Source organism: Myodes glareolus, chromosome 6, assembly GCF_982192425.1.
Source record: "Myodes glareolus chromosome 6, mMyoGla1.1, whole genome shotgun sequence".
Taxonomy (NCBI): domain Eukaryota; kingdom Metazoa; phylum Chordata; class Mammalia; order Rodentia; family Cricetidae; genus Myodes; species Myodes glareolus.
The window spans coordinates 9575130-9647218 of NC_142031.1; the positions used below are offsets into that span (position 1 = coordinate 9575130).

The 72089-nt window shown below is 41.1% G+C and overlaps 2 protein-coding genes across 2 annotated transcripts; both read left to right on the forward strand.

Moving 5' to 3' along the window:
- The first annotated feature begins 7724 nt into the window (after nucleotides 1-7724).
- On the forward strand, nucleotides 7725-24900 carry LOC125389537 (arylacetamide deacetylase-like 4). Its single transcript, XM_048418074.2, has 4 exons — nucleotides 7725-7892; nucleotides 20558-20774; nucleotides 21477-21540; nucleotides 24079-24900. The coding sequence occupies exons 1-4, from the start codon at nucleotides 7725-7727 to the stop codon at nucleotides 24851-24853; spliced, it is 1224 nt and encodes a 407-aa protein (XP_048274031.1). The 3' UTR covers nucleotides 24854-24900.
- A 6453-nt stretch (nucleotides 24901-31353) lies between these two features.
- Nucleotides 31354-45014, forward strand: LOC125389521 (arylacetamide deacetylase-like 4). Its single transcript, XM_048418070.3, has 4 exons — nucleotides 31354-31610; nucleotides 35051-35264; nucleotides 38378-38441; nucleotides 43997-45014. The coding sequence occupies exons 1-4, from the start codon at nucleotides 31443-31445 to the stop codon at nucleotides 44769-44771; spliced, it is 1221 nt and encodes a 406-aa protein (XP_048274027.2). The 5' UTR covers nucleotides 31354-31442; the 3' UTR covers nucleotides 44772-45014.
- The last annotated feature ends 27075 nt before the right edge of the window (nucleotides 45015-72089 follow it).

The window sequence follows — 72089 nt, forward strand, 5'->3', positions numbered from 1 at the left end:
TCATTATGGGTTGTGCCATCCCTGGGCTGGTGACTCTGGGATCTACAAGAAAGCAGGATGATTACAGGGAAATGGCAGTTAAGGTACCCTCTCCAAAAAATAAGATTGTTTTTAAAATTAAAAAAATAAATAAAATTTTAAAAAGCGGGTCTTTTAATGCCTTTCTAACTGGTTGGTTGTATAGATGATAAAAAGTTCTTCTTCCGACTAGGCATTGAGAGTGCCTCTTGAGTTCTATTTGTATGGTTTTATTTTTCATAGTTAATAAATATTGATATCTTAAAAAAGAAAGAAGACTGAGCAAGCCAGGGGGAACAAGGCAGTTATCAGAACCCCTCCATGGCCTCTGAATTAGCTCCTGCCTCCAGATTCAACCCTGCTTGACTTCTTGTCCTGCCTTCTTCCAATGATGTACTATGATCTGGAAGTGTAAGCCAAATGAACCACTTCTTCCCCAACTCACTTTTGGTCATAGCATTTCATCAAAGCAATAGAAATCCTAATTAAGGCAGCTAACTTTTTGTATAATCCCAAGACCACTTACCTAGGGACGGTAGTACCTGCAGTGACTAGGCCCCTTCCGCATCAGCTAGTAATCAAGATAATCATTCAAGACATGCCCACAGACCAACCTGATAAGGATAGTTACTCAACTGCAGCTCTCTTTTCAGGTGATTTTATGTTGTGTCAAGTTGAGAATTAAAGCTAACTTGAAGGGCTAGAATCAATAGCAAGGAAAACTATAGGAAATAGAAATTAACAGAGATTAAATAACATGCTATAATACCATAATGATGAGATTTTTGAAGAAATTGAGAGAGAACTATAAAACTTCCTAGAACTGAAAGAAAAGAAAAAACACACTGGAATGTAGTGATATTTCATTTATATTTTAATAAATAAAGCTTGCCTGAAGTTCAGAGGGTAAAACATTCAGCCATGGGTTCTTACCTTGACCTCAGATCAAAATTGTAATCCTGCCTTCAGGAATCTCAGAATGAGACTGTGTTTGAGAGCTGTCTCCTCCCATTTTATAATCCTCTCTAGGGCTGGGATTAAAGATATGCACCAGTGGGAATAAAATCATGCATCATTCGGTTTCTGTGGCAACTAGTGTGGCTACTTGGATTAAAGGTGTATACCATTGCTACCTCGTATGTAAGGCTGGGTAATATGGATGTTTTACTTTCCCGATCCCCAGGCAAGCTTTATTTATTAAAATACAATTGAAATGACACTACACTGAAACCTGCAGAATTTAAACTAATCCTAAGTGGGAAGTTCATAGTTCTAAGTGCCAATAGTTCTTAGAGGAATCTGAAATCAATAAGCTAATGATGCACCTTAGTGCCCAGGAAAACAAAACAAGACAATCTCAAAGGCAGTTCATAAAAGAAATCATTTCGAGCAGGGCAGGAATGAATAAAATAGAAAGAATAAGAGAACAATGCAAAGTATCAAAGAGACACTTCTTTTAAAAGATTGACAAATTTAGCAAAAGAGAAAAAGAAGGCTGTTAGCACACGATCCAAGAACAGAGTCATAGGAGGAGAACTGAGAAAACGCCAGGAGGACAAAGGCCTTTTGATGTCGGTTTCTTCGAAACCATGGAATTGTTCATGGAATGTGTTTTCACGCTTTTCCCAGGCGTAGCAAATAGGAGTGAGTGTACTTCAGATTATTCAGTATTGCTTGCTGTTGCCATTCAATTAAATGTTTAAACTGTCCTTTATATGCCTCTAAAGAAAAACATGCTTTTCCACATGTGGCTTGTCCTTGTGATTGTATATATAGCTAATTTTCATGTGTGGTCCAAGTCTATGGCCATATTTAAAGGGTATGGAGAATTTAGGAAGTGCTGGCTTATGCATAGAAGTAGATCACTAGGAGAAGGCCTTTGATGGTTCTTCCCACCATGGGTTATAGCCTATTTTCTTTGCTTCCTAGTCTACCATGATAGGAAGACTCTCCATTACATATTCCCACTACCAAGAACCGTACTCTCCCTTCCATAAGATGAGAGAATGGAATCGCTCTAAAATCAGGAGGCAAAATAAATGTTTCTTTCCTTAAGGTGTTGTATCAGCTCTTGTCGCATTAGTGTAAGAAGTAATTAAGGCTCCAGCTATTATTATTCACTATCATTTCCATTGGCTTTCTCTGTTACAACTGTGGACCATGCAGGTCTTGCTGTGGACAGGGCACTGCTTTCAGGGGTTCATTATTCTGATTAATTTTACCCCCATGAAACCCTTGGTACTGTGATCACACTTATTTTATAGAAGTGAGAGGAAAAATACAAGTGGTCAAGTGCCTCAGCAAGGTCACATGACTTGGAAGGCTAAATGAAAACCGCCCACTACAGGCTCATCCCTGTTGGGGAGGTGTCTGCAGGAGGCAATGGAACATTGAGGAGTTGGAACCCTGCTGGAGAAAGTCTGTCCCTGGGGCAGGATTTGACCTTTTATAACATGACTCCACTTCTTTGCTTCCTATGTGTGGATGAAATGTGATCCAACAGGTCCTGCTCCTGCCACTTGTTGCCATGTCTTCCCCACCATTAAGGACTCTGGATCCCTAGTACTGTTGTCTGCAATGAATCCTTTCTTTTTAAGTAGCTTTGGTCATGATATTTTCTATCATAACAACAGAAAATCAATTTCTAAACACAGCAGGTGGGAATTCCAGATGTGAAGCCGTCTGTACAGATGCAATGTCAATTGCTACCAAGCACGAGAGACACCTTGGGATGTCTTATACCCATCATTGAACTTTGGATCTACTACCTTTTCAATAAACCAGAGTTCTTTTCCTCCTTCCTGTCACTACCTCATCACTGTGATTCTTTTTCTCTGAGGCTTGAGCTGTACAATGAGGTTTTAGACATTGTGGAGGTTTTGTTGAATTTTTTTTTTTTTTTTTTTGTGGAGAAGGGATATATGGATGGGAGCATGTTGTGGTGCTTTAGCTTGCCCTCAGTGCTTTGAATATAATCTCTACCTTCTTCTTAAATAAAAAAAGCAATCTATTGGCAACTGTGCCCGAAAGAAGGCTAGGAAGAGACTTAAGAAAAAGACACCATAGCCAGATTGGAGTGCTGTGGTATAAGAAGGAAATCGGAAGTGTAGAATAAGAAAAGAGGTAAGCAGCTCCCAACAACTACAAAATGGAAGCTCATTTTTGTAGTTCATCCTGACAAAACTGTATGGGGATACAAGTCCTCTGAGGTGTTTCCCCATTACCTGTAGAGATGGCCATTTGTGCAGAGTGGGTCATAAGGTGATATTCGCTCGTGTTGTTCACACCTTTGTGTGAGTCAGTCTTCTTTATTGCTTCTTAATGAGTGTGACAAAGGTGATTCCATGTTCATGTTTCCATTGTAGTAGATCCTGTAGCATGAATATTAAAAACCCAGAGAGAGAAATTGGGGTTCAACCCAAAACCAGAAAAGCAAGGCAGTCAAACCACTCGAGAAGTCTTACCTCTCCCAAGGCTGGGCCATAGCAAGCTAAGCAGCCAACCTCTCTCTCCTCTCATTTTGTATTTCCTCTAGCACTTGGATTAAGGGTTTATGACTCCCTAGTACTGGGATTAAAGGTGTAGGCCACCACCACCTGGATTTATTTCTGCATTGATCTACACTCTTGTGTAACCCAGAGTGGCCTTAAACTCACAGAGATCCCTCTGATTCTACCTCCCAAATCCTGGAATTAGAGGTGTGTGCCCCCATTGCCTGACCTTTAGTGGCTTTAGCTTTGCCTCTGATCTTCAGGCAAAATTTATTTATCAAAATACAAACAATATATCATTACAAGACCCTGTTTGCTATGGGGCTCAGTCTGTTTATGACCATTGTGCCCTTCAAAACTATCAGTCATAATTGAAAAGGGAAAATTTCCCTTGATGAAAACAGACTAAAGATTTCACAGCCATTAAGCCAGCTCTACAGAAGGTACTTAAAACAAACACATTCATATGACAACAGGGAGGAATAATGCACATTTGAAAATATTTAAGCAAGGGGGAGGAATAGAAAAACACCAAAGATTGTACAATCAACAAAATGGTAAAAAATAGCAGATACATTTCACTCTAAATGTTTATAGTCTTAGTTTCTTAATTAAATGACACAGAATAGCATTTTATATTAAAGTCTCCAAGAAATGTACCTCACCATATAGGACAGACAATACTTATGACAAAAGGATGGGAAAATATATTCCAAGTAAATGAATCTAGAAGACAAACAGAAGTTGTTCTAACAGCTGACACAACTGACTTTAAATCAAATCTAGTCATAAGAGATAAAGGTCACTGCATAGTGATTAATTCAAGAATCCATCTAAACATATACACACAAAACATGGGTACACCTAATTTCATAAAATAAGTATTACTAAAAGGCCAAAGTAACAGGTTATACCCAATACAGTAATAGTGGGAGATTCTCATTGCCTCCTCTTACCAGCCAATGGATCATATAGGATTGCTCCCATAGAGAAACTTCTGAAATAAATGACATCACAGATCAAATAGATTTGACATCTATAGAACATTCAGTCCAACATGAGAATACTCTTTTGTTCAGGAGTTCATGGAATTTTCTCAAAACAACAACAACAACAACAAAAACAGACCATGTGTTATAACACAAGGCAAGTATTAACAAATATGGGTAAATTGAAGTAGTTCTTTGTGTTCTATCTTCTTATAATGGAGCAAAACTACAACACAATACTGAAACTATAGAACATTTACATGTTCATGAGATCAAATTGCCTGTTATTGAATATTGAATGGAAAATGATGAAATCAAGAAATTTCTGAAATGAATAAGAATGAAAATACAGTATATCAAAACCACAGAATACATTCAAAGCAGTCCAAAAGGGAAACCATAGTGCGAAATATCTATATTAAATGTCAGAGAAATTCCAAAAAGACAATTTTGTGCTCTACCTTAACATTTTAGAAAAACCAGAGTAGACCAAACCTGAATTCAGTAGATAAAAATAAAAATATTAAGATCAGGGGAGAAATTTATGAAATAGAGATAGATAGACTACAAAGAATCATTCAAACAAAGTATAGATTTTTTGTAATAGTAAATATGATTGACCAACCACAGTAAACTAATCCAGGGAAAGAGAACTCAGATCAAAAACTCTTAAGACCAAAATAGAATTATCACAGATATTTAAAAAATTCAGAAAATCATTAGTGCAGTCCTTAATAGATCATATCCCATTGAGAACGAAATGGTAAGATAAATGGATGAATTTTATATGCATATCATTTATCAAAATTAAACATTAGAGATAAACAATTTAAATTTATGACAAGCATCAAGATTTATATAGAAAACAAATCCCCCAGTAGAAACAGTTTTGGCCCAGATGCATTCATTGTACAAATCTACCAGACCTTCGAAAGAGAACTAACATCAATGCCTTTCAAACTATTTCATAAACTAAGAAAGTTGGAAATGAAACTGTATGAGTCACCTTTGTGTTGCTCTAATAGACACTATGACCAAGGCAACCTGTGGAAAGGAAGAATTTATTTGAACTTGTGGTTTCAGAGAGGTAAGAATCTGTCATGGTGGGGAGGCATGGCAATATGCAGCAGGCGTGGTGGGAGGAACAGGATGCTGAGGGCTCACATCTTGAACTCTATAGTCAGGAGGTAGAAAAAGCAAACTGGAAATGGTGCAAGTCTTTAAACTCGCAAAACCTACATCCAATGACTTACCTCCTTCAACAAGACCGTGCCTTCTAAACCTCAAGAATTCCATCATCTGGGGACCAAGTGTTAACATACCCAAGCCTGTGGAAGGGGACATTCTTGTTCAAAACACTACAATTACTGAACTCTTTTATGAACTCAGCATTATCCCAATAGCAAAACTTGATAAACACACACAATCAAATTATATACATCAATTTTTGGGAGAAAGATGACATTTCTATTGCTGAGATGGAATATCGAAGTTGCTCACTGTTAATATGCTGGGATTAATATGTAACTTTATATCTAGTAATATTTGTTTTATGAAGTTGGGGGTAGCTGTGTGTAGTGTGTGTATGTTTAGAATTATAATATCCTATTCATGAGTTGTTCTTTTAGTCAGGAAGAAGTGACCATTATCTCTTAGTATCAGTTTTGGTTCCAGACTATTTTTTTATAGTAGAGTAGCTATAGTGAAGTCCTCTTGTTTTTTTAGTTCCATTTGCTTGGAATAATTTTTCCATCTTATCACCCTAAGATGTTTGTTTATTTTCTATGACTAGGTGTGTTTTTCTGGAGGGATCAAGTAGACCAATCCTATTTTTTCTCTTTCATAAAGGTTATCTATTACACTGTGTGTTTATGATGGGTCTGTGAGTGTGCACAGTGTGCTTGTCGAGATCAGAAAATACCTTTAAGCAACTGGGTCCTGTTATCTTGTTTCTGCCACACTGAGTACTCCAGGAGAGCTTGTCCGTGAGTGTCTGGGTGACTGTCTCTGCTTCCGGTTTCATGAAAGGAGTGATAGTATTTCAGATGCATGCCACTGTATTTGAGTTTTTTTTATTGGGTATGCAGGGATTGATCTCAGGTTTACAGGTTTGCGTACCAATTGTTTTACCTGCTGCACCACATCACCATTCTGGATAACTTTTTAAAATTACTTTTATTTACACGTGCGTCTGTTTGTATGCCATAGTGCATTTATGGAAGCCAGAGGACTAGTTTCAGTACTCGAATTTCCTCTTTTCTCATCATGTGAGTCTTAGGGATTCAACTCATGTCGTCAGCCTTCACCCCAAGTACCTGTCCCTGTTAAACCATGTCACCAATCCTAAACTGATGATTTTTTAGCCAGAAAATTCTCTGCAAACCTCTGCATCCTGGATGGGTTACTGGAGAATGGGAAGGTAGTGAACCAAGAAGTTGGGAATGAGATGTGCATTCCTCACCCTAATAGACTCTGGTGTGGAAAGGGGGCATTTCTCATGTGATACAGTTGAAGGGTCTGGACATTAAGACTGTATAACCCATGTCAGACCTTTTCCCGGAATTCCCCAGTTGCTGGGATGCATAAGAGTCTCATAACACTGTGAGAAACCCACCTCTCAAATCCACTGTTCTCTGAGGTTTTCTATCTAGCCCGGTCCCCCCAAAGAAATCACACAGAGGTCTACATAAGTTATAAACTGATTGACCTGGTATCTCAGGCTTCTTATTAACTCTTACAATTTATATTATCCCATTATTCCTATCTGTGTTAGCCACATGGCTCAGTACCTTTTTCAGTGAGGCAGTCACATCTTGCTTCTTTTGTGGCTGGGCCAGGACTGTGGACCAAACTTTTCTCTTCCCAGAATTCTCCTGTTCTCATTGATCCACTTCTACTTCTTATCTGGTTGTCCCGCCTATACTTTCTGCCTGGCTACTGACCAACCAGCATTTATTTAAAACATAATTGACAGAATACAGACAATTGTCCCACACCAATCTACCTTGGTGGACGAGTTATGATTTTCTGTTCTTTTGTTCCTCAGGAAACAAGTACCTCTGTTCTTTTTGGCTGGCTTATGTGGCTATCCAGGGTACAGGTCAGTTCAGAAGCATGCTTGAAGCAGTGGGTTGGAAGAAGCAGTATATAAAACCAGCTTAGCTGTTCCTTTCAGAGCTTTTGAAGTTAGTTCTTCAGGACAGCAGCTCCTAAGGGTCTCGGGACCATGGCTATCCTGTGGCTGCTACTGTTGGGGGGACTGCTCACATTCTTCCTGGGACATTTTGTATGGGCTGTTGTTAAGCATTTTCTCACAACAGAAGTTCCTTCCTCTTTAAAGCATCCAGTCAAGTTGAGGGTCATGCATTGTTTTATGCTCTTCCTCATGACTTTGGTGAGTTCGCTCTTGGGGGCACTACGGATTGGGGGTGCTGTTTGTATCTTACTGTTTCTTCTATTTTATTTCCCTCCCCTCTTTTGCTAGATTCCCACTAGACAGAACCTGAGGAATTTCAGAATCATGGGAATTTCCTATGTTTCTTCTTTCTTTTCCTGTCCTCCCTGCTCCTTTTTTCCTCCTTCTCACTCATGTTTCCTTTCCTTCCTTCCTCACCATTCCCTTTATCTTTTTTCCTTCCAGATAGTCTTACCATATAGTCCAGCCTGGCCTTGAGCCCACTGCTTCCACCTCCCAAGTGCTGCGATTACAGGCTGCATTACCACACTCACCTTTCTTTTCTTTTCTTTTCTTTTCTTTTCTTTTCTTTTCTTTTCTTTTCTTTTCTTTTCTTTTCTTTTCTGGGGTTCTTTTCTGGGGATTGCAATGAATTTCAGATGGAGTTGCTGCCCACCAAGCGCTCATCATCTGAGAGGTTCCATCAATACCTTCAACCACAGCTCTACCCTCTTCTTTCTTCCCATCTACCTGACTGCAGGTGCTTTTTGTATTAGTGTGAGAGACCCTGAGGCCATAGATTAATTTATTCAACTTTGTCCTGAGCACAGGGCAGGCACTGTTTACAGGGCAAATCATGCATGTGATAATCACTCAGCCTTTCAGCCTGGCTGCCCTGGAAAGCTGAGCTCTGTACCAGGCTTGGGAATTGAGATTGGGGTCAGGGATCAGCACCTGCCATCAAGTGCAGCACATATAAAAAGAATATGGGAGGCAGGCAATTTGATAAAGTCCCAATGCTCTTATACTGGGGTGCAAGGATACTTGGTAGTTGCCAAATAGAAAAGTTATTACCCCAGGGGATTGTTTAAAGGAAAGAGGCGGGGTGTGGGGGAGGGGTAGGAAACACTCAGCTAAGTAGTCTGATGAGCATTTCTGGGATTTTGCTGGCATTGCATTGAATCTGTAGATTGCTTTTGTTAAGATTGCCATTTTTATTGTGTTAATTCTGCCTACCCAAGAGCATGGGAGATCTTTCCACTTTCTGGTGTCTTCTTCAATTTCTTTCTTCAAAGATTTAAAGTTCTTGTCATATAAGTCTTCCACTTGTTTGGTTGGAGTTACTCTGAGATATTTTATGCTATTTGAGGGTATTGTGAAGGGTGATGTTTCTCTGATTTCTTTCTCAACCCATTTATCATCGGTGTAAAGGAGAACTACTGATTTTTTTTTTAGTTAGTCTTGTATCCTGCTACATTACTGAGAGTGTTTATGACTTGTAGAAGTTCCTTGGTAGAATTTTTGTACACTACCATATCATCTGCAAATAACGAAAGTTTGACTTCTTCCTTTCCGATTCGAATCCCCTTGATCTCCTTATGTTGTCTTACTGCTATTGCTAGAACTTCAAGCACTATATTGAAGAGGTATGGTGAGAGTGGACAGCCTTGTCTTGTTCCTGATTTTAGTGGAATGACTTTGAGTTTCTCTCCATTTAATTTGATATTAGCTGTTGGCTTGCTATATATTGCTTTTATTATATTTAGGTATGATCCTTGTATCCCTAACCTCTCCAAAACCTTTATTATAAAGGGGTGTTGAATTTTGTCAAATGCTTTTTCCGTATTTAATGAAATGATCATATGGTTTTTTCTTTCAGTTTATTTATATGATGGATTACACTGATAGATTTTCGTATGTTGAACCAGCCCAAGAAATATATTGAAAGAGTGGACAACCCTGTCTTGTTCCTGATTTCAGTGGGATCATTGGAAGTTTCTCTCCATTTAGTTTGATGCTGGCTGTTGACTTGCTGAATATTGCTTTTTTATGTTTAGGTATATTCCTTGTATCCCTGCTCTCTCCATGACTTTTCTCATGAAGGGATGTTGTATTTTGTCAAAGGCTTTATCAGCACCTAATGAGATGATCATGTTTTTTTTTTTTTCAGTTTGATTATATGGTGGATTACATTGACAGATTTTCATATGTTGAACCATCCTTGTATCTCTGGGATGAAACCTCCTTAGTCATGGTAGATGAGTTTTCTGATGTGTTTTTTGATTCGTTTTGCCAGTATTTTATTGAATATTTTTGCATTAATATTTATGAATGAGACTGATCTGAAATTTTTTTCGTAGTAATTAATGTCTTTGTGTGCTTTGGGTATCAGGGTAATTGTAGCCTCATAAAAAGAGTTTGGCAATGTTCCTTCTGCTTCTATTGTGTGGAACAATCTGAGGAGCACTGGCATTAGTTCTCATTTGAAAATCTTGTAGAATTCTGTGCTGAAATCATTTTGCCCTGGTTTTTTTTTTCCAGTTGTGAGACTTTTGATGACTGTTTCTATTTCTTTAGTGATAATAGGTTTATTTAATTTATTTATCTGACTTTTACTTAATTTTGGTAAGTGATATTTATCCAGAAAATTGTCCATCCTCTAAGTTTTCACATTTTGTGGAGTACAGGTTTTGAACTATGTCCAGATGATTCTCTGGATTTCCTCCATGTCTGTTGTTATCTCCATTTTTGTTTCTGACTTTGTTAATTTGGATATTCTGTCTCCACTTTTTGGATAGTTTGGATAAAAGTTTGCCTATTTTGTTGATTTTCTCGAAGAACCAACTCTTTGTCTCATTAATGCTTTGCATTGCTTTCTTTGTTTCTATTTTGCTGATTTCAGCTCTCAATTTGATTATTTCTTGCCATCTAGTCCTCCTGGGTGAACTTGCTTCTTTTTGTGATAGAGCTTTCAAGTGATCTGTCAACTCACTAATGAGGGATTTTTCCAACTTGTTTATATAGGTATTTGTAAAAGGAGTGGCGGGCTGCATTCCACCACCCAGATGCCCGGCTAGTTTACAACCGAAATAATTACACGGAAACTGTATTCTTTTAAACACTGCCTGGCCCATTACCTCCAGCCTCTTATTGGCTAACTCTCACATATTGATTCAACCCATTTCTAATAATCTGTATCTCACCACGAGGTCATGGTTTACCAGGAAAGATTCAGCATGTCTGACCTGGCAGCTTCATGGCGGACACAGCTCTCTGCCTCTGCTTCTTTCTCCCAGCATTCTGTTTTGTCTACTCCACCCACCTAAGGGCTGGCCTATCAAAAAGGCCAAGGCAGTCTCTTTATTAACCAATGAAAGCAACACATAGACAGATGATCCTCCTCCATCAGGTATTTAGTGATATGAACTTTCCTCTTAACACTGCTTTCATTATATCATGTAAAATTGGGTACATTGTGTGGTCATTTTTGTTGAATTTTAGGAAGTCTTTAATTTCTTTATTTCTTACTTGACCCATTGATGATTCAGGTGAGCATTGTTTAATTTCCATGTGTTTGTGGGTTTTCTGGAATTAGTGTTGCTATTGAATTCTAATTTTAAGACATGGTGATCCAATAAGATACATGGGGTTATTCCATGTTTTGTATTTGTTGAGGTTTTCTTTGTTACCTAGTATGTGGTCAGTTTTTGAGACGGTTCCATGAGGTGCTGAGAAGAAGGTATATTCTTTTATGTTTGGATGGAATGTTTTATAGATGCTTGGTAAGTCCATTTGAGTCATAAAATCTGTTAGTTCCCTTATTTCTCTGTTAATTTTTTTCTTGACAGACCTGTACAGTGGTGAGAATGGAGTGTTAAAGTCTCCCAATATTAGTGTGTGGGGTTTAATGTGTAATTTAAGCTTTAGTAATATTCCTTTTACTTGTGAGTGTGCTCTTATTTTGGGGCATAGATGTTCAGTATTGAGATTTACTCTAGGTGGATTTTTCCTGTGACAAATATGTAATGAATGTCCTTCTTTGTGTCTTTTGATTGATTTTAGTTTGAAGTCTATTTTGTTAGATATTAGGATAGCTACACCAGCTTGTTTCTTAGGTCCATTTGATTGGAAAACTTTTCCTGACCCTTAACTCTGAGGTGATGTGTGCCTTTGAGGTTGAGGTATGTTTCTTTTATGCAGCAGAAGGATAGGATTCTGGTTTTGTATCCAATCCGTTAGCTATTGGAGGGAGGCCACCAGAGGCGGTGAACGGACTTCCACCACTGAGATGAACCTAGCACACAGGATACACCATGAAAGACCTCATTAACAGCACCTAACAAATAGCAGGAAGCAGTTTGGAGAGAGAGAACTATGCCCAAATATTGTTTGTAAATGTTTCTTTACATTTGAAGGGGGATATGCTATAGAGATGGATACTTTGCATTGGTATGGATCTTGCTTTATTGATACAAACTTAAGGTCAATTTTATATATTATATATTCTGCTGTTGATTAAGGTATTGTGTTAGTGCAGGTCATTTAAAATGTAATGTATAGTTAAGAAATGATGTTATATGGGTATATAGAAAGTCATCTATAATAGTCGAGTTAGTTAGGTTTTCTAGATGTACAGAGATGTATTTCAGATGGATATGGATTCTTCAAATCTTTCAAAGAATATGGCATTTAAAATGCTTAGAAATTTAGGACTTTTCATAACAATGAGACACTTCTGCTCCTGGCAGCACCAATTACTTCAAAAGGAAGATGGGCATCGAAGAGGCTCCTTATGGCGTTTGTTAGCCATTTGGGCAAGAAACTACTCTTGCCTGGACTGCTTGATGAACTGGACATGCAAGACCTGCAGAGAAATGACTGCTGAATTTGTCTAAAGGTGAGATGATCCTTCAGGGTTCCTGCTTCATGAAAGAGTCTGCTAGACACTCTACAGGACACAAAAGAAAGTGACTGACAAACTGCAAATATAGGTAGAACTGTCTTTGAAATTTCCTGCTTTGTGGAAAAGTCTGCTGGATACTATGGGCCTGTAGGCTGCAATTAATGTCACAATGGTACAGAAGAACTTTGGATAACTGTTCAGGCACCAAGACGTCTCTGTCAATTCTAGAGTTTTGGAAGTTGTTTACAATGCACTTCCTGTTTTCTTATGTAATATTATATCCTTCTGGCGTTTTTGATGGAGTTGAAGAAAAGATACAGTTTTCCTTAGTTATGGTAAAAGATAAAGTAGAACAAATATTGTAACTTTAATTCTGGCTTGATACCTGTTTTGTTATATGTAATTTTACTATGTTAAAGTTAAAACCTTCCTTTTTATTTAAACAGAAAAGGAGAGGTGATATGGGATTCTCCTCTGTATGCTGTGAATACCATTGGTTAATAAAGAACTGTCTTGGGCCTGTGCAGGGAACAGAGATAGGTGGAGAAAACTAAACTGAATGTTGGGAGGAAGAAGGAGGAGTTAGAGGGAAGCCTTGTAGCCCTGCAAGAGACAGATGCCAGAACTTTAGCAGGTAAGTCACAACTTTGTGGCAATACACAGATTAATGGAGATGTGTAGTAGGGAGGCCGCTAGTTTGTTCCTGGCCACTTAGACCCAAAATAATCATACAAAAATTGTATTAGTTAAATAACTGCTTGGCCTATTAACTCTAACTTCTTATCGGCTAGCTCTTACATATTAATTTAGCTCATTTCTATTAATCTGTATAATGCCACATGGCTGTGGCTTACTGGATAAAATTCCCAGCATCTGTCTCTGGCAGCTCAATGACTTCACTCTGACTCCTCTTTCCTCCTCCCAGCATTTAGTTTCATCTTCCATGCCTACCTAAGTTCTGCCCTGCTATAGGTCCAAAGCAGTTTCTTTATTCATTAACCAGTAAAAGCAACACACAGACAGAAGGACCTCCAACACCACTTCCCCTTTTTTGTTTAAACAAAAAGGAAGGCTTTAACATAATAAAATTATATATAACAAAACAGTTATCAAGCAAGAATTACAGTTACAATATTTCTATTTACTTTATCTTTTATCATAACTAAGGAAAACTGTAGCTATAATTATCTATCTACTCTTCAACTCCATCAAAGACTCCAGAAGGATATAATATTACCCAAGTAAACAGGAAGTACATTATAAGCAACTTCCAAAACTCTAGAATTGAAAGAGACATCATGCTGCCTGGACAGTAACCCAAAGTTCTTCTGTACCATTGGGGCATCCATTTTCAGCCTATTGGCCCTGAAAATTTAAAATTTAAATTTTTAGTATTCAGCAGAATTTTCCACAAAGCAGGAAATTTCAAAGACAGTTCCACCTACATTTGCAGTTCATCAGTTATTTTCTTCTGTGTACTACAGAGTGTCTAGCAGGCTCTTTCATGAAGCAGGAACCCTGAAGGGTTGTCTCACCTTTAGACAAGTTCAGTAGTCATTTCTCTGTGGATCCTGCATGTTCAGTTCAGCAGTCTAGGAAGGGAATTTCTTGCCCAAATGGCTAACAAACTCCATAAGCAGCCTCTTCAATGACCATCTACCTCTTGAAGTAATTGGTGCTGCCAGAAGCAAATGTATTTCATTATCATGAAAAGTTCTAAGTTATTAAAACATTTTAAATGCTATATTCTGAAGGTCTCTGAAAGATCTGAAGAATTCCTATCCATCTGAAATATATCTCTGTTCATCTAGAAAATCTAACTAATGTAACTACAATCTTGACTATTATAAATGACTCTCTATTAAGATATATTTCTTAATTATACATTCCATTTTTAAATGAGCAGTACAAACACAATACCTTAATCAAAATCAGAAATACATATACACAGTATAATAAAATTGACTTTAAATTTGTATCAATAAAGCAAGATTCATACCAATGCAAATCTCTATAGCATATAGACAATAACAACATATAAACAAACATTTATAGACAATATTTGGGAATATGGGTGTAGTTTTTTCTATACTGCTTCTTGCTGATTTGGGGCACTGTTAATCAGGTCTTTCATGGTGTATCCTGTGTGTTAGGTTCATCTCAGTCACCAGTTGGGTGAAGTACTTTTTTGAGGGTGTTCACAATGACCTTTCAGGGGGTCTTATTCCATCAAACCACACCAGTCTGGAAGCAATCCACAGGTTCTCATTCTCTGTGGAAACAAGAGAAAAATCTCTTTTCCAAAGCAATATATCCTTAGACCCAAATTCTGAAGTCAAGATACCTTTATAATATACATACTGGTTTAGCTTAGCATTTCACACAATGAAATGTCTCTCTGTACTTAGCTCTGTCACAGTCAAAAAATTAAAAGAAAACACAATAATACACATAATCCAGGCTCCCTGTGAAGTTTTCATTTTTATGTGGCTTATTTTTATTTACTACTTTTAATCTATGACTATCTGTACTCTGTCTCTTTAAAGACTTTATCTTTTTTAAAAAAAAAGCATTAACTTTTTTATGACTCTCTTTACTCTTTTTCTTCTCTCTTCCAAATCTACATACATCCAACACTATGACTCATCTGGATTTGTCTTTTTTGCATATTTGTAATTCTTTACTGTTCAGGAACCCTTTTTAAAATGCTAAGCACTTCTTAAAACTTATGCTGCACCATTATTATGGCATATACAGTACTTTCTGTTTGATCTGCCCAGCCCAGTATGGTGGAGCTGTTTGTTGCCTCTGAGAGCCATGCCCACCGCCCCATTCTCAGACATACAGCTGGTCCACATCATCATTAAGCAAGCTGCAGGAGTCTGCTCACAAACCCCACTCAAATGAATTCCTTCAGCTTATGTTTTCTTTATTGCCTCTATTTTGGTTTTCAAGTTGTAAATCATTTCTTTCACCTATTTGATTGGCTTTTTCTTGATTTTCTTTAAGGGATTTGTTGATTTTTCCCACTTTTTTTATTTGCCTTTTTCTTCATTTCTTTGAGAGAATTTTTCATTTCCTCTTTAAAGGCCTCGAACAATCTCCTAAAGTTAGTTTTCAGATCATTTTCTCCTGCTTCATCTGTGTTGGGGTGTTCAGGTCTTGTTGTTGTAGGGCCACTAGTTTTTGTTGGTGCCACGTTGCTCTTTGTGGTGTTGAGTGTGTTCTTACCTTGTCGACCCATTTTTCCCTTTTATTTTTGTCATTGGGGCCACTCTTCCAGATGCCAGTGGATCCAAGGCTTAGATGTTTGTTGCTCGTGATGGAGTTGAGGCCATGGTTTCAGTCACCTTGGAGGTTGCTCGGCATTCTGGGAAGTTGTTCAGTGCTCTCAGGGGTTTCTTGGCACTTCTGGATGTTATTCAGCACTCCCAGAGGTTGCTCTGCAATCTTGGAGGTCATTCAGGTCTACTTCCATGAAGGTTGCTTGCTTAGGCTTTCTCTTGAGAAAGTTGCTGGCTTGAGCCTGCTCCCTACAGAGGTTCCTGGCTCAGACATGGTCCTGCAGAGGTTGCTGGCTTGGGCCTACTCCCTTGGAGGTCACTAATTTGCACCTGCTTCCATGGGGGTTGCTGGTTTGGGCCTGTTCCAGTGGAGGTCGCTGGCTCGGGCCTGATCCCACAGGGTTTTCCAGCCTTGGCCTGCTCCAGAGGAAGTTGTTGGCTCAGGCATGCTCTGGTGGAGGTTGCTGGCTCAGGCCTACTCCACTATAGGTCACTGGTTCAGGTGTGCTCTGTTGGAAGTCACTGGTTTGGACATGTTCCTGCAGATGCCCCTGGTTTGGATCTGTTCCTGTGAAAGTCACTGGCCTGGGCCTGGTCTTGTGGAGGTCATTGGCTTTGGCCTGGTCCCTCAGAGATCACTTGCTTATGCTTGCTCTGGCAGAGGTTGCTGTCTTATGCTTGCTCTGGCAGATTGCTGGCTTGGACCTGCTCTGTCAGAGGTTGCTTCCTCATTCGTGCTCCTGTAGAGGTCACTGACTCAGGCCTGCTCCAGTGGGGTTGCTGGCTTGGTCCTGGTCTCACAGAGGCCACTTGTTTAGACCTGCTCCTACAGAAGTTGATGGCTCAGGCCTGCTCTGGTGGAGGTCACTGGCTCAGGCCTGCTCCAGCGGAGGTTGTTCCCTTGTACCTACTCCTGTGGAGGTCCTTAAAGACCACTTTCTAAGAGTGTTTCAGTTTCTCTCTGAGGTTTGGACCATATCTCAGGCATTCCTGAGATATTGTATATTTGTAAAACAGTAATGATTCAGTTATACTGATGTTTATTATAGTAATTATCTTACCTAGTACACAATCTTTGTCCCAAGTTGTAAACCATGCAAGATGTCCATACAAAATAATGCATCTTTAAAACATATGTCATAGCTTGGGAGAATGTGCTGTTTAGAGAGTTGTACTGCTGTGACACTGTGTTATCCAAACTTATTCAACAAGGGTTTTTTATTCTAGAGGTAGAGACTAAGCATCCACTGGGATGTGATCATTTCCCCCAGAGACTCCTGGTTTGGTGGAAGGGAGATACACAGATGTTCATATTCTTTTAATAAAGTCTTAGGTGATTTCTATGGAAGTCTAGTAGTACTGTGAAGACCTCAGAGGTAGAAGCAGTTATTCCTACAAGAGGGGTGTCTTCTTTAAAAATATGATCCCCAAACTTGGGTATTTAAGTAATTTGAAGCCATCTGTCTGGGCCATGTAAAAGAATTTCTCAGGCAAAGATAAATGGTTAGATGAGCCACAGGTAATGGGAAATACATGTGAGATGGAGCTAGCCTGGGCCAGAGAGAAGAAATTCAGAGCTGAGTTATTGAAGGTCCTGGTGGAGTCAGCATAGAGTATGGAGTTCTGGGTGGGAGGTAGGTCACCTCTGTCTTGTAGGCTGACTCATTAGTTTCCAATTCTAACAGGGAAACAATTATTTGAGTCCCCCGTTGGGAAGTCTGTCCATGAAGGAAGTAAACTGAGGCCCTCTGCTGGACTCTGAACTAAAACAAGTTCATTCAACCAAGAGCTAGAGCTGGTCCTCTGGGACTTGTCAGTAAGACCTTCTGCAAGGTCTCCCAATTTCCCCCTCCTCCTTAGGTCACTTCCGTGGACATTGGTTTTTCATTTGCAGATAAGGGAGGTTGGTGGGCAATGATAATGCCCAGTGCTTTCCAGTTAGCTGGCAGCAGGGCTCACACTTGAAAGCATGCTCATTTGATTCCAACCACAAATTCTTTCCAGTTCATCAGTTACATCTTATTAAACAACTCTGAACAAGGCACTTCAACATTGACATGCCTCAGTTTCCCATTCTGTCACAGAGTAATGTAACATGAGGGAACCATTCTGTAACATGTGGGCCTTCTTGTTGGACTTTCTATCCTGCCCAGTTCCCGCAGCCATTTAGCCCCAAAGAAAATCACACAGAATCTACATCAGATATAAACTGGTTGGCCCTTTAGCTCAGGCTTTGTATTAGCTTTTATAACTTATATAGCCCATTATTCTTATCTATGTTAGCCACAGGGCTTGGTACCTTTTTCAGCAGGGCATGCCACATCTTGCTTCTTCCATGGCTTGAGCAGGACTGAGGAATGGGCTTCCTTCTTCCCAAATTCTCCTGTTTTCATTGCACCACCTCTACTTCCTGTCTGATTTTCCCGCCTATACTTCCTGTCTAGCTAACAACCAATCAGCATTTGTTTAATGCTGATTGACATAATTATGATTAAACATAATTGGCAGATATAGAATTGTTCTCCCACACCAGAGCAAATTCTTGTGCTTGACTTAGAAGGGTCAAGCAAGTTGGTAACTGAAACTACTTGGGCTAGTACTGACACATTATAGGTACCTGGTAAGCACCTGTTGCTATAATTTTTGTTGTTAGCCCACCATGGTGCTCTCCTTATGACAAAGAAGTACCCTAAGCATGCAGTCCATAGAAGATACAATCCAATGACTGTGAGCATTTAGCACACAGACTGTGAAACCCTGTAATGTTTCCTGAAACAAAGCTATAATTTATATTAGCAAAGACACATCAGAGTGAGCATATTAGCTTAAAATCAAATTGGAATGGTCAGTGAATTGGTTCACTGGGCAAAAGCTCTTGCCATTAAACCCGATGAACTGAGTTTAAACCGTGGAATCCACGTGGTAGAAGAAGACAACTGACTCTAAACTGTCCCCTGACAACCTTATATATGCATTACCCCTTCTTCCAAATCAATAAATGAAAACAGTCACAGAACCCATTTGGGAAGTGTGTGCAGGCCTTTTCATCCCCGTGCTAGGTGTCACATCACATCCCTAGTTCATCATATGACCTCTTCCAGTCAGTGACATGCTCAGACTAAGTGTCCCCAATATCCCAAAGCTGTGGGTAGCTGTGAGTGCTGACACTGCTGGGAAACTGTCTTTGCCATCTGGTGTGGGAAAATTGTCTTTATTCTGTCAATCATGTTTTAAATAAACGTTGATTGGCCAGTCAGGAAGTATAGGTGGGTCAACCAGACAGGAAGTAGAGGCAGGGCAATGAGAACAGGACTATTCTGGGAAGCAGGAATCTCCCTCCATAGTTCTTCCCAGGTCACCGAAGAAGCAAGATGTGAGTTGCCCCGCTGAGAAAGGTACCAAGCCAAGTGGCTAACATAGATAAGATTAATGGGTTGATATAAGTGATAAGAGCAAATAAGAAGCCTGAGCTAATGGGCCAATCAATTTTATAACTTTATAACCTCTGTGTGATTTTCTTTGGGGGCTTGTCGGCTGTGGGGTACTGGGCAGGACAGAAACCCCAACAAGCTGGACCCAACATGTTACAGCCATCTCAGTCTGGGTACAGTCATCCAGAGAGCAAAAGACGGTCAATGTTTTGGCTTCCTTTATTTTGCTGTGGTGAAACACTCTGGCCATAAATGATTTAGGGGAGGAAAGGATTTATTTCAGGCTACAGCCTCCAGGTCACTGTTGATCACTGAAGTTAGGACAAGAACTCAAGCAGTAATTTGAAGAAGCAGAAACCATAGAGGAACACTGCTTGATGGGTTGCTCAAAAGCTCATACTTATTCAGCTTTCTGATAAAGCCCAGGATCATTTGGCTAGGGATGGTAATGCCTATAGTGGGCTGAACCTTCCTTTAACATCAATTAACAATCAAGACAATCTCACACAGTAATTTTCTCAGGACAGTCTTATCTTGCAATGTATCAACTGAATCTTTTCTCAGGCAACTCTTGGGTATGTGAGTTGACAACTAACTGGGACACTGAGGTTAGGGCTATTGCCTGGGACATTCAGCTTTGTCCCTCTTAATGACTAATGACCCCTTAGCCCTAAGCTGGTTTTCCTTTGGGCAAAGTCTTATTTTTTTATGTTGCTCTAACAGTACCACAGACCAGGTGATTTACAGACAATAGAAGGTAGTTTGCCTTACAGGGTTTGTTTGGAAAACCCAAGAACAAGGTGTCATCAGTGGGCCTTCTTTGTATTATCCTGTGGTAGAAAGACAAGTGTGCCTATCTTCATAAGGCAGAAAATTCCAGCCAAACTCACTCCCCAGGAGACTATGCCAGAGGTAATGACTCCTTTCCCTTCATCATGAACTTAATCCACACATGGGGCTTCCATGTCACCACCATTTAAATGATTGATCTTTTAACACTGACAATGACATTTCAACATGAATTTAGAGGAAAAAAAATTCTTGGGTCCCAACAACATCATCATCCAGTAGGGGACTTTTAGGAAGAAAAGTATAAACTGCCTTTCTCATATGAAAGAGTGCAAAAGTCAGTTGTATGCCCATGAGACTGTTGTATATGTAGGAAGCAGGTGAGAAATGGTGACTATGAACAATGGTAAGTGATTGCAGCATTTACCTTCCTGCTCTATAATCCCCTGCCCTCACCCCTTCATTTTCCTCCAACAGGGGAACACACTAGAGAAGCTGAGAATTTGCACTATGAACAAGTTTATTCAGTTTTTTGGTGATATAGTGGCCATAAAGGAGGACCCTACTGTGGTGGTAACCAACATGTGTTTTGGGTCAATCCCTGTGAGACTGTTTCAGCCCAAGGGGATGTCCTCCAAACTCCGGAGAGGTATCATCTTCTACCATGGAGGGGGTGCTATCTTTGGTAGCATGGGTAAGTAGCTTCCATGTATGATGGTAGAGGAAGGTCCCCATAACAGGAAGAGTCTTGTACACATTCGCATGAGGACCTCATGGGGTGAGGAGAGTCAAAGCAAGTGGAAGTTAGAACTTCTGTTAGAGAATGTAGACAGAAAGACTGGAGATCAAATCAGCCAGTCATGTAGCAATCTCCATGCAATATTTTCCGTATTAGTCTATGTCCAGGTTGGGACAGCAATGTCTGAGTGGAGCTATTTTGGCACTGAGTGTCACTCCCTCTTTCCCACTCACAGCGCTGGTTATTCCTGTTTTATTTTCCACAAAGGTCCCATACTCAGATGCATCCCTGAGCTCAGCTGGATCACTGTTGTGAAAGTCTATTCACCTCTCCAGCTCTGCTTTCCCACAGGGATGGACTAGCTCCACTTTCCGTAGTTCCATTTTGTCTTCTCTTCTTAGAGAAGGGCCCTTAAAAACACACTATAGAGCCCACTACTGCTTCACTTCAGCCTTTCCCATGCACCTTAATGTCTCTCCCATTTGGTCACTTTGACTTCTCCTTGCTCTTGATATACTAAAGCACGTGAATTCTCTGAACTTCAGAGAGGGGATGTCAGCCATGTCCATTATGGTAGCTGCTATTCATGGGGCTGCAGCGATGCTAAGTGCTGTGTGTTCTCATCACATCTGGTCCATGCTGGACCTTCTCTTGCAGACACATACCACAGCCTGTGCAGTTTTCTGGTCCGGGAGACAGACTCAGTATTGCTATCAGTGGGGTAAGTGGCCCGAGAGTCCTGGGACTGTTGATGACTTACCCATAGGAGGTGGCATTTATAGTGTGGGGTTTTTTAAACTATAGATTGCCAAAAGAAGTTCAGGGATGCTGATTCTCTTGCACATGGTCCCATATACACAGGCACCCTATGATCAAAACAACAGAAGTCTGAAAAGATGCCCCTAACTTTCAATGCGAATATGAGATTAGAGAGTACCATGCCCATATCTAGGCTGGGTGAGGCAATCCAGTAAAAGAAAAAGGATTCCAGGAGCAGGCAAAAGAGTCAGAGACATTCCTACCCTTACTTTTAGGAGCCCCACAAAAGCCCCACGCTAAACAGCCACAGCATGTATGTAGAGGGCCTAGGGCAGACCCGTGTAGACTCCATGATTGCTGCTTCAGTCTCTGTGAGCCCCCATGAGCCCTGTTTGTAGATTCTGTGAGCTGTGTTCTCCTGGTTCTCCTGAACTCCTCTGGCTCTTACAATCATTCCTCCCCCTCTCTGCGGGTTCCCGAGTTCTGTGTAATGTTTGGCTGTGGATCTCTGCAACTGCTCCCATCAGCTGCTGGAGGAAGCCTCTCTGATGATGATGGGGCTAGACACCGATCTATGACTAGAGCAGAATATCTTTTTTTCTTTTTTGTTAGTCATGTTTGGTTCTGTCCTAAGTCTCTGGGCTATCCAGATTCCTGTTCCAGGCAGTGTCAGGCATGGGCTTCTTCTCATGGCTTGGGCTTCAAATTAGGCCAGTCATTCTCACAATGACTTTTAAAGTCTATATTAAGAAAAATCTTAATATGAGTCACTCCACCGATACAAAGAACTCCAACTAAACCAAATTAAACCAATTAAATGCCTGTGTTTAATAAATGACATACACCCAGGTGGCTGGGAGCATGGCAGGGGAAAGACAGAGGGCGCACACATGCAAACCCCAAACAACGTGTTTCTTTCCCCTCATCCCCCGCAAGCCTAAATACCCTGTGGGAGTGGTCCTGACCCTCCGCTGGGAGGGGTCAGTGCTTGGCAGGCTGGGAGTTGGAGTCCAAGCACTTGGTAGGCTGGGAGTTGGAGTCCAAGAGCTTGGCAGGCTGGGATAACACTTCCAGGTCAATATTACATTCCAGCCTCTTTGGATATAGGGTGTCAGAGGGCTGGGGTCTCACTTTTGACCAAACAGTCTAAACTTCTAAACTTTTCCTCAGAAAACAGTATGATTGAGATTTTCACAGCAACAGCCCTACTCTTGGCACCAGTTCCACATTAGTTATTTTTCTGTTGCTTTAATAGAAACCCTCTGACTACAAACAATTGAAGAAAGAAAGGGTTTATTTTGGTTTATGGTTCCCAAGGGTCAGAGGCCATAAGGGCAGGGGAGGGAGGGATGGTAGTAGAAAACGAAGGAACACATCTCATCTGTACATGGAAAGCAGAGGAAACCAAAACAGGAAGCGGGGTGAAGCTATGGACTCTTAAAGTCAACCTTTAGTGACATACTCCCTCTATCAAGGCCACATCTCCTAAAGGTTATAACCATCCCAAACACTACCACTGAGACCAAGTGTGTTTAAATACCTGAGTCTATGTAGACATTGCTCATTCAGCTGTCATATGTAGTTTTAAGTATATGTGTTTTAGTCTTAGCAGACCTTCATGCAAATGAATAATTATATCCATGAGAATCATTACATTGTTCCCCTTGTAGCAGTCCCAAGAGTCCCTCCATTAGACTACTAGGGCCAGGGTCTCTCTTCTGGCTTTGATGAAAGTGGCAGGGAAAGTCTGACGCAAGCTGTTCAAAACAGTGCTGGCTGGGCTTCAAGTGTGAGAGCTGGAGTCGTGAGTTAGTGGCAAGTGGCCGTGGATGTCGGGTAGCTTTCTCAAGGTGTGTGTAGTGCTTAAAATGTCCAGTACAGGCACAAGAGTAGTCCAGTTGGTTGTTTGACTATTAGTCACTACCTCGTGGCAACCAGGACAACAAGGAAGAGTTTAAGAGCTCTCAAATAGGAGTTAAAACTACTCCCTTGTCACACTTTTAGCTTAACTACAGAAAAATAAGCATCAAAAGGAATGTTTATGAACAGACCTTAGTATTAGCATCAATATCAATTTAACAGGTTTCGAGCTGTAGTTTTTTTTAACAGGGATCATCACGTGGCCAGCACATCAGGAGAAGTGTCCCCCAAATCTGTGTCAATAGAAGTAGCAGAAGTTCCAAATGACTTTTCTGGGTGTTTGGTGGTTAATTGACTTCTCAAGGCAACAGCTTTGAACTCACCTTATCCTGTGTGTGGTTGACTCATCCGTGAGAAGCACAGTGTGGGCGGGAATGGAGAACCCCTGGGTTGAATGAATGCCTCTGGGTATGCTCCTCAAGTCCATGTAAGAAAAATGATGGCTACCATGTTTACGTATTAGAAACACTCTGGGGATCGAGTCAGGTCAGTCCCCTTTGAGAGTGGAAGATGGGGATTGAAATGGCCTCCAGATCTCCCTATGTAAATAAGCATGCTGTGTTTGCTCTTTTTCCTTTAGGTACCGCAAGCTGCCTTACTATCACCACCCTGTCCTTCTTAATGATTGCCTGAGTGCCACGATCCAGTTCCTGAAAGGCCTGGAAACCTACGGGGTAGACCCCTCTCGGGTGGTGCTCTGTGGAGAGAGTATTGGAGCTTGTGCTGTGGCCATTATCGTCCAGGTCTTGCTCAGTAGCCCTAGTCTCCCCAGGATCAGGGCTCAAATCCTGATTACTCCAGTAACCCAGGCCATTAATTTCTGCTTACCATCTCATCAGAAGAGTAAAAATGTCCCATTTCTTACCAGAGAAATCATGATTTTCTGTCTGTGTAAATACCTGGCCATTGACGTCTCTTGGAAAGATGCCATGTTGACAGGTGCTGTCATACCTCCGGACAAGTGGAAGAAGTACAGGAAATGGATCAGCTCTGACAACATCCCCAGAAGGTTCTGGAGTCAGGACTTACAGCCTGAGTTTCTCGGATGTTTTAATGAGGCTGCCTATCTAGAAACAAAACATATTTTCGATGTACAGATTTCGCCTGTCTTAGCAGATGATACGATCATTGCTCAGCTTCCTGAGGTATTCCTGGTGACCTGTGAGAACGACATCCTTCGGGATGATGGCTTGCTCTACAAGAAGCGCTTTGAAGACCAGGGGGTCCCTGTGACCTGGTACCACGTGGAGGATGGCTTTCACGGATGTCTAGTATTGTTTGATTGGAAATTTTTGTCTTTCCCCTGCTCCGTGAAAATAGTAAACACTGTTGTTGGTTACATAAAGAGCATATGACAGTTACCCTGATCTCTGGGTGTAATGAAATAAAAGATTTCCCATGCTGTGGAGTTTGCTGAGTTTTGTTCTGGGCAGAGACGCTTACATCATGCAGAGTCTAAGAGAGCAGGATGAAGTAGAAATCAAAGAACTGGTAGCTTTATAGAAAAGAAAACCCAGCGTAAGTGCTTCCAAGGCTAATTAGTCCGTGTTATATCTCATGCTGTCATCTGCTGCTGCCGTTCAGGGGACATAAACATCGAAGTGAGGAAATATGTCTGGAACTTTTGTGCAGTTCTTTTGATAGGAGATTTAAATTTTCACAATAGCAACTAATTAAAGATGAAAGACACTAAGATCAAAATAAAAATGAAACTCAATGTATGCAGTTAAATGTGAGAATTGTGCAGAAACAGAATACCAAATTTTCAATAACACCAGAAGAGAAACTACATCTGGGTGTAAATTTAAAGAGGAATTCCAACAGAGCATAATCAAGAATTTGAGGTTTCTCATAATAGGTATTAATTTAGTCATGGCTTTTTGAATCTTTGAAATATCAGTGATACAATTATTGAAATTTAACTACGAGATACATTTCTCCTGAAAGTCCTCCTTTCCCTTCTCCTGTGCTTATTTTTAAGATTTTAAAATCATCTACAACCTTCTCTCCCTCTCTCCCCACCCCTCTCTCACACACACACACGTGTCACATAGGAAAGAGAACATATGCTTTTGTCTTTTGGATCCTAGCTTAACTCAATATTATATTTTCCACTTATATCCATTTAGAATTTTTACCATTCTATTTTCTTTGATGTCTGAATAAAAATCCATTGTGTAAGGCTGGTAAGATGGCTTAAAGGTTAAAGGCACTTAAAGGGTGTAAGGCACCAAGTATGATAACCTGATTTTGTTTCCATGGACCCATATGGTGGATGTAAAAAAAAATCCAACTCCTCAAATGTCTTCTGACCTCCATTTGTGTACTATGGCAGGTGTCCCTCCCCCAGACACACAATAAATGAATAAGGTAATAAAAAAACATTCCATCATGTCTGTGTACCACACTTTCGTTATCTATTCATCTATTTATGGGCATCCTGCCTGATACCACTTCTGCGCTGCTATAAATAGAGCAGTTATTAGTTTGGATGTGCAGGTATCTCTGTAGGCGTATATGGAATCTTTTGGGTAGATGCCCGGGAGTGGTATATCTGGGTCATTTGGAAATTTGGTTTTAAACTTTCTAAGAAACCTTCACACTGATTTCCCCCATGGCTGTACAAGCTTATACGTCTTCTTCTTCTTCTTTTAAATTGCTATTTATTGAACTCTACATTTCTCTCTGCTCTCCTCCCTGCCTCTCCCCTCCCCTCTTCAATCCTCCCCCAAGGTCCCCATGCTCCCAATTTACTCAGGAGATCCTGTCTTTCTCTACTTCCCGTGTAGATTAGATCTATGTAAGTCTCTCTTAGTTTTCACATTGTTGTCTATGTTCTCTGGGATTGTGGTTTGTAGGCTGGTTTTCTTTGCTCTATGTTTAAAAACCACCTATGAGTGATTACATGTGATAATTGTCTTTCTGTGTCTGGCAGTTTATACTTCTACTGGCAGTGAGTATTCCTGTTCTTTCATACTCTCTTGGGTATTGCTTATTTTTTTTTAAATTTGACAATAGCCATTCTTGTGAGAGTAAGATGGAATGTCAGTATGATTTAATTTTCCCATCCCTGATGGCTCAAGATTTTGAGCACTTTCTCAATTATTTGTTGACCTTTTGAATTTTCTCCTTGAACAATTCTGTTTTAAGCCCCCCAGCCCATTTTTAGAAAATTCTTTCCTTGTTTAATTTTTTTGGGTTCTTTGTATTTCCTAGATATTTATCCTTTATCAGGTTTACACTTACATTGATATCTTCTGGCAAAGGTTTCCTCCCTCTCTGTAGGTGGCTTCCTCACTTAACAGTTTCTTCTGCTGTACCCAAGCATTTTAACTGTAGGAGGTTCTCATTGTTGATAATTGGTCTTCTTTCCTGAGCAATTGTTTTCCAAGTGATAAGTCATTCCCTATGCCTGCGTCTTGAATAATTTTTCCAACTTTTCCATGAGTTTTAGACCCTGGATTAAGATCTCTGATCCACCGAGAGTTGATTTTTGTGCAAGCAGAGGAATAAGAGCCTGGTTTCGTTCTTCTACACGAGGATACCGGTCGTCTGGCATCACTTGTTGAAGAGGCTTATCTTCTCTCTGGTATTTTTAGATATTTGTCAAAAGCCAAGTGGCTGCAGATTCACGGGTTCATATCTGAGTCCTCTAGTCTGTTCCCTGGATCTTCCTGGTTTGTTTTTGTGCCAGTAGTAGCACACTGTTTTTATTATCATACTTTTTGTATACTAATAAAAACCTTACTGAGAAAGAAACAATAGAAACATTCACATTAACATCAGTCTCAAAAAATATCTAGGAGTAAATTCAACCAAGGATGTGAAAATCTTTATAATGAAAGCTTTAAGTTGCTGAAGATAGAGATTGGGGAACAGACTAGGAGATATACCTCTCACACTCATAGATTGGTAGAATTAACATTGTAAAATGATTATCCTACCAAAATCAAGTTACAGATTCAATGCAGTCCTAAGAAAAATCCCCATGACAATCTTCACAAAGCAGGATAAACCATCTTAAAATTATGTAGAATCAGAAAAGACCCCAGATAGCCAAAGGAACTCTAAGCAAAAAACCAAGGTTGGAGGAATTAGTATACCAGATTTCAAGCTATATTACAGAGCTACAGTAATATAAAGAGCATGTTATTGACAAAAATTGGACAGATTGATCAATAGAACAGAATAGAAAATCCAATCACAGATGTCATCTACAGCTTTCTATTTTTGTCAAATGGGCCAAAAATATACACTAAATGAAAAATATGCACCAAACCTTAACAAATGGTGCTGGAAAACTAGATGTCCACATATAGAAGAGTGGACCATATCTATAAACGTGTAAAAAAAAAACCTGACTCCAAATAGATCAAAGGTCTTAGTGTGAAACCTGAATTGCTGAAACTTCTAGATCAAAACACAGAACTGTCGAGGCCCACAAAGAGTACTTACAGAAGCCCTTCAGGGATTTCTGAAGAGAATTCCATTTCCTCAGTAATTAGTACCAACAATTGACAAATGAGATCTCACAAAACTAAAAGGTGTCTGTGCAGCAATGGAAATAGCCAACTGAGTGAAAAGGAAGTTCACTGAATGGAGATCACTTTTACCAGGTATCCATCCAATAGATTACGTCTGCTGACTCTGAAATTCCTCATCGTTCAGAACTCATCCAGTTAGATCCATCTGTAGAACCAAGGGTTCTACAGAGTTGAGTTGGCTCAGTTTTCATTTTGACTTGACCCTGAAGTGCTGGATGACCCTTAAGAGTACACAGATATTGGCATGGGTCAGGAACTGATATACATCATAGGTATAATCACTGAGTGACTGGTATTCTTTATGAAGTCTGAGACCTGGAGGACCAAGCTTCTCACTTGACACCCCACAGCTGCGGTGGAAACATCTGGCTCTCTGTCGTCTCTGCCACTGGTCTCCGCATGGCTCCATGCTGATGTGAAGGTGTCAAAACAATCATTGATTTTCCTTGCCAGGAGTGCTGAGAACTGCTCTCACATCGACCAGCTTCCCTTAAGGTTCATTCTGAGAGCTGTGCATATTAATGGTGACTCTGATTACACCCTCCTCAGTGAATCCAATACCCTTGATGAACAAGGATGATTTGGGCCTCATTCCTGCTGCCAAAAGACTGAAAGGTAACACGACCTTTTCTGAAATCAAGGACAGTGGTCAGAGTGCAACTCACTTTGCTTCCAGCTGTCTCGAGAAACAAATTCTCAGTGAAGCTATGGGATGATTTCAGTGGGAATGTTCAAGAAATAGATACGAGAGAAGAGGCAGAGAAGGAGAGTGTTGCTAACTGAAATATAAGCCAGTCCCTCTCTAATGAGAGACAGGTTCTCGGAGCCAAGGAAGTGAGGACAGCTCTGAAGACCACCTAAGCATGGAAAGTCCATTTTCTAAGGGAGTAAGATGCAGACCTTAGACACCATCGTCTACATCAGGCTTCCCTTTGGGCCACCAGCCAGCTCCCAAATCACGACACAGAGACTCATTATTAGTTATGAATGCTTGGCTTTATCTTACGCTTGTCCCATGAACTCTTATAACTTAAATTATCCTATTTCTTTTCATCTGCATTTTGCCTCAGGACTTTCTTACCTTCATTTTTTCCTGTATGTCCTACTCCGTGTCTGTCTGTCAGACAGCTGCCTGACTTGCTGTCCCTGGGCATCCCCCTCTCTTTATCCCTTGTTCTCTCCTCTCATTCTCTCTTCTCTTCTCCTACTTATTCTCTTTGCCCTCCAGCCCCATCTATCTGTCTACTGCCTATCTATTGAGCCTTCAGACTTTTATTAGACAAATTAGGTGTCTTAAGCAGGCAAGGTAAAACAGCAACACATCTTTCCTTAGTTAAACAAAAGCAACATAAACACTCGCCACACACCTTTACATAGTTAAAGTAACATTGTGTTACGTAAACAAATGTAACACATCTTCACATAAAGCAGTCTTTCACAACAACTGCAGGTGTTACCAAGGCCAGTGTCCTTGCTTAGCCTATTCCTCTCTAATGTTCACAGGGAATGGTCAGTGGACCTCTGTACTTCATGCTGTGAGTGCCCACCATAGATTTCCGGTCAGGTAGTGTTTGTTAGATGCATCTGTAATGGCCACAAACCCCACTGTAATAGCCACAATATCCACAACATTAAGTTATGAAGTTGCTGATGCTCTTCTATGTAACCATAGCTTTTCTTGGATCATCTCTCTCACCTGTGATTGATGGATAAATGATATCCTGTTAGTGTACTGGCTATGCTGAGGTTCCTATAAATATTTCTTCCTGAAAGACAGTAGAGGGAGGATCATCACTCCTGGGAGAATTCATTTGGTGAAGATTCCTCTGACTTAGTGTTTATGAATTTTATGTCTACTTTATATACCCACATGTGCACACAAATGTATTATAGACAAATGAAAATACATAAACACGAGTGAAATTTGCATATATTTGAGCCTATGATAGCATTATGCATCATAGCAAAAAGGTAGAGGTAACATAAATGTCTCTCAGTGGATAAATGAATGATGAAATGCCCACAAAATAAAAAAAAATCAACACAGGAAATATGGCATATATATATGCCATATATATATGGCATATATATACATATATACATATATATGTACATACATACATATATGTATGTATATATACATATATATGCCATATATATACATATATATATGCCATATATATTATATATATAATTTTAAAAGAAAAAATCTTGTTCATTGCAATATGGACGAAGTTGTGAATTGTATGTTAATTTGGTAATGCTGTTACAAAAAATAAAACATTACATAGGCCCATATATGGAGGTATCTAAGGTAGCCAGACTCCTACAGAGTAGAATCGTGTTTGTCTGGGAACTGGGAAGGAGGGGAGTCCAAGGATGTGAATTCTTTGTTGTAGGGGATCTACTGTATGGGACACATTCAGTTAGTTCTGTTGTACTGGGCACTTAGAAATGGCTCTGACCATAAGTTTTATGTTATGTGCTTAAGATTTTATTATATTAATTTATTTATATTGTGTGCATGTGTGCATGTGTGCATGTGTGCATGTGTACAGGGACACACATGTAATGGTATGTGTGAAAGGGTCAGATGAGAATGGGTAGTAGTAGAGTTTTATCCTTCCTGATCCTGGGGATTGAACTCAGATCGTTATGCTCGCTGGCAAGTGCTTCAGCCCACTGTGTCAGCCCTGGTATATGCTTTTAAACAACAAACACACACATGGAGATAATAGTCTATGTGCTTTGCTTATCAAATCTTCCATAGACTTGGAATATGTAGCCTATACAATGCTCTCCATTGCTGCCCAAGTGTTGGCATGCCTGGTACCTGTAGGCACACCTGGGCTTGACTTAGATACAGTTCACCCATCTCTGGGCTCCTCTGCCTTCCGCATTCAGAGAGCAGAGAGCTCATCCAAGGTAAACTCGTCAGAAATGAGAAAAGACTTGCTAGTTTAGCAAGTGTTTACAAACTGGATGGCCTCAAATTCCTTAGGCAAACTGTTGCAGATGGGGTTCATATCTCCTGGTACTCAGCGAAGGGTCAGGCTGTGGCCTCCTGTGCTCCTGGCAGACCTCTCCCCTGTGCTTCAGCGGAGAGACAGAAGCTGGGAAAGCTCCTGTCCAGTTTGTCTTTGTAATCCTGTCTTTCAAACTACTTTGGGGATCCAGGTCATCTTTCTTTGTCCCTTTGTTCCTTGGGGAGCAGGTTCCTCTGGATCCTGTTGACCTGTGTGTCTATCCCAGAGGCTATATAGGCCACTAAGTCAAGTGTAGTCTGAAAGGAGTTAGTGGAGGTGGTAGGCCATAAATCTATGTCAGTTGTTCCCAAGGAAGATCTTTGGGACAGTTGCTTCTCAGGGCCTCGAGAGCAGGTTGTTGGAGCCTTGGGACCATGACTGCCATATGGCTGGTGTTGCTGGTGAACTTGTCTACCTTTTTCCTAGGAGTCTTCATATGGACTGTCATTCAGCACTTTCTCATTGCGGAAATTCCCTCTGCCTTGCAGCATCCAGTCAAGTTCAGGTGTATGCACTGTATAGCGCTGTACTTAATTACTATGGTGAGTCTGCTCTTGGGGGAAACCACAGTTTTCAGGGTTCTGTTGTGGGATATTTGGTCACACGGTGAATCCCAAGATTGTGTTAATTAAATAAAAATGTGAGGTCAAGAGGGAGAGACAGCAGCTATTTGACAGGAAGTAGACAGAGAGAGTAAAGAGGGAGTCAGAAAAATGAATAGAGAAACACACAGAAAGTAGAAGGGAGGGACTTATCGAGTTTGTTGGTCCCCTTTGGATTGGAACAGTGGAAGAGAGATCTCTTTCTGAGATGCTGGGGAAGGGGAAAGGTCAGCTAGTTGCTCCTTAACCTTTCCAAGTTAGCAGTTTTTCACCCTAGCCTCTGATTCCTGAGTCTTTCTTGGTAAAATCATTAGATATAAATTTATATAAAACCAACAGGGCTCTTCTGTGTAGTTTGCCTTTCTTCTTTTATTCTCCCCTCTCTACACTTCCCCATGAATGAGGTGGTTACGTTACTGGATCTTAGATACACAGAGACACCATGTTTGTCTGTATCCATCCCTCCTTCCCTTTCTCTTTCTTGTTCTCTTTATCCCCTCCCCACCTGCCTCTTGTCTTTGATATATATATATATATATATTTGCATATAATATATATATTTGTATATATGAATGACAGCATTTCCTTAAGTTCAGGATAGCGTTGAGCTCACTAAGTAGCCAATGGTATGGGGCTCCTGATTGTCGACCTGCCACCCACCCCTAAGTGCTGGGGTTTTAGAGGTGGACACTATCATGCTTGGTTTATGCAGTTTTGGGGATCAAATCATGGCTAAGTCAGCACTCTATCCACTAAGCTACACTCCCAACTCTTCTTTATAATTTTTTGAGATAAGGGTCTCATGATTTTGAAGTGGTTATCTTTTGGCTCCCACCTCCTGAGGGCTGGGATCGGAGGCAGGCATCGCTGTTAACCTACCAGATTCTTTTCTGAGGTGTGAAAAATGATTTCACACCCAGGTTCTACTCATGATAGATTTATGACCCAACAGCTGTGACAAATTTTTCAGCAGGACTCCCCTTCTTCCTTCCACTTACTCACTTCCAGGCATTTTGTTGCATTGTTGCGAACTCCTTGAAGCCACAGACTATTTCTTAGCATAGTTCTGAGCAGAGGGCAGGTGTCCTTTGCTAATCAAATCATTCACAGGATGATGCTAATCAAATCATTCACAGTATTCAGTCTTTCAGCATGACTGCACTGGGTGACTGGACTCTTAACTTGGCTTTGTTGCTGGTTGGGGATAGGAACAAAGGCCTGTCTACAGGAACAGTGGGTTTGGAAAGGGCATTGGGCCTTATGTGGGAAGCAGGAAGTTTGAATAAAATGGATGTCCCAATCTTGATTAAAAATCTGTAGAGGCCAGACAGTTCATAAGTGATTGTGTCAGAGGGCAGCTACAAAGGAGGAAGTGGCGAAAAGCAGCTGCAGCCAGGCTGCCTGATAAGTGTCTCTGTTCTGCTCTCCCTGGCTGTGAGAGCCCTTCGCTTATTCTGTGTGTATGCCAGAGTCTTCATCATCGAGGTAGGGAATATTCTTGGTCTTGTGAAGTTAATATACACATTGCATGGCATATGATAAAGAATAATAAGTTTTGATATATGACTTTACAAAAAGTAACACGGCACTGTGCTGTTGAGATTTTTTTTATCTCCACGATGGACCGTACCTATCAGAATAAGCAAGCCTTGCTCAGTACAATTATTGAAAGCTTCGGACCTCAACCCCTTATTCATTTTTATCTGCAAGTGCTTTCCTAGAGGTCACGCTGTTTCAAGCTCTGGGACTACATGGAATTGAAGGATAATTTAGAGCTCTGGAATGACAGATGAGGTCCTTAGATGGCTAAGTTCCCCAGAGACACCGTATTCTTTCAAACCTGTAGTGCTTCCCTTCCACAGCATCACACCTACGTCACAGCTGTGGGAAAATCAAGCCCACACAAAACAGTGCAACACTCTGGTGTATCTAATGGGTTTTGTTCCAGACACAAGTCTTTTCTAGTTTCTCAACCAAGAACTCACCTCCTGAGGTAACTATCTCACTCCCCCCATCATCAGCTTTATCTGCTCATGGGAGTATCATCTAATCATCACTTAAAAGACAGATATTTTTTTAAAAAAATTATTTCTTTTATTTTTGAAATTATAATTTTATAATTTCCCATATTTTGAAATTATAATTTTATAATTTCCCATGGTGATCCAATACCAAAGACTTGTCTTTTAAAAATGTGGAGCAACCCACTCGACTGGGTGGGACCATCCCTGAATAGGTAGATGAGCAAGCAAGGGGGCAAGTCAGTGATCAGTTTTCCTCTGTGGTTTCTGCTTCAGTTCCTGCCCAGGTAAATGTCTTGACTTCCTGCCTTGGCTTCCCTTAATGATCAGCCATAACCTGTAAGCCAAGTAAAACCTTTCCTTCCCCAGGTTGCTTGTGGTCCGCTTGCTTATCACAGTGACAAAGAGGAAAAAGGGACAATCTGTCTATTGTCCATTTGTGCTTTATCTTTTGGTAACCTATTCATTTATCTCTTTTTCCATTCTGTAGGTTGAGTCTTTACTCAATTAAAACTTTCTTTTTACGTCTGTAAGTTTTTTTTTTTTAAATTTCTTGAGTACCCATTTGTCAATAGCTGGCCTGATTTCCAGATACTGAAGTATTATGCAAGAAGTCTTTACCCATGTCTATGTTTCCCCCAGTGCTCCTTCTAATATTTCTACAGCTTCAGTTCCTACAATACAGTCTTTACTACATTTGGAGTTGACTTTTCTACAGAGTGAGGTAGGGATCTAGGGCCATTCATTAACATGGGCATATTCAGTTTTCCCAGAGCCATTTGTTGAAGATGCTCTCATTTCTCTTTTTGTCACCTTTGTTGAAAATTAGGTAGCTGTGACCATGTGGAGGTATATTTGGATCTTCCACTCTATTCCATTCATCTATTTATCTGTCTTGTGAAAAGGCCATCTCAAAACAATGACAATAAAGTTTCAACATGAATTTTGGTTGAGAGAAATAATCAAATTACAATCCTATCATTATCTAATCTGGATGTTTTGGTTAGAAACTCTGAAAACCCACATTCTTCCTAAGCAGAGTCTGAGCCAGTTGTAGATACGTGAGTCCATTGTATATGTAGAAGTCAAGAGAGAAACAATGAACTAATTTTAGCAATGCTAAGTGGGGGCAGCATCTACATGCCTACCTTATAGTCTCCTATGTCTCACTTTTCTTCTTCCTCTTCCTCCTCCTCCTTCTCTTCCTCCTCCTCCTCCTCCTCCTCCTTCTCTTCTTCTTCTTCTTCTTCTTCTTCTTCTTCTTCTTCTTCTTCTTCTTCTTCTTCTTCTTCTTCTTCTTCTTCTTCTTCTTCTTCTTCTTCTTCTTCTTCTTCACCTTCTTCTTTTTGGCTCCTACAGGGAAATATGTTAGAGAAGCTGAGAATTTGCTCCATGCCCAGGTTCATCCAGTGTCTTCATGACTTAGTCATAAAGAAGAACCGTAATTTGACGGTGACCAACATGTACTTTGGAACAATCCCTGTAAGACTATTCCAGCCCAAGGCAGTGTCCTCCAGACTCCTACGAGGCATCATTTTCTACCATGGAGGAGGAGCCATATGTGGTAGTCTGGGTAAGTGGCTTCTGCATTGGGCGGGAGAGGAAAGTCATGTCTGTTAGCCTTTCATAGGTTCCTATGAGGACCTCTTGGGAGGGAGCTAAAGCAAGTACAAGTTGGAACTTTTAGGGAGAATGGATTGAGGGCTTGGAAATCACAACATTTAATGAGGTTGAAACCTCCATAGCAATGTTTCCTGTATAATACAGTCTTAGCCCAGGTTTGGGCAGCATTATCTACTGCAACTCCCCCAGAACTAGACGTGACACTTCCCTTTCCCTTTCCTTCCCACTCACAATACTGGCTTTTCCTATCTGTCCTATAATGACCCCAAGTCCGTGTGTTTTCCTTAGCTCTGCTGGATCACTGTGCTCAAAACCCATCCATTCTTGATCACTGTATCACCTCTGCTCCCTAAAGTTGTTTCCTTGGTACAATTATCATCATCTCTCCCAACCAGAAGGACCCAGTGCCAATCACTGGTGTACTTCAACCTCCCCAGAGTCCTGAACACATCTCCCACCTGGTCACTTATGCCTCCTATCAGCCTTTCTGAGCTGTAGTTTGTGAACTCCTCAACACAGCAGGAATCCTGGGATGCTCATTTGTTCTTCTGTACTTGCTGCTTGTGCAGACTCAAAAGACACAATTTACGGGATGAGGGTTACTTACTGCCTTCTAATGATTGAGATAGACAGAGCAGTTCTGAAGATATTGCCAAGATGCTTGCTCTCATTTATTGGTTAACTATGAGTGTATCTTATCTGTGGTACCCACCCTTTCCTAGAGCTTCACTGCCTTTGTTCACTCTTCACTGTCATCAGCCTCACCTTCTTCCCCAAGTTGCTATCATTATCTACTGCAAATAATGATATTTCAAAATCTTAAGCAAGAATGGCTCAGTAGATATCTGCTGAATATCTACTTAGCCCCAGGCCCTCTCCAGGCATAGGGGACACACTGAAAGACATGCAAGAACCAGTCCACAAATTTCAGGGTCTGTACATCAAGGGGGGAAGCTAGACCACATGGGAGAACACAAATGAGGAGGTGGTTTCAGATACGGGTAACACAGGAGTGGAGTAGAGAGTGATTCAAAATCATAACATCTCAGTTTCTCTAATCATACAGTCCCTCCAAGAAGGTGATATTTGAGACCGGGATGACGGGATGGAAGGAGGCAGTTCTTCTGAGCTGGGGAAAAGCAATGTGAGATAGGTTGGGAATCTGGGTGAGGTGAAGGAAGCCTGAACCTCAGCACCCAAACAAAGGACTCCAGAAGCTCAGTCACTGAAGCAAATAATACTGCATGTTAATACAAGATTTTTAGAAAGCTCTCATGCAAAAAAAAGGTAATAAAAATAAATAAAACCTATGAGAAGCTGTGTATCTAAGTTTATAAGAGGGCAGGTGACTGAGGGCTGAGTCACTTGTGCAAGCTGGAAACGGCATATTTCAGCATATTTGAACTTTCATTGCACCTGTGTTTGTTGTGTCCCATGGGGAAGGAGAGAGACAACACTTACGGGTTCCAAAGTCTTTAAGGTTTAAGAAATCCCTACATAAGTGGGGTTGCTGATTGATCATAGTTACGCAACAAGGACTCAGGAGCCTTATTTCTCCTGGCAGCCCCAAACAGAGGCAGAAGTAGGTTTTATAAGCACAAACCCCACAAACCCTTGTTGTCAAGTTACCATTACAATTTTCAGGAGTTAAGGATTAGGAACTTTCCTTGTACATTCCATCATTGTCAACTGATGTAAAAGGTAAGCTTTTTAGTCTAACTTTGGATAGAGAAGCTGACCGCCCCACTCAGCTGAGACTACCCCATGTGTTGGTCTCAGTGTTTGCTCTTCCGTCCACGCTCCCCTACACCCTCCCCCACTGTCCTTTGACAGTGGACAGGTATAGAAGCATGGTTCACTCCGCTGCTATGACAAACACCGTAACCAAAGGTGCCTTAGGGAAAAGCAGGATTTGTTTCATCCTACAGGTTACACTCCATCACTGAGGGAAGTCAGAGCAGTAACCCGAACAGAAACCATGGGTTGAGCACTGCTTGCTAACTCGGTCTCAGGCCCATGTTTAGCTAGCTTCATTATGCCATCCAGAACTACCTGCCTGGGGAACGACCCTGCCTACTGTGGGCTGGATCCCTCATACTAATTAAGCAACAAGAAAATTCCACACAGACATTCACACAGGAAAATTTGATCTGGACAATCCTTCAAATGAGACTTTTTCTGAGGTGACTCGAGGCTACATTAAGTTGCCATTTAAAATTACTGAGGATACCTCCAATGCCCATGGTGCATATACCCACCTAGCAAACCCCCTAAACATTGGTACTAACTAACTTAATTTAGAAAATCCCAGTGCTTGGCTGGATGGGAGGTGTTACACTCCATTAATCTAGCACCTAGGAAGTTGAGACAAAGGGATCACAAGTTTGGGTTTACCTGGGTTATATAGTTAGGACATAGACACATATAAACAAAACCACCAATTGAGTAAGTAACAAAGTAATAGATAAAGTAAAACTAAAACAAGATAAAATCTTCATGGATATTCATTAAGAAAATTAAAAAAAATAGTTTTAGTGACTGAATCTCCTCCCTGGAGATGCTTCTGGGATATGGTAATTAAGAGACTCTAGACTTCTGTCCCAACGCCAGACAGAAATTAGACCATGATCAACTGTATACTAATCTTAATTGAACTGTCTACTAGTATAAAGTTATTATCTGGTCATCATTTTACTCCTCATGAATATAAATCAATGAGCCCATTAACACTCCAGGTCTGGCTCTGCAAACACATGTAGCCTTAGTGACATCAATTTCAGATCCCCAATCATTCTAAGTCCCTAGTTTACCCATACTGCATAAAATTCAGTGATATAGAAAGTGAACTGCAAATTCCAACCAAATCTTGCTATTCAGAGGGCTGGGAATGATGTCTGGCTTTGCCTACACAGAGCTGAGAAGGTTATCTCAGAGGAATCAAGAATAGGGAGATAGATAGGACCTTATTATCATGTCTATCATGACTGTTGCTATTTCTGGGATTGCGGTGGGACATGCTGGGCTCTTGGCCACACTGCTTGACACCTGGGTTCCTCTTTGCAGACAGTTACCACAACCTGTGCAGCTTCCTGGCCCAGGAGACAGAGTCGGTGGTGCTGTCAGTGGGGTGAGTGGCCTGAGACATTTGGAGGTTTGTTTATGTGAGGGTGCTTTTGGGGGCACAGATTTGGGTGACTAGGCCACAGAAAGGGGTCATGACCTCCTGGACATGTTCCCACGAACATAGCCACAACACTTTCAAAACAGTAGAAGTCTAAAAATATATCCATCCCTGGGAAGTACACTGGTGAACTGTGACAGAAGAAGCGCAATACTACAGAATACTGGTCTCCTAAGGAGCAATATAGAGCCATAGAGTAGAGAACTAGGAAGGACATACCATGATGTGAAGGAACCCAGGTGGTGGAAAATAAGAAGAGACTTTGTATGTCCTCTTTGGGAAGTTAAATTAATTAAAGTCAAAAGAATGCTTTCTAGGATACACAGAGACCCCCATGAAATTCAAAACGTGGAACGAAAGAAAAAAATGACAAATATTGAACTCAAAATGTCTCTTTATTTGGTGGGATGATGTTGACTTTGGATTTAATGGTGCAGTCAGGGTTGGCTGGTGGTCAAGGTGAATTGAAGTCATGAACTTTGTTGGTTGATAGCTATAGTGTTCTTTGCAACAGAAAAATACTGCTAAACTTTTGGGAGCCAGCAGAGTCCAGCTCTATCGGCTTCCAGTCTTTTGAAAATAAAGTGGTCCTTGACACAGGGAGCTGATTATCATAATTTGAGAACAGAGTCTATAGGTCTATAGGACAGTTTAAAAAGTGAGGTAAGAGAAATTGAAAACTGCCTTGTTAGATTCTGCTGCTTCAATGGCTATCATTTCACTGGACCCCTCATACCTTGACATCACCCAGGACAGGTATGCACCTAAATTGGGTAACTAGAACAAATCACTTGATATCTCTGTTCCTCTTTGGTGGCATAGTGATGTGAGATTCTGCTCTGTATGTTGTGAATACCATTGGTTAATAAAGAAGCTGTCTTGGGCCTGTGCAGGGCAGAATAGAGGTAGACAGGGAAAACTAAACTGAATGCTGGGAGAAAGAAGGTGGAGTCACGGAGAAGATATATAGCCCCACCAGAGACAGATGCTGGATGAAACCTTGCCAGTAAGCCACAACCATATGGCGATACACAGATTAATAAAAATGGACTAAATTAAGATGTAAGAGCTAGCCAATATAAAGCTAGAACTAATAAGCCAAACAGTAATTTAATTAATACAATTTCTGTGTTGACTGAGGTTTCTGTCCTGCCTGGTCCCACAGCCATTTAACCCCAAAGAAACATACAGAGGTCTACATTAATTATAAACTGGCTGGCCTATTATCTCAGGCTTCTTACTAACTTTTATAATAACTTATATTAGCCCATAATTCTTGTCTGTGTTAGCCATGTGGCTTGGCAACCTTTTTAGGTGAGGCAGTCACATCTTGCTTCCTGTGTCTGGATGACGACTGCAGACTGAATCTTTCCTCTTCCCAGAATTCTCCTGTTCTCTTTGCCCTGCCTCTACTTCCTTCCTGGTCACCCTGCCTATACTTCCTGCCTGGCTACTGGCCAATCAGTGTTTATTTAAAATACAAGTGACAGGGTACAGACCATTGTCCCACAGTACTTCTCCCTCCCCCCTTTTAAACAAGAACTCTGAATTAAATCTATCTGTGTTTAGATTTTCTCCTGACCATTATCCATAACAGCTTGTAACCAACATTCTAAACAAAGGCAAACATCCACAATCCTTTTTTTGGGGGGAATGTAGGCGTAGGTTTCTAGGCTACTTCCTGCTGATTGAGGGTGCTGATAATCTTATGGGTACCAAAAGAAAATTTAGAATTATGATCATGTCCTGAATGGAAAATTCTGTGAGGCTTGATTATCTCAGGCAGCAGTCTTGAAACTGTTCTGGATGCGTAACTCAGAGGTAACTCCAACAGAGGTACTCTGAAATGTTGGATTGTCTGGACCATCTGGTCCTACTGGAGAGTCTTCAGGGAGTCTTCCTTGTTCAAAACTGATTTTTCTTAGCCCAGAATGAATTCACAGCATTTCATTTCCTGTGGAAACAAAAACAACGTCTTTTCTAAAGTAACATACCTTCTGACTTACATTTTGAAGTCAAGGCATTTTCAAAATACATATTGGATTAAAACAGCAACATTTATAATCAAATATCTTTTAGCTGCTTTTGCTTCTTCCTTGGCCATCAAACAATTTAAAGACAATAATTTAAAGCATTATCCTGACTCTCTATGCATTCTTCATCTTTGTGTGGCTTTATTTTAAACTAATTTCTTGTCTTTTTCTTTTTAATTTTTGGTGTTTTGAGACAGGGTTTCTCTGTGTATCTTTGGCTCCTGAATGTCTCAGTCTGTAGACCAGGTTTTCTTTGAGCTCACAGAGATCTGCCTGCCTCTGCCTCCCAAGTTTTGGGATTAAAGGTGTATGTAACCACACCCAACTACTCTCTTTCTTTCTTTTTTATTTTAAGGACTCTATCCTTTTACTTTTCTTTCCCAAGCCTACATATATTTTTAAACACACTGTAAACTGTTTAGAGGCTTTTTCTTCGGAAACTATCTTTACTGTATCTCTCTTTTTTCTGACCACATGAGTCTTTAATTTGCTAAGTGATATGGCTAGGATTAAAGCTGTGACTCTGATGGCTGAATCTGGCCCATTCCTTAGCTTTTTGAGAGTCTGTCCTCAAAGCAGAGGTACTAACCAGAGTCATGGTTTTTTTGCCACAACTTTATGCTATTTGAAGGTCCCTGCCACCACCAAGGAATGTGCCGTCAGCTATTCATAAACACCACTTAAGTGTTTGGTGACGGGGCCTCTTAAAAGAGTTGCAAGGTTTCACAGCTGAAGCTATGTCAGGAAACATCTCTTAAATGAGATCACTTGTCTCTAGCAAACAGAACAAACCCAAGAAATTGCTGCTATCAAGAAACCAAGCTTAATGCTGTTATTTTGTGTCTAGAACTACTTCCCAAGCTCTCTCAGGTCTTCCGTGGATGCAGTTGTCCACATGTTAGGCACCATTTGTTGACAGAGGTTTCTGTCCCACCAGGTCCCAAAAGAAATACACAGAAGTCTATATTAATTATAAAGTGACTGGCCTACTAGCATAGGCTTCTTATTAATTAATTCTTACATTAACCCATTATTCTTGTCTGTGTTAACAACATGGCTTAGTACCTTTCTCAGAGAGGCAGTCACATCTTACTTGCTCTGTGTCTGGCTTCCTCTCCATCTGGGTGACAACTGCAGACTGACTCTTTCCTCCTCCCAGAATTCTCTTGTTCTTATTGCCCCACCTCTACTTCCTGCCTGGTCGCCCTGCTTATACTTTCTGCCTGGCAACTGGTCAATCAGCATTTTATTAAACAAGTATAAGAAACAAATCTTTACAGGGTAAAACCATTGTCCCACAGCAGTTTCTGTGTCATTATTTCGGGGCTGAGCAGCCAAGAACAAATGAGCAGCCTCCTACAATATCATAGGAAGGGTACCATCTCTCTAGACTCCAGAGACCTTCTCCTACCTGGATGACACAGTATCTAAACTTTCAAAATGGGACTTACATCTCTGAGATCCCCTTAATAGAACTACAGAGAAGTATGTAGGTACTTGGCCTGAAATCTTAAAGGGAATTCCTCAGTGTGGCATTCTAGAAACTTACAGAGTTCTGACTCATAGGCCAGAGAAACTATGAAAGAATGGAAAGTGTAGATGCTCAGCTACAGAAGGGGCTTGAAACTGCCAAAGTGCTGCTATGAGCGACAGTTCTGAAACTACCAACCACCTATCCTTAGCTTCCCCCCTTACCCAATCTCTCTCCACCCTTAGTACTTCCTTACCCACCCCTCCTTTTGTACCCCCCAATTCCCTTTTCTTCTTTTTCTCTCCCCTTCCTGACCTCCCTTTCCTTGAAGCAAGGTACCTTGACTCTAAGTGAAGTTTCTGCATCTCTACTGATGGGGAGTGGCGGTATCAGTCATCTCCATTGGGTCATTTTCTTCTACCAGATCATTTTCTTCCAACTGATTTGATGTGGGAATTTCCCTCTGCATGCTGTGATTACCATTAATGAATAAAGAAACTGCTTTGGACCTATAGCAGGGCAGAACTTAGATAGGCCGGGGAAAACTAAACTGAATGCTGGGAGAAAGAAAGGCAGACTCAGGGAGAAGCCACTGCCAGAGTCAAACATGCCGAAACTTTGCTGGTAAGCCACTGCCATGTGGCCATATACAGATTAATAAAAATGGGTTAAATTAATATGTAAGACTTCGCCAATAAGAATTTAGAGCTAGTGGGCCAAGCAGTGATTTAATTAATACAGTTTCTGTGTGATTATTTTGGGTCTAAGTTATCCGGGAAGCTGGGAACTAATTAGTGGTCCCCTTTCTCCTACACTGATTCTTTAGGACTTTATAGCCCTTGACTTCTGAATTTAATGGTGGTGACAAAGAACTAGGAGCCACAGAAGGTGCCACCTCTGGGGTCAGAGTTCTCCTTATGCACGCCTCTAGTAATTGGAATTTTAACCCGATGGTGCTGAGGACTAGCAGCTCCCGGGTCTATCTGTAAAGTCAATGCCCCCTAGGCTTTGATAACACCTGTGCTCTAGTTCTCAGGTCAGTCTTTCTAAAACCTTTGGCCCTTAAGGCAGCAGTTACTGCTTCTGTTGTTTTCATTTTCCAGGTTTTGATCGCTGCTGCCCATCTCCTGTATTGTCTGCAGTTGTCTTTTTAGGCTATAGTTGCTCATGTGTCTTTGCTTCTGTTCTCTGCTCCCATTTCTGAAGCTTCACTTCTGATGCTCTCAAGGCCACTTTGCATTTTTTTTGTGCTGCTAAGGCTTCTGGCTGATTCCAAAGGTCAGTGACTCCCACTCCCGAGGTGCCCAGTGGCCTTTGTGCCTCTGCCACCATTTCTGTCACTACATGATGCTCTCTTGCCTCTGGACCTGCTGCAATTCTTCTGCCAATCAGCTAGGGCCTTGGAGAAGAGTCTAAGAACTCTTAATTATCAAGGCCAATTGCCCCATCCCCTAACACTTTTATTTGTTTGCAGGAAAATAAACATTAGAAAGTTCACTTACAGCAAGACCTTATGTTAATAGTATTTTATTAATAACTAGTGTTATTCATAACAATGTTATCAATATAACATTGACATAAATTTTGAAGAGCAATGGTTTTGACAATACTGAATGGATGCCTGAGACATCCTGGAAAACTCAAATCTTTACCCTGTCTCAGTGGGACTAGCAGAGCTCCAGTCACCTTCTCTGGGTCTTTGCTGGGTGTCCTATTTCCTAAAGCAATTGCTTTGAGCTTGACTGATGCTTTTAGGGGCTCATTCATCTATGAAAAGAAAAATGTGGGTTGGAATGAAGAATCCTAGCCTCCCTGGCTCTGGCAGGTTCTTCATGTCCTCAGAGGAAAAATGAGGATAGTCATATTTATCTGTTAGGGTCATTCTGAGGATTTAATCAGGGTTTTTGTTCAATGAGAGTAGAGGATTCTCTTCAAATATCCTCCAGTGACTCATGTGTATATACATCACTGTATTGTGTTTGTTTATTTCTTCTTAGGTACCGCAAACTTCCTGACCACTGTTATCCTTCTGTTCCTAATGATTGCCTGAATGCCACCATTCTCTTCATGAAGGGCCTAAAATCCTATGGGGTAGACTCCTCCCGGGTGGTAGTTTGTGGAGAAAGCATTGGAGGTGGTGCTGTGGCCATTGTCACCCAGACCTTGCTCAACTTCCCAAGTCTTCCCAAGATCTGTGCTCAGGTGCTTATTACTCCAGTTACACAGATCATCAATTTCCGATTGCCATCACATCAACAGAACCAAAATGTCCCATTCCTCACCAAAGACATATTAATGACATCTGTGTGTAAATTCCTGGACATTGACTTATCTTGGAAAGATGCCATAGCTAGAGGCTCTGGTGTTCCCCCAGACACCTGGAAAAAATACAAGAAATGGCTCGCTTCTGATAACCTCCCCAGAAGGTTCAAGAGCAAAAACCTCCTGCCTGAGTTTCCAGGACCTTTCAATGAGGCTGCCTATCTGGAAACCAGGCATATTTTAACAGCAGAAATTTCACCTCTCCTAGCAGATGACAAGATCATTGCTCAGCTTCCCCAGGCATTCCTGGTGAGCTGTGAGAATGATCCCCTCCGTGATGATGCCTTGCTCTACAAGAAGCGCCTGGAAGATGAGGGTGTCCCTGTGACCTGGTACCATGTGGAGGACGGCTTTCATGGATGCATCATTTTGTTTGATAAGCAGCCTTTCTCTTTTCCCTGCTCCATGAAAATTGTAAATGCTGTCATCAGCTATGTAAAAGGCATATGACATTCCTTTGGGATCCGAGGGTGGAACAAGGTGAGAACTATCTGTTCTGGGGCTTTTCCTGGTTTTATTTTATTGAGTAAAGGGATGCTGAAGCCGTTCATGATCCAAAAGGGAAAGACTAGGTGTAAGCAAGAAAGACAACTCTGTGTGTTTCTTTCTAGAACTGACAACATCCAGTGTTACAACTAGCAACACTCTCTACTGCTTGATTTACTTGAAATAAATGTCAAAGTGGAAAGAAAAGTCTCTCAAATTTTACAAAAGCCTTAAGAAATGATGGTAGACCCATCATTTGGTCACATCATCACTGCTGATGTCATATCCATGACAACATAAAGAAAGGGTTTTTCTTGTTATTATTTGTCCCAAGACCAAATTCACAGCATTACTTGTACTGCCTCTATCTGTCCTAAGAAATGGGCAGTTTCATAGACTCCCTCCTTAGAAGATGACTCTTACACTGAATTGTGGGATGACATTAGTGGGAACATTTAAGAAACAGAGATTCAAGGCAATGAGGGAGGAGTAAAAGGGATGGGCGAACATTGGGTGAGATTTTCCCTGGGATCACATTTTTTTTGGTGGAACTCCTAACACAGACCCAAGTCTACCATGTGCCCTCAGAATCACAGCTATGATGCGAGTGTTAAAGGCCACCTGGTGTATTCAAGGCATGTCCCGAGGTGAGGAAGGTGATAAGCTCATGTGCTATTCTAAGTCTTACAAAGGTCCCTACCTTTGCTTAACCAACACCACTCTTCCTGTTGAGAGGGAATCTGAAGGAATCATCCACTGTAAGGTGGTTGTGGTTGTTTAATGGGTTCATGTTTTGTAAATTGGACACCATTATAATTAGCCCAAACCCTGCTTCTGTCCAAAATACTGAATTAATAAAGTCACTGCCCTGTCTTGGTTATAGTACCCTTAGCTGTAGTATCAGACAGCTTGTTCATCCCGGCTGCCCGGAAATGTAAGGTGCCAATTTCCAACACCAAGCAGGAGAGAGCTGCTTGTTGCTTTCTGGCTAGCTTAGACCTGAAATAATCACACAGAAACTGTATTGTTTAAATCACTGCTTGGCTCATTAGCCCTAGCTACTTAATGGCTAACTCTTGCATATTAATTTAACCCATCGCTACTAATCTGTGTATCACCACTTGGCAGTGGCTTACTGTCAAAGTTTCAACGTGTCTGACTCTGGTGGTGGCTCCATGGCTTCTCTCTCTCTGCTTTTCCTCTCCCAGCATTCAGTCCAGTTTTCCCCACCTACCTAAATTCTGCTCTATCAACAGGCCAAGGTAGTTTCTTTATTCATTAACCAATAAAAGCAACACATAAACAGAAGGACCTCCCACACATTTTCCCTTTTCTGATTAAATAAAAAAGGAAGGCTTTAACTTTAACATAGTGAAATTACATGTAACAAAACAGGTATCAGATAAGAATTATAGTTACAGTATTTATATCTACTTTATCTTTTATCATAACTAAGGAAAACTATAGCTATAACTGTAAATTCTTCAACTCCATCAAAGACTCCAGAAGAATATGATAGTACCTAAGTAAACAGGCAGTACATTGTAAGAAACTTCCAAAACTCTAGAATTGGCAAAGACATCTTGCTGCCTCAACAGTCACCCAAAGTTCTTCTATAACACTAGAGCATCCATCTTCAGCCTACAGGCTCATAGTATCCAGCAGACTTTTCCACGAAGCAGGAAATTTTAAAGACAGTTCCACCTATATTGGCAGTTTGTCAGTCACTTTCTTCTGTGTCCTGCAGAATGTCTAGTAGACTTTAGTGAAGCAGGAACCTCTAGGCAAGTTCAGCCATCATTTCTCTTTGGGTCCTGCATGTCCATTTTATCAAGCAGTCCAAGCAAGAGCAGTTTCTTGCTCAAATAGCTAACCAACTCCATAAGGAGTCTCTTTGATGTCCATTTTCCTCTTGAAGTAATTTGGTGCTTCCAAAAGCACATGTGTCTCACTGTCATGAAAAGTCCAAAATTCTTAAAACATTTAAAATGCCATATTCTGAAGGTCTCTGAAAGATTTGATGAATACCTAACTAACTGAGATATATCTGTATATATCTAGAAAACCTAACTAACATGACTATAATCTTGACTATTTTATATGACTATCTATTAACCTATATTTCTTAATTATACATTACATTTTTAAATGAACTACACAAACACAAAACCTTAATCAAGGGCAGAAATATACATATACAGTATAACAACATTTACCTTAAATTTGTATCAATAAACCAAGATCCATACCAAAGTAAATTATTCATCTCTATAGCATATCCCTCTTGAAATGTAAACAGACAATTATAAACAATATTTGGGTGTATGGGCTTAGTTCTGTCCATACTGCTTCCTACTGTTTGGCGGCACGTTTAATCAGGTTTATCATGGTGTATCCTGTTTATCTCAGTTTGCAGTTGGGCAAAGTAATTTTTTGAGGGTGTTCATGGCACCCTTTCAGGGGATTGTGCTATATCAAACCATATTAGTCTAGAAGCAATCCACAGGTTCTCATCCTCTGTAGAAACAAAAGAAGAACCTCTTCCCACATAACTCAGCCGTGAATGATGGAGAAATGAGGTCATGACTGTGCCCTGAATCCTTGTAACTAGGAAAATTATCAGCTCATGAAATGGAAAAGATTCTGGAGCACAGTCGATACTTAAATTTGTGGGATTTATGTTTCTAGCTTTGAGAAGGTATGTTATTTTTATTTCTTTATAATGTGTTGCTTAATAATACATATTCATTGTGTCATGGATTCCATAGGTCAGGAGTTTTGACATGGGTTGGCTGAGTTTTGGGATTATGGCTCCTATGCGGCTTTCATAAGGTAGTGGGCTGTCATCTCTTATGAGCCTTGACTGAGATGGATCTCTAGCCACGTACAGTTGAGTTGTAAGAAATAATTCAGTCCCCTGAGACTGTAAACCGACAATATCAATTTTTTGTTTGCTCTTGGCTAGAACCCATCACCCTCACTTTTTATACTGACTTTTGCTATCTTTTGTGCAACATTATCCAAATGACCACTTTATTTCTTAAACCCAGCAACACAGAGAAAGACTGAAATGAATAGGCCATAGAAATGTGTATGGTGACCATGTGAAGATATGGATGCTGTCATCTTTCCCACTCTCATGTACAAACAAGTCATGGGTCCTGCCCTCACACAGGGATCACACAAAGATGTGTATGGCAGAAGAGAAGGTCACAGGGGCCATTAATGACCACACTATACAGAAAGTTACTTCAGAAGATGTTGGGAAGAGCAGCCCAGCTGGTTTGTCTGCCCATACAGCAGGGTTGTCTACACTTTGAAGAATATGTTATCCCCTTTAAAGAACACAGTCTTTTCATCAATTCTTTGTGAGTTTCACACAATGGGATGCTTCCCTTGAATTGTTAGTGAAGGGTGTTTCAGAGATCCCCCCCCCCAAAAAAAACAATACAAGCTATTGCTATTAATCTTGGTTGCCCACCAAAACCTAATAGTAAGACTATTGAGAACTCCCATTTTGGAGATGTTGAGGACTGGGGCTTCAAAAGGAATCTTCTCTTCTTCAACAGCTCTCATCCCCCTTTCACTAACACCATTCCGATCTGCCTCTTCCTTGAGGCTCTTCCCAGACCATACGCAGAGCAGCATCTCTTTGGCTCCTGTTATTAACGGATTACATTTTTAATTAAGCAAAAAGTTCTTGGAAGAGGGTGGAAAGAAGAGCACAAAGAACTGATGGTCAGTTAAAATTCAACAATGGGCCCCTGTTTCCTCTCCTCTAGAAAGCAATGACAAAAGCAAAATAAAAAAATACTTGTCAAACTTCACTTAGTTGAACACAGTTTAGAGGGCTGGAATGATAATGATGGCCATGGGGGAAATGTTGAGGACAGAAGTGCCCTCTGTTCAGGAGATAGAATGATCTCCAAATCCAATGAGGTGTACAAGAAATCATAAGGTGTGTGCCATCTGGGATTTAGCTGGAGGACACCTCACGCCCTGTCTTCCCACCCATTGTTTATGTGACCTGGGTGAGACGCTTGACATCTTGGGTATCCCCTTCCATGTCGGTAAAATGAGCATGACCACAGTACCACTTTGCAGCCTCAGGGTTAAGTGACTCGAAGTGATAAAGCACTAAGAATGGTGCCTTGCCCTCAGGGTGTGGGGAATTCATGGAAATAATGAAGTATAAGTCCTTGCTATTGGTTACTTTTATGTTCCTATGACAGAATACTGACCCAACAACTGAGATAAGGAAACACTTATTTGGCTTCATGGTTTTGGATGGATTTCAGTACATCATGGTGAGCAGGCATGGTGGAGTTCTCAGTGGATGGGAGCATGTTGTGGAGATGTCTCCTGTCATGGTATGGCAAGAAATAGAGAAAGCAGGCAGAACCAGTGAAGGGTTTCATCTTCAAAGCCCTTCTCTTAGTGACCTCAGCCTCCTAAGTTCTACCCAGTCTTTAAAATAAGGTCACAATACGGGAACAAGCCCCTAAGTCATCAATATGTGGGGGATATTCCACATCTAAACCAAAGCATATCATCTCCAGTTCTCAAAGGCTCCTGTCCATCAAAGAATGAAAAATACTTTTAGTTCAGCTTTAAAAGTTCCCAGAGTCTTAACTATTGAGATTCAAGGCAATCCTTTGGATGTGAGACCCTGCAAAATCAAAGAAAGTTATGTAGTTACAACAGACAATGACACAGAGTAAACCAGCCCACTTAAAGATGTTAGAATGGGAGATATCAAGGAAATATTGAACCAAGCAAGAAGAAAAACTCTCTCTCTCTCTCTCTCTCTCTCTCTCTCTCTCTCTCTCTCTCTCTCTGTGTGTGTGTGTGTGTATGTGTGTGTGTGTGTGTGTGTGTGTGTGTGTGTGTGTAGGTGTGTGTATAGGACAAAAGTCAAGCTCATATGTCTTACTTGGTTGTTCTCCACCTTAACTTTTGAGGCTAGACCTCACTGATGTATCTAGGTTGCCTGGCCAGCATGCTCTCAGAATCTTCTGCCTTCTCAGTACAGGGATTACAGGTGCATGCTGTTGTACCTGGATTTTTACATGGTTGCTGGGGATTGAACTCATGTCCTCATGCTGTGTAGCAAGCATGAACCACTATTGTAGTTCCCATTCCTGGCTTCTTAGGTTCATATTATGTCTTTATATGAGTTCTAATGGGCTTGGGATACTCTGCTTCTGTAGTCTTGTCGTTTACAGCACATGTGGTCTCTCTCGGGGGTGGTTACATTCTATTTACAGTTTTCCGTAGCAGATGTTCAGGGTTTCCGAATACTTCTAGTATTCCAAGGTCTCCTCTGTAATGTGGACTTAACTCACAAAGCACCACATAGAGTCCACTTGGGAGAATTCTGCAGAGATACTGACCATGTTATATTGACCTCACAGGCTTTCACTTTTCTATTAACAGTTGGTACAGGCCTGTTGTTGGGGTTCCTGTCCTGCCTGGTTCCCACAATTGTTAAGTCTCAAAGAAATTACATAGAGGTCTACATTAGTTATAAACTGATTGGCCCAGTATTTTAGGCTTCTTATTAACTCTTACAACTTATATTAGTCTATTATTTTTATCTGTGTTAGCCACATGGCTTGGTACCTTATTTGGCGGGGCAGTCACATCTTGCTTCTTCTGTGGCTGGGTCAGGACAATGGCACTCACATGGACAACTGCATCCACATAAAGCCTGAGAGAGCTTGAGAAGTAATTCTAGAAAAAAAGAATATATTTAAGCATGGCTTATTGATAGCAGCATTTTTCTCAGGTGGGCTCTGCTTGCTAGAGGCAAGCACTCTCAGTTAAGAGAGGCTTTCTGAACTGGCTTCAGCTGCAAAATCTTGCAGCTCTTTTAAGAGGTCCTGCCACAAAACACTTAAATAGTGTTGATGAAAAGCTGACTGCATGCTTTCTGGTGGTGGCAGGGACCTTGAATCGCCATAGATTTGTGGTAATAAACATGGCTTCATCTGGTACCTCTGCCATGAGGCTGGAATCTCAGAAAGCTAAAGAATGGGCTGAATTCAGCCATCAAAGCCACAGCTTTAAACCTACCTATATTGCTTAGCAAATTATAGACTTATGTGGTCAGAAAAAGAGAGAGATATACAGTAAAGATAGATTCAAAGATGGAAAAAACCCCTCTAAATGATTTACAGTGTGTTAAAAATATATTCAGGCTTGGGAGAGAAATAAAACAGGTTAAAGTCTTTAAAGTAAAAAAGAAAGAATGAGAGTTATGCACTTGGGAGGCAAAAGCAGGCCAATCTCTGTGAGTTCAAGGACAACCTGGTCTACAAAGTGAGTTCCAGGACAAAGATACACAGAAAAACCCTGTCTCAAAAAGCCAAAAATTAAAAAATAAAAATAAAAGAAATAGAGGTTAAAATAAAACCAGGTAAAGATGAAAAATATACAGAAAATCTGGATACTGTATATTATTATGTTATCTTCGAATTGCTTGACAGCTGAGGAAGGAGCAACAGCTGCTAAAAGACATTTGAATATAAATGCTGCTGGATTAATATAACATAAATATTTTGAAAATACCTTGACTTTAAAATTGAAGTCAAAAGGTATGCTACTTTGGAGAAGAGATTTTGATTTTGTTTCCACAGAAAATGAGAGGCTGTGGATTTATTCTGAGTTAAGAAATATCAGGTTTGATCAAGGAAGACCACCTGAGAAATCTCAGGTAGGAACAGATGGCCCAGATGTCTGAGTTCTACATCCAGAGAAAATTCAAGACTGCTGCCTGAGATGCTCAAACCTCATAGGATACTCCAATCAGAACTTGATCATGATTCTAAAATTTCTTTAGGTCCCCATGAGATTATCAGTACCCCCAAACAGCAAGAAGTAGTCTGGAAAACTATGCCCACATTCCCAAAAAATGGACTATGTATATTTTCCTTTGTTTAGAATGTTGGTTATAAGTCGTTATGGCTAATGGTCAGGAGAATAGTTAAACAAAGGATATTAGATTCAGAGTTCTTGTTATTTTTTTTTAAAAGAGGGGGAAGTGGTGTGGGACAATAGTCTGTATTCTGTCAGTTATATTTTAAATAAACACTGATTGGCCAATAGTCAGGCAGGAATTATAGGTGGAACAACCAAACAGGAAGTAGAGGCAGGATGATGAGAACTGGAGAATTCTGGGAAGATGAAAGCTAATTCTGCAGTCGTGACTCAATCACAGAAGAAGCAAGATGTGATTGCCTCGCTGAAAAAGGTACTGAACCATGTGTCTAAAACAGATAAGAATCATGGGCTAATGTAAGTTATAAGAGTTAATAAGAAGTTTGAGCTACCAGGCCAATCAGTTTATAACTAATGTAGACCTCTGTGTGATTTCTTTGGGACTTAATGACTGCAGGAACCAGCAGGACAGAAACCTCAGACAACACAGGCCTCTGTCTTTCACTTCTCTACAAACAGGCCTTCACGACCCCATATGGTGTGGGAGAATTGTCTGTATTCTGTCAATCATATTTTAATAAAACGCTGATTGGCTGCGCTGTTTTAAAATGCTGGCTTTCTGGGCCGTCCTGCCAGGGCAATCTCTGACTCTTTCAGGCAGGCAGTCCGACTGAGTGTGGTCTGTGAGCAGAATGCTGAGGCTTGCTTGCTAGCAAGGACCTTGAAATGCCATAGAGTTGTGTCAGTGACCACAGCTCTGGCTGGTACCTCAGCCATGAGGCTGGAAAGGTAAATAATGGGCTGGGTCTAACCATCAAAGCCACGGTTTTAGACTCATGTGGTCAGAAAAGAGAGAAAGATACAGTAAAGAGAGGTTCAAAGATGAAGAAAACCTCTAAATGGTTTACTATGTGTTTAAAATATATGCAGGCTAAAGGTTAAAGTTCTTAGGGTAAAAGAGGAAGAAAGAAAGTAGTTGGGTGTGGTGGTACACACCTTTAATCCCAACACTTGGGAAGCAGAGGTAGATTGACCTCTGTGACCTCAAGGTGTGGTAGTACACACCTTTAAACCCAATGTCTGGGAGGCAGAGACAGATCTCTGTGAGTTCAAGGTATGGCAGCACGTGCCTTTAATCCTAGCACTGGGGAGGCAGAGACAGGTGGATCTCTGTGAGTTCAAGGACAGCCTGGTCTACAGAGTTATTTCAGGTGAAAGATATACAGAGAACCTGTCTCAAAAAGTAAAAATAAAAGACATAGAGTTTAATATAAAGCTGCATAAAGATGGAAAATACACAGAGAATCTTGATACTGTATGTTATTAAGCTCTCTTTGAATTGTTTGATTGCTGAGGAAGGAGCAACAGCTTCTAAAAGACTTTTGTTTATAAATACTGCTGAACTAACCCAAGATAGGTATTTTGAAAATACCTTGGCTTCAAAACTGAAGTCAAAAGGTATGTTACTTTGGAGAAGAGATTTTGCTTTTGTTTCCACAGAAAATGAGAGGTTGTGGATTCATTCTGAGTTAAGAAAAATCCAGTATGATCAAGGAAGGCCACCTGAGAAATCTCTGACAGGAACAGATGGCCCAGATGTCTGAGTTCTGCATCCAGAACAGGTTCAAGACTGCTGCCTGAGATGATGAAGACTCACAGGATACTTCAGTCAGGACTTGATTATAACTCTAAATTTTCTTTAGGTTCCCATAAGATCATCAGCGTCCCCAACCAGCAGGAAGTAACCTGAAATACTACGCCCACATTTCCAACAAATGGACTATGGGTATTTTCCTTTGTTTAAAAAAAAAAGAGGGAAATGGTGTGGGAGAATTGTCTATATTCTGTCAATCTTATTTTAATAAAACGCTGATTGACCAGGCAGGCAATATAGGTGGGAAAGCCAGACAGGAAGTAGGGGTGGAGCAAACGGACTAGGAGTATTCTGGAAGCAGAAACTCCCTCAGCCACTCCTGTGCAGACCACCGAAGAGGCAACATGTAAGCTGACAGCTGAAAAAGGTACCAAGCCATATGGCTAACATAGATCAAAATAGTGGGTTAAGATAAGTCATAAGAACTAATAAGTAGCCTGACCTAATGGGCCAATCAGCTTTATAATCTTATGGAGTCTTGTGAGTGATTTTCTTTGTGGTTTGCCGGTTGTGGGGTACCGGGCGGGACAGAAACCCCAACAAGTCGGCCCTCATGTTACACCCATAGCTTTTACCTTCTTCATTATTGCAATACTATCATCAGCATGTTAGCAATACTGAGTTCTGCTGCCAGTTTATGAGGCAGGTTCTCTGGCACTGTGGCTGCAGTCATCTCCAAATAACTGCACAGCGACATCATCAACAACACTTCATTAAGTGACTTTTTCCCAAGTAGGGCACGTGTTCATTTGACTTTTTCAATGATCATCTTGAAAATATATTTGTATTTATATACTCTGGTTTCTTTGATGGGAGATAGCTTGCTATTGTGAGGCATTTCCATTGTCCCAGGGCAGTGTATGGCTTCTCTATAATAATGCTCAAATCTTTCAAAATAACAGTTCATTGTCAACACTTTCTTGGTTCACAATGAAGACATCTCCCTGGCCAAATTGTGTGTTTCAAGATTTTTTTTTTAAAGAAAAAACAATCTTATTTTCCATACCAATTCCAGTTCTTCCTCTCCCTCCTGTTCTCTCACTCCTTCCACCTTCTCCCTACCCCACCCCCATCCACTCCTCAGAGAGGGTGAGGCTTCCCATGGGGAGTCCACAAAGTCTGTTCCATTACTTGAGGCAGGACCAAGGTCTTCCCCCCTGTTTCTAGGCGGAAGAATATATCCCTCTACAGGGAATGGGCTCCAAAGAGCCAGATAATGCACTAGGAATAAATACTGGTTCCACTGCTAGTGAACCCACAATGGCCCATGCCACACAACTGTCACCCACATTCAGAGGGCCTAGTTCAGTCTTATGCTGGTTCCCCAGCTGCCAGTCCAGGATCACTGAGCACCCTCTAACTCAAGTCAGCTGTTTCTATGGATATACTCATCATGGTCTTTGCCCTTTGCTCATAATATTGCTCCTCCCTTTCTATGACTGGATTGCAGGAATTTGGTCCAGTGCTTATCTGTGGATCTCTGCATCTGTTGACATTTTAGTCTTCTGAATTTACCCTGCTTTCTGTCAAGATTCACAAGTACAACTTGGAAAAAGAGGCATAAAGAATGAAGAGTTGCAGCATCCTTAACCATCAGGGAAATGCTAATCAAAATGACTCTGAGATACCATCTTACATCACTCAGAATGGCTAAGATCAAAAACACTGACAATAACCTATGCTGGAGAGGATGCAGAGTAAGGGGAACACTCCTTCATTGCTGGTGGGAGTGCAAACTTGTAAGACATTTGGAAATCAGTATGGTGGTTTCTCAGAAAATTGGGAATCAATCTACCTCAAAACCCAGCAATACCACTCTTGGGCATATACCCAAAGGATGCAGAGCCATACCGCAAGGACTATGTTCATAGCAGCATTATTTGTAATAGTCAGAACCTACCTGGAAACAACCTAGATAGATGTCCCTCAACTAAAGAATGGAAAAAGAAAATGTGGTACATTTGTACAACGAAGTACTACTCAAGTGGTAAAAAACCAATGACATTTTGAAATTTGCAAGCAAATGGATGGAACTAGGAAAAAAAAACCATCCTGAATGAGGTAACCCAGACCCAGAAAGACAAACATGGTATGTACTAACTCATAAGTAGATATCAGACATAAAGCAAAGGATAACCAGCCTATAATCTATGACCCCAGAGAAGCTAGGTAACAAGGAGAACCCTTAGAGAGACTTACATGGATCCCTTGGGAAGGGTAAATAGACAAGAACTCCTGAGAAAATTGAAAGTGTGGGTGGGGAGAGAAGATGGTAGAAGGGGAGAGGGAGGAGAGAAGGGAAGGGAGAAGGAGAACATGAGAGAACAGGATTCATGATCCTCCTGCCTCAGCCTCCTTCAGTAAATCCTACCAGTGTGTGTCACCAAACCAGAAAACATGAGGAAACAGGATGGCTGAGATGGGGGAAGGACAGAGAGGGAGAGCAAGAAAAGAAATATCTTGATTGAGGGAGCCATTATTGGGCTAACAAGAAATCTGGCACTAGGCAAACTCCCAGAAATCCACAAAGATGACCCCGGCTAAGACCCTAAGTAATTGTGGAGAGAATGCCTGAACCGGCCTTGCCCTGTAATCAGAGTGACGACTACCTTAATTGTCATTATAGAATCTTCATCCAGCAACTGATGGGAGCCGATGTAGTGATCCAAAATTAGCACTGGGCTGAGATCTCAGGTTCCAGTCAAGGAGAGAAAGAAGCAAAGGGGCCAAGACCATGATAAGAATACCCACAGAAACAGCTGACCTGAGCTAGTGGGAGCTCATTGACTCCAGACTGACAGAGGGGGAGCCTGAATAGGCCCAAAATAGGCCCTCTGAATGTGGGTGACAGTTGTGTGGCTGGGGTAGTCTGTGGGGCCAATGGCAGTGTGGGACCAGGATTTATCCCTATGCTTGAACTGGCTTTGAGGAGCCCATTCTCTTTGGACAAATAACCTGCTCAGTGTAGACATAACGGGGGAGGACCTTAGTCCTGCCTCAAATTTATTTGCCAGAGTTTGTTGACTTCACCCTCTCTGAGGAGTGGATGGGGTGTGGGGTGGGTAGAAGATGGGAGAGTGGAAGGAGGGGAGGGAGAGGGAACTGGGATTGGTATGTAAAATGAGAAAAGATTGTTTAAAAAGACAAATAATACAAAAGAATGAAGAGCTAGAGAGTGGAGACGAGCGCTGTGAGATGCAGTCTTCTGGACATGGCACAGCCGCTGTGCTCATGAACTCATGTCAGTTCAGGTTGCCCACATGAAACCTACAAAATAAAATATTAATCCGGTCAAAAGTTTCAACATAGATGGGGTGGAAGATCTTCAGGTCCACCCCCTTATAAGGAGTTATTGGCAGTTTAATAGCTGCTTAACAGAAAGAATAATTCTTCAAGGGTGTGGCCAGTAGTAGGCTTCCCATGCTCCAGGTGAGGGCCCCATAGCTATGTAAATATTTGCACCACTGATTGGACTTGATGGGTTATTAGAACAACAATGGAAACAATAACAACAGCAAATATGTAAATTTAGGTGAGGGAAGTGTGAGGAGGGCATGGGAGGAGGAGATGGAAGTAGATATGGTCATATTTAGTGAAATGCAGAAGTTGTGGTTCCACTTTCATGTAGGGCTAAAGGACATCCCATTGTGCAGATGTGCCTTATTTTCTTTACCTATTCATCTGTCTATGGATATCTAGAAAGCTTCTATTTCCTAACTCTTGCAGGTAGTACAATCTACAGTACATCAGTACGCATATGCAAATGTCTCTGTGGAATATTAACTTACAATTCTTTTTTTTTCAAAGCTTATTAAAATGTAAAAGTTTCCATTTCCGCCCCTCCTCCCAACACCCTCCCACTTCCACTTCCCCCACTCCCTCTCCATCCCTAAGAGTAGTCAGGGTTTCCTGCCTTGTGGGAAGTTCAAGTTCCTCCCCCCTCCCTCCAGGTCCAGGAAGGTGGGTATCCAAACAGACTGGATCCCAAAAATCCAGTATATGCAGAGGAAACAAGTCCCAGTGTCATTGTCAATGGCTTTTGAGAAAGACTCCGGGCCAGCCACATCCAGAGAATCCGGTCACATTCAGAGAATCTGGTTAGATCAAGTGCTCGTTCAGTTTCAGTCCAGCTGGCCTTGGTGAACTCTCATTAGATCAGTCCCCTTGTATCAGTGGGTGATGGCACCCATCGCAGTCCTGATTTCTTTTTTCATTTTCTTCATCCTTCTGCTCCTCATTTGGACCGTGGAGGGCTCAGTCCGGTGCTCCAATATGGGTCTCCGTCTGTATCGCCATCCAACGTCGGATGAAGGTTTCCTCTGCTCTTGCTTTCTTTGTTCACGTTCTCCTTCCTTCTGCCTCTCGTTTGGACCTAGGGAGCTAGGTCCAGTGTTCCGACGTGGGTCTCCGCCTCCATCTCCCTCCATCGCCAGATGAGGGTTCTATGGTGATAAGCAAAATGTTCATCAGTATGGTTGTGGGCCAAGGCCGGTTCAGGCATCCTCTCCTCTGTCCAGAGAAGAATCTGGGGATCTCTCCTTGGACCTGGGATCCCCTTTATACTCAAGTCTCTTGTAAACCCTAAAATGACTCCTTAGTTGAGGTTTATACTTCCCTGATCCCATATCTATCCATTCTCCCTCCCCCCATCCCAGTACCCCGATCTTTCCCCATTCCTCCCCTACTCCCTTCTCTCTAACCCTCTCCCCTTTCAACAGCCCCCCCACCCCCATGCACCCGAGGTTACCTGGGACTCTTGTCTATTTCCAATCTCCAGGAGGATAGCTACATGATTTTCAACAGGTTCACCTTCTTATTTAGTTTCTCTAGGATCACGAATAATAGGTTCAAAGACCTTTAATTATGGTTAGAATCCACTTATGAGTGAATACATACCATATTCTTCCTTTTGGGTCTGGCTTACCTCACTCAGTAAAGCGTTTTCTATTTCCATCCATTTGCATGCAAAATTCAAGATGTCATTGTTTTTTTACCGCTGAGTAAAACTCTAATGTATATATGTTCCACACCTTCTTTAACCATTCTTCTATTGAGGGGCACCTAGGTTGTTTCCAGGTTCTGGCTATTACAAATAGTGCTGCTATGAACATAATTGAACAAATGCTTTTGTAGTATGTTAGGGCATCTCTTGGGTATATTCCCAAGAGTGGAATTGCTGGGTCCTGAGGGAGGTTGACTCCCAGTTTCCTGAGAAACCGCCACATTGATTTCCACAGTGGCTGCACAAGTTTGCATTCCCACCAACAATGGATGAGTGTTCCCCTCATTCCACATCCTCTCCAGCATAGGCTATCAGTGGTGTTATTGAGTTTGGCTATCCTGACAGGTGTAAGATGATATCTCAAAGTTGTTTTGATTTGCATTTTCCTGATCGCTAAGGAGGTTGAGCATGACCTTAAGTGCTTTTTAGCCATTCGAAGTTCATCTGTTGTGAATTCTCTGTTCAGTTCAGTACCCCATTTTTTAATTGGGTTAATTAGAGTTTTAGTGTCTAGTTTCTTGAGTTCTTTGTATATTTTGGAGATCAGACCTTTGTCTGATGAGGGGTTTGTGAAGATCTTCTCCCAGTCAGAAGGTAGCCTTTTTGTCTTACTGACAGTGTCCTTTGCTTTACAGAAGCTTCTCAGTTTCAGTAGGTCCCATTTATTTATTGTTTCTCTTATTGTCTGCGCTCCTGGGGTTATGCTTAGGAAGTGGTCTCCTGTGCCTATGTCTTGTAGACTACTTCCTACTTTCTCTTCTATCAGGTTAAAGGGGACCGATTAATGTTGATGTCTTTAATCCATTTGGACCTGAGTTTTGTGCATGGTGATAGATATGGATCTATTTTCATTCTTCTACAGGTTGACAACCAGTTATGCCAGCACCATTTGTTAAAGATGCTATCCTTCTTCCATTGTATAGCTTTAGCTCCCTTGTCAAAAATCAGGTGTTCATACGTTTGTGGGTTAATACCGGGTCTTCTATTCGATTTCATAGGTCTACTTCTCTGTTGTTATGCCAATACCAAGCTGTTTTCAATACTGTTGCTCTGTAATAGAGTTTGAAGTCAGGGATGGTAATGCCTCCAGAAGTTCCTTTATTGTATAAGATTGTTTTGACTATCCTGGGTTTTTTGTTTTTCCATATAAACTTGATTATTGTTCTCTCCAGGTCTGTGAAGAAGTTTGATGGGATTTTGATGGGAATTGCATTGAATCTATAGATTGCTTTTGGTAGAATTGCCATTTTTACTATGTTGATTCTCCCAATCCAAGAGCAGGGGAGGTCTTTCCATTTTCTGGTATCCTCCTCAATTTCTTTCTTCAAGGACTTAAAGTTCTTATCAAATAGGTCTTTCACTTCCTTGGTTAGTGTTACTCCAAGATACTTTATGCTATTTGTGGCTATCATGAAAGGTGATGTTTCTCTGATTTCCCTCTCTGTTTCTTTATCCTTTGTGTATAGGAGGGCTACCGATTTTTTGGAGTTGATCTTGTATCCCGCCACATTACTAAAGGTGTTTATCAACTGTAGGAGTTCTTTGGTAGAGTTTTTGGGGTCGCTTATGTACACTATCATATCGTCTGCAAATAACGAAAGTTTAACTTCATCCTTTCCAATTCGTATCCCCTTGATCCCCTTATGTTGTCTTATTGCTATTGCTAGAACTTCAAGCACTATATTGAAGAGGTATGGTGAGAGTGGACAGCCTTGTCGTGTTCCTGATTTTAGAGGAAAGGCTTTGAGTTTCTCTCCATTCAATTTGATGTTAGTTGACGGCTTGCTGTATATTGCTTTTATTATATTTAGGTATGATCCTTGTATCCCCAGTCTCTCCAACACCTTTATCATAAATGGGTGTTGAATTTTGTCAAATGCTTTTTCAGCATCCAATGAAATGATCATATGGTTTTTTTCTTTCAGTTTATTTATATGATGGATTACATTGATAGATTTGCATATGTTGAACCAGCCCTGCATCTCTGGGATGAAGCCCACTTGATCATAATGGATAATTTTTCTAATGTATTCCTGGATTCGGTTTGCCAGTATTTTATTGAGTATTTTTGCGTTTATGTTCATGAGTGAGATTGGTCTGTAATTCTCTTTCTTGGTCGTGTCTTTGTGTGGTTTTGGTATCAGGGTAACTGTAGCCTCATAAAAAGAGTTTGGCAATGATTCTTCTGTTTCTATATTGTGAAATACATTAAGGAGTATAGGTATTAGCTCTTCCTGGAAGTTCTGGTAGAATTCTGTATTGAAACCATCTGGTCCTGGGCTTTTTTTGGTAGGGAGATTTTTAATCACAGCTTCTAATTCTTCACTACTGACAGGTCTGTTTAGATTGTTCACCTGATCTTGGTTCAACTTTGGTATATGGTACTTATCTAAAAAAAATGTCCATTTCTTGTACATTTTCCAACTTTGTGGCATATAAATTTTCGTAGTAATATCTAATGATTTTCTGAATTTCCTCTGTGTCTGTGGTTATGTCTACCTTTTCATTTCTGATCTTATTAATTTGCATGTTCTCTCTCTGCCGTTTGATTAGTATGGATAGGGGTTTGTCGATCTTGTTGATTTTCTCCAAGAACCAGCTTTTTGATTCATTGATTCTTTGGATTGTTTTCTGTGTTTCTATTTTGTTGATTTCAGCCCTCAGTTTGATTATTTCCAGTCTTCTACTCATCATGGGTGAATCAGCTTCTTTTTTTTCTAGAGCTTTCAAGTGTGCTGTTAAGTCTCCAATGTGTGCTTTCTCCGCTTTCTTTAAGTGGGCACTTAGTGCTATGAACTTTCCTCTTAGCACTGCTTTCATAGTGTCCCATAGGTTTAAGTATGCTGTGTCTTTGTTTTCATTAAATTCAAAGAAGACTTTAATTTCTTTATTTATTTCTTCCTTGACCCAGGGGTGATTCAGTAGTTGACTGTTCAACTTCCATGAATTTGTTGTCTTCCTGGGGGTAGCACTGTTGTTGAATTCTAACTTTAATCCATGGTGGTCTGACAAGACACAGGTGGTTACTAATATTTTTTTGTATCTGTGGAAGTTTGCTTTGTTACCTAGTATGTGGTCAATTTTCGAGAAGGTTCCATGAACTGCAGAGAAGAAGGTATATTCTTTCCTATTTGGGTGGAACATTCTATAGATGTCTGTTAAGTCCATTTGATTCAAGACCTCCAATAATTCTCTTATTTCTCTGTTAGGTTTCTTTCTGATTGACCTGTCCATTGGTGAGAGAGGAATGTTGAAGTCTCCTACTATTAGTGTGTGTGGTTTGATGACTGCCTTGAGTTCTAGAAGTGTTTCTTTTACATAAGTAGGAGGCTTTATATTAGGGGCGTAGATATTCAGGATTGAGACTTCCTCCTGATGAATTGTTCCTGTTATGAGTATAAAATGTCCATCTCCATCTCTTCTGATTGATTTTAGTTTGAAGTCAATTTTGTTGGAAATTAGAATGGCCACACCTGCTTGTTTCTTAGGTCCGTTTGCTTGAAAAACCTTTTCCCAACCCTTTACTCTGAGTAGATGTCTGTCTTTGTGGTTGAGGTGTGTTTCTTGTAAACAGCAGAATGTTGGATCCTGTTTTCATATCCAATCTCTTAGTCTGTGCCTTTTTATAGGTGAATTGAGTCCATTAATATTAAGTGATATTAATGACCAGTGGTTGTTGACTCTGGTTATTATTATTTTTTGTTTATTTGTTTAATAGAGTTTGTATGTGTCCCTTTTTAGAGTTAAGCTCGTGAAGGGTCGCTAGATGTCTGAGTTATTGTAGGCAGTGTTGGCAATGTTGGATTCCTTGGGTTGCGATTTTCCTTCTATTACTTTCAGTAAGGCTGGGTTTGTGGCTACAAATTGTTTAAATTTGTTCTTATCCTGGAATATTTTGTTTTCTCCATTGATAGTGAACGATAACTTGACTGGGTATAGTAGTCTGGGTTTGCATCCATGCTCTCTTAGTTTCTGCAGTACCTCTATCCAGGACCTTCTGGCTTTCATGGTTTCCATATAGAAGTCCGGTGTAAGTCTGATAGGTTTGCCTTTATAAGTTACTTGCCCTTTTTCCTTTGCAGCTCTTAATATTCTTTCTTTAATCTGTATGTTTTGTGTTTTGATTATTATATGGCGAGGGGACTTTTTTTTTTATCAAGTCTATTCGGTGTTCTGTATGCTTCTTGAACCTTCATAGGAATATCATTCTTTAGGTTGGGAAAGTTTTCTTCTACAATTTTGTTGAATATATTTTCTGGACCTTTGATCTGCAGTTCTTCTCCTTCTTCAATCCCTATTATTCTTAGATTTGGATTTTTTATTGTGTCCCAGATTTCTTGAATGTTTTGTGATGAGAATTTATTGGATTTGCTGTTTTCTTTGATCAGAGCATTTATTTTCTCTATGGTATCTTCAGACTCTGAGATTCGTTCTTCCATCTCTTGTATCCTATTGGTTATGCTTGATTCTGTAGTCTCTGTTCGTTTACCTAGATTTTCCATATCCAGCCGGCCCTCGTTTTGTGTTTTCTTCATTGCCTCCATTTCAGTTTTCAATTCTTGAACTGTTTCCATTACCTGTTTGATTGTTTTTTCTTGGTTTCCCAGTGTATCATTCATGGATTTACTCATTTCTTCGAACTTTTTGTTATATTTCTCATCCATTTCTTTACTCATTTCTTCAATCTTTTTGTTGTACTTCTCATCCAGTTCTTTAAGGGAGTTATTCATATCCTGTTTAAGGGACTCTATTGCTTTCATAATGGCATTTTTTTCCCGCTTCTTCTGAATTAAGAGGGTCAAGACCTTCTATTGTAGGGTCATTGGGATCTGGTGTTTTCATGTTGTTTTTTAGATTGTTGGAGGAGTTCTTGCCTTGGCGTCTGCCCATCTCTTCCTTCAAATGCTCTCTATTGGATCTTCTGGTACCAGGTCAGGTTCCCTTGTTGGGCAGGGACTTCACTGACAGAAGGGCTACCTTTCCTCAGGCAGTCTATTGAAACACAGGCACTCCCTCCTGCCGGGTTGCACTCACAGCCCAGGCCCAGCGTGCAAGGGAGTTGCTTTGGGGAGATCTTGTGACCCTAGAGGGAAGGGGGGAAGAGAGGAAGTTGTACCTGGATAAAGGCTGGGATGGGATTCAGGAGAGTTCTGCAGGGAGGAGCCACCTCTGCCTGGTGACCAGAAAGTCGAGGGGGGGGCGGGGAAAGTCTGAATTCCTCCTATCCAAAGCCCTCAGGCCAGTAGCAAACTCACCCCTCCTCCAATGGATGTCTGCTAGAAGACCACTCTCTCTTGCTGGCCAGGAGTGTGGCTGAGCTGAGACAGAGCTTGCCTGTCCTCAGGCAGGCTCTCAAAGCAAAGGAACTGCCCCTGCCGGCCTGAGCCCACAGCCCAGGCCCAGCATGCAAGGGAGCAGCTCTGGGGAGATCTTGTGGCCCCAGAGGGGAGGGGGGAAGAGAGGAAGGTGTACCTGGATAAAGGCTGGGATGGGATTCTAACTTACAATTCTTTAGGTGCTTCTTTCCATTTTTGACTTTGCTGATCATTCACATAATCACTTTAGCATATTTTCCTGGAATCTCATCTACATCAATGTCATTTTTGACCATTATGAGAGTTATTAACTTTTGAAAACAAAATCTGTTCCATTTTGAAAAAAAAATGATTGTGTTTCTGGGTTGGAATTTCTGCACCCTGGCATGTTCCTAGTTGAAAGCTTTAATCTCTTGTATTCTTTCCACTGAAGGCTTCATAAGGTGAGGGTAAACCAGGTTGTGGCAGGGTTGAGTTACAGTTTCTCTCCAGTGTACATGAAGTACAGTTTACTCGACCTCTCACATAGTGTATGTAGGGCAACATGCCCAATCTCCTTCGTGGCTCAGAGAGATAAGGATTAATTGTAGAGCCAACCATAGCTGTGGAATAAATCACTATGATGATAAAGTAACATCTCAATAAAAGCCGTAACTCTGATTACTTAAAGATAATTTTGTGTGCACTAAAAGTTAATAAGTTAGTAAGTTCACAGATTGGAAGATATTAAGAGGGGGCACTAGCAAGGGAGCACTAGCAAGGGAGCACTAGCAAGTACTATTGGAAAAATAGAGAGAAAACAGGAGAGGGAGAAGCAAACAGAACTGGGCAACAGGAAAGAAGAATGAAGAAGTCAGGACAGATTGTACTATAGGCAAAGAAAGGACAAATCCATACCAAGGAACCAATGAACTAAAGTTAACAAACAAATAACAAATGAGTGCAAAAAAGGCAGGGATGTAGGTGGGTTAAATATGTGAAAACAAAGAGAAAGCAGAACTGATTGAAGAGATGACGGGAGTTTAAAATAGGAAGAGGAGAGTATTAAAATTAAGTATTAAAGACTGAGTATGATGGCTTATATTCATATCCTTGACACTTAGATGGTTCAGGAGGGAGACCACAATCCTATATGCTTTGGAGAGAGAGAGAGAGAGAAAGAAAGAGAGAGGGAGAGAGAGAGAGAGAGAGAGAGAGAGAGAGAGAGAGAGAGAGGAAGTTTAAAATTGTGACTTACCACTCTTGTCCGTCTTTTGTGTCTCCCAATGATCTTGTGGACCCAGAGACCTGTTTCCTCCTGTGCTTGTTTTGCCACAGCCCCTGACTCTATTCATTTGCCTCATACCCCACCCTCAGTTTTCTTGTTAGTTGCTTGGGCTCAAAAGATGTCTTGCCCCTGGCTTGGATTGTCTGTCTTCTTGTTCCACTCTTGTCTGTCATGGCTCTTCCAGAGTGGCCTTCTCCACCATCTTGTGAAAGACTCCCCCTGTCACTCTCAGATAAGACCAGAGACTCCTATCTCCATATATAGTATTTTTCTTGCTAAATGACTTGGGTGCACTTATTCCCATCTGACTTTTATGGCTCTGCTCTGCGTTTCTTGTTTACTTTATGTCTGTCCTCATTAATGATGGGAACTCCAAGAGCCCAGGGAAGACCTGTGGTGTCTATGGAATCTCTGTGTCCAGCTCAGTGCTGTTTTTCTATTTTCTAAATGCATGCATGCACAAATAAGCAGATAGAGGGAGTAGTGAGTATTTGCATGAAAGGGTTAACTTATGAATGAATATTGTTGGAATTTTGGGTGAATGGATCCACGAGTGCACTTTAAAACTAACTTACATTTAATGACCACCTTCTCATAGAACCACCACCAGGATGAAGGCTGTTTACTCTCACCTGGTAGGAAAAATAGCTATGGATGTTTTATAGGTTGTAAGTGAGGCAATGTTATCTTCTCTCTGTCACAAGCCACATATGAATATAAGAGCCACTCTTGTCTAAGAACACTCTTTATCGTAAGAGGCCCAACTCTCTACACAATTAGTTGTGGAGTTCTCCACAACAGAATAGGTCTATGTGTCTCCCAACAATGCTATAGGTATACACACCCTCCTAGCAAGGTTCCCTCAACTCTGTTATTACTTGGTAATATTTTAACAACCCTGGTGTAGAAACACTACCACCAGAGATGCTTGTAAAATGGGTTGAGCAAGTCTGGACAAAGTACTTCCCAGTGCCTCTGTGTGCTCACAACTGGAGCAATAAGGGGTGAAATCAGAGCTACGTTACCAGGGTCTGTAATAGCACTAGGTTACTATGCTTCATTTTGTGAATGCTAATGGACCTGTCTCCTAGGATTTCAGAAATACCACTCCACTGACCAAAATGCCCCATGCAGCCATTGTTTATCTTCTAGTCAACACAAATATATGAAATTATCGATACTCCCAAGTCAGAACAAAAAACAACTTGAGCAGGAAAGGGTTTAGTTCATCGTAAGGCTTACAGTCCATCATTGAGGAAAAATAGGGCAGGTACTCAAGGAACTCAAGGCAGGAAGGAACCTGGAAACAGCAACTGAAGCAAAGGCCATGGTGGAACGTTGCTTTTTGGCTTGTTCCAGAAAGCCTATTTTCTTATGCAATCCAGGAGCACCTGCCCAGTGGTGTCACTCCCTGAAATAATCTGGGCCCTATCATGCCAATCATTAACCAAGAAAATGCCCTACAGACTTGTCTACAGGTCAGACTGATGGAGGCATTTTCAAGTGAGATCCCCTTTCCCAAATGACTCTAGTTCCTGTCAGTGGACAAAAATCTAACCAACACAGCATGCATTGCATACATGTGCAAAATCTCTTAAGACTGATTTTAACATATAAACACCAAAAATTCAAAGAGAATATCCACTCTTTCTGATTCTTTCCAATAATAACAGGGTTGAGTACAGCATCTACCACACTGTTTATCACTGTTACTCAGTGCATGTGAGTTTTGCAAGGACACCAAGTACAAATGATGATGGGTCCTGAATGCTTCCACCCAGATTTCAAAGGAAACCCTGGGAGTCTATGGCAGGGTCTATGGGAGCATGGAAGGCTGGGATGTAGGGAATTTCTGACATGTTGAGGTGTAAAGCTCTAAGTGAAGCCAAAAATGCAACAGAGATTCTGGGATATTGGAGATACCAGGAACATGGGATGGGTTTGCCAAGGAAAGGCACAGACAATGGGTGGGAACATTCCAAGAGAGATCATGTGACCTGCAACTGGCAAGGTCATAAGAGAGAAACTTCCCAAGTTCCTCAGTGTTCGTATCATACTACCAGGTTCTTAGACTTGAAGATGCAGAATTTAGTATTTTACTTGCTGGGTTTGGGGCTTGATTTGATTCCACCCATCCTTTCTATACTCCCCTTCTTTCCTTCTACAATAAGCATGTTGATGGTTTACTCTTTGCTACTGTACCTTGGGAGTCAACATTTGTTTTATTTTTTAATTTTACAAAGGTTCACATACAAGAGTTTGCCTTGTATATCAGAGGCCATTGAACTTGTTATAAGTGTTGAGTCTAAGTAGACTCTTGGTGATAGAGTGAATGCATTTTTCATCATGAGATATACATGAACCTGATGGTGATGTGGGAGTCCCCTCTGTGTGTTGTAATTACCATTAATGGATAAGCAAGGCAGAACTTAGGTAGACAGGGAAAGCTAGGCTGAATGCTGGGAGAAAGAAGGGCAGAGTCAGAGAGAAGCCATGGAGCCGCCGGAGACAGAGGCTGGGAGCTTTAGTTGGTAAGCCACAGCCTCATGGCAATACCCAGATTGACAGAAATGGGTTAAATTAATATGTAAGATTAGCCATTAAGAAGATAGAGTTAAGGGACCAAGCAGTGGTTTAAATAATACAGTTTCTGTGTGTTTATTTTGGTTTGAGTAGCCAGGAACCAACAAGCAGCTCACTCCCTCCAACATGCAATGTTATGGTGTAAGGAGATTTATTAGAGTGCCAGGTTGACAAGGAGTGGTCCTATGAAGGCGACTCCTTGTGAGGGATTGGAAGACGATAACCTGTATCCCACTAACTATTTACATACTATCGAGTAATGTAGTCTCTTCTGAAAAAGACCACAAAACTCTCTTCCTCATCTTCCCATCAATCCCTGTATCAACTCTGAGATTCCATCTTACACCTGTAAGAATGGCCAAGGTCAAAAACACTGATGACAACTTATGCTGGAGAGGTTGTGGGTAAAAGGGAACACTTCTGCATTGCTGGTGGGAATGCAAGCTGGTACAACCCCTTTGGATGTCAGTGTGGCAATTTCTCAGAAAATTAGGAAACACCCTTCCTCAAGACTCAATAATACCACTTTTGGTACAGAGGACCTGGATTCAGTGACTTACAATCATGTTGATGTTCACAACCATATGTAATTTCAGTTCGAGAAGATCTGATGCACTCATTTGACCTCAGCAAGTATCAAGCATGCATGTGGCATGCATACATATATACAAGCAAAACATTCACATGCATAAAATAAATCTAAGAAAATTTGAAATGGCTACTTTTTTCTTTAGTACTAATTTGGCCAAGATAACAACCTTTAAAATAAAATTTTTCAAAAGAGAAGGACACACATGGAAAGAAATATCTTCTTTACCCCTCTGCCACAATTACAGGTTAAAATCACCTCGAAATGCTTGTATTCACACACACACACACACACACACACACACACACACACACACACACACACACGGTATGCCCCCAAATAGGACTTTTTGCATAAAATAAGTGTAATAAATGTAAAAATGAAGTAGTTACAGATTTTGCTATTCTGTTACCTTCAGGAATTCTAAGGGGATAGGTTGAGTTTTGCCCCATGATGTTTTAAACTCAATCCTGAAAACAATGGCTAACAACAGACGTGAACTAATTGCATGAATTTTGAATGCATTCTTAGTACAACAAAGTTGAAAGTTCATATAGCTATATTTTTGAGTTGTAACAAAACCAAAAGTGGTCCAGAAAGGACATTTATTATGTAGATGTAGGTTCAAGAGCAGAGGAGGGTCAGCTGAGGTAACCCTTATTTTCTTGGTCCTGATTAACCTGTTGAGAAAGTAGGCAGGTCTTTCTTCCCTTTCTTGTGTAACCTCTTCTGTCTTATCATAGCTGACGGATTTCTTAATGTGGCTTTCCATTGCTGCCAGGAGATGTTTCATTATCAGCCTTAATCTATGGGTACCTGTGGTGGTAGTGTAATCCTGAACTGAGAGTGATCTGGGAAGACTCACTCTCTGGGCAGACTGGTATTGGAACACTGAGCGTTTTGAGTCACATATCTCCTAGCTTCCAGTGCCAGAGCCTTTGTATTCCCTCAGAAGTACAAGTACTCAGGCCCAAGAATAGGTTCTTATATACTTTGGTGAAACTTTTTCAGGCTACGTTGAAGCCAGATTAATGTTAGAGCAAACCTTTAACTTTTTCTTCAGATTGTTAGAATTAGATTTTAGCTTTTGAGGATGCACTGTAGCAAAGAGGCTGAGGAAATGAATTTCCTAAATTGGGAAGATCGAAAAGAGAGGGTTTCTGGAATGGGGAGGGAGCTACCCCTCCACCCTCTATGCAGAATCTTCAAGAAGACCTGGTGAATTGGAGCATCCTGCAGTTCAGTAAGTATACAGGGTTAAGAAGCCTAATACAGGACGATTTGGGCCATCACCCACTACTATGACACTATCAGGAATTTTTGGTAAACCAAGAATAGTTTACTAGAGAGTTAGAATGTCAGTATTATTTCTTCGGGGACCATGAGACTGAGACCCTGAGATGTAAGCCCCTGCTGTGGGAGCCTCTGAAGACATTTATTTTACCTTGATGGAACAAGATTTTTCTCCTGAGAGCTGTTAGAAGGTCCCGCTGTCCAGGTTCTTTGAAGAAGGGGTTTGTGCTATACTCCACATGGCTCCAGGGACTGACCTGACTTGAGTGGTGAGGGATTGATGAAAAGGCAAACACACAGAAAAGCTGGATCAGGTAGACCAGGCTCTCGTATGGAGAAGCCAGAGTCCTGGAAGTTTAGAATGTTGATTGCATACTGTTGAACAGGTGGGCGGGGTTATCACATACATTTGAACAAGGAGGTGGGATTGTTGCATGACATAAACAAGGAGGCTGGGTTGTTAGATGCAGCTTTAGTTCATCTTAGCAGGAGCTGTCTCTGTAGGGGAGCGGTCTGCAGTCTGTAAACATACAGGTGGGAAGAAAGCTAAGGAGGACACTTTCTGGACACATTATCAGAATCTGCACCTGGAGCAGAGAAGGACCTTGCCTGGGAGAGGATCTGCCACTCCCCAGGGTCTGAGGCATTGGGGTCCTTGCCGTGGCTGTTCTTATGTCAAACAATACACTTTTGCTCAGGACTTCACTTGCTCTCTACAGGCTCGCCTATGCAAATGGCTCTGGGCTCTCTCTTATCCCCCTAGATTGTCATCCACGTTTAAAGTGCAAATGGGTAGCCTTTCTCTTCCTGGAATCCATGCTCAAGGAGGTGTCTTACTCCTTGGGAGACAAAGTCCATACCCTGTGGGGTGGACCTGTTTACAGTGAGAAGAAAGAATAACGTGCATCTAAAGTGGATGGGAAATGGCAGTGCAGAGATGCAGCAGGAAACTTGGAGCAAAGTTAATGAGGAATGGTGTGCATGGACAGAGGCGCATGAGGCCCAGGTACTGCAGGGGAGCTCAGTGAAGTGGCAGTGAATGGCAGAGCCGTGGCTGGATGTACACCGGATCTGGGATCCCTGCATTGTCACCAGTCAGAGTCATCAAGATGGATTCTCCGCTTCTGTGGCTCCTAATGCCACCCTGCCTTGGCCTCACTGTCTTGATCAATAATAAATGCCTAGACAAACCATTTTCTGTCATCCGCCCACTATACTCAAGGACCTCAGGGAAAACTAAAGGAAGCAGTGAAAGGAGGAAAAAAAGAAGTGATGAAGGAGGCGAAAAGGAAGTGGGGATGGAAGGAAAGAAGGTTAGAAAGGAGTTTAGAAGGAAGGAAGGAAGTGGGGATGGAAGGAAAGATGGAAGGAAGGAAGGAAGGAATAGGAGAAGCAAGGAAGAATGCTTGCTGAAGAAGATCAGAGGGAGAAGAGGAAGACATTCCTGGCCCCTTTTAGGTCGTGGGCAGAGTACGATTGTTCTTGCCTATAGTAGGGTTAACTTCTAACCTAGGCTCGTGACTAGTTGATCCCTGTCACAGAAGTCTTAACTGTCTGTACTGTGCCTGCAATTTGGGGTGGTTCCTCTTAGGTGCTCCTGGAAAGAGTAGGAATTTTAAGAATGTAAAAGAATAAATCTCACCTCTTTGCTTGGCTAGCTGACAGGTGGATGTCAGGAGATATTAGGTTGCAGTAGACACCTCCAGGGGAATTCCAGGTCCTCAAGTCCTAGAATGAAGAGTTCTCCAGGGACAATCACAGCAGAAACACAGAAAGTTTTTAGGAAAAGACGTGCTTCTGAGGGAAGACATTGATTGGAGCGGAGGAGGTTTAGCTGCTCCATGGACCCTTAAGTACTGGAGCTTTTAAATCACATAGTACAGGATTTGGAGCTTATTCGTATATAGCACAGGCTGTTTGCCTCATTTGCATGGTGTAAGTTTTCTTCTACTTGTTCAATTGCATAGAGTTCTACATGCAGTTTCATAAATCCCAAGACTCATTATCAACTGAAATCTCCACCCTGGGGTATACATTTCAGCCTTGTAATGAGCTGCAGGCCACTTTCTCAAGTGCTTTTAGGATTGCCCCAGTGGACTTGATTTAGCCTTGGCTGGGACAGCGGGGGTGGGGGGGGTGGGGGTGGAGGTGGTAGTTCAGCTTTTGTCTTCGCCAACGTGTTTTTCACATATGCTGATTTTGTAAGGCTTTGTGTTATGACCTCCTTCTGGATCTCATTTTCTACCCTATTCTGCTACTGCGTGTCCTTGACAAGGTATGTGCTGATTCATTGCTCAGTCCCCATGTTGGCTAAGTGACTTGCTCACACTTTCACCTGGTGGGTTATAATGAGTGTGGAGAGTGCCACCTAGTGGGCTGTGGGTGGATTTCCGCAGGCAAATGTGCCTCTCTGTGATCATTATTGGCCAGTAGAAGCCAGCTCTGGTTTGACAGAGAACCTGCGTGTGGGTTTAGCATCTTTCCTTTCCTGTGGTTGCTACAACATATTGTCATAAAAATTAGTGGCTTAAACACTAATGAATGCATTGTCTTGCAAGTTGAGGTTATGTGACGCTTAATGTGAACACAGTTGTTGTATGACACTAGCCATGAACAAACATCTGTGCATCCCAGACAGGG

Excerpts from the sequence above, each read along its gene's own strand:
- LOC125389521 (XM_048418070.3), top strand. The coding sequence starts at position 31,443 with ATGACTGCCATATGGCTGGTGTTGCTGGTGAACTTGTCTACCTTTTTC. Across the intron at positions 31,611-35,050 it reads CGCTGTACTTAATTACTATG|GGAAATATGTTAGAGAAGCT; the intron begins GTGAGTCTGCTC and ends TGGCTCCTACAG. Across the intron at positions 35,265-38,377 it reads AGCCATATGTGGTAGTCTGG|ACAGTTACCACAACCTGTGC; the intron begins GTAAGTGGCTTC and ends TCCTCTTTGCAG.
- LOC125389537 (XM_048418074.2), top strand. The coding sequence starts at position 7,725 with ATGGCTATCCTGTGGCTGCTACTGTTGGGGGGACTGCTCACATTCTTC. Across the intron at positions 20,775-21,476 it reads TGCTATCTTTGGTAGCATGG|ACACATACCACAGCCTGTGC; the intron begins GTAAGTAGCTTC and ends CTTCTCTTGCAG. Across the intron at positions 21,541-24,078 it reads TCAGTATTGCTATCAGTGGG|GTACCGCAAGCTGCCTTACT; the intron begins GTAAGTGGCCCG and ends TTTTTCCTTTAG.